We start from the raw sequence: 72,089 nt of genomic DNA, 5'->3' as shown, positions 1-72,089 counted from the left end.
TAATTACCTTACCCAGATATGAAAGATTCAAAACTGGGCAGTAATTGGATAGATCTAAAGGATCTAATGAAGTTTTCTTTAAAAGTGGACACACCACTGCTTCCTTCAGCTCCCCTGGGAATGTCCCCGTGCCAAGGGACAAATTGATGATTTCAACCAGGGGGACCTGCACAATGTCTGCGCACGCTCTAATCAGCCAAGGGGGAGAGTCCCTGGATTCTTCAGCAGCCTGCCTCATCTCTGTCTCCTTGCTCGCCTCTGCTTCTGCCTCCGTTTCTGGACTGCTCTCTGCCACAGTCTCTTCCTGCTCACTAAACCCTGTTGCCTTTTCAGCTTCCGACACCTCTTCCTCCTCCCAGTTTGTCCCCTCTTCTCTCTCTGACTACGCATCGTCATCCCACCACCAATCCCCTGGCTCTGAGCCTTCTTTCCCTGGGGGTTCCTTTGGGGGTTCCCCCGCTGGTGTCTCCCACCATGCTTTTGCATCCATCCATGACTGTCGGCCACTCTGGCAACAGAACAAAACTTTATTTTGTGTTTTATGGATCTTTGGTCTGAGCCAGCAGGGCCAGTTGTATTCATGGAAGTTCATCTTGGTCCACACAATTTTCTATTGGTCTCTCTACATCATCTACAGAGAGGCCAGTAAGAAAAGAGTATGGTCATTGTCAGGGGTTCAGGGGAAGAGGCACAGGTGAGGGAGGAGACTGAGAGCGAGGGGGAAGAATCCCAGGACGACGAGGAAGAGGATGACAATGACTTGAGGGATTCCATGAGTCTTTCAAGTGAATCGGAGGATTCCCAAAAGGGGGCGCCTGTGGTCAGGCGAAGGGGAGTCACAGGGGGGACTCGTCAGGAGCAGGGGAGAAGCAGGGGAACCCCGAGTGGGAGTTGGGAATCGGGGCCGGCTTCTCCGCCGGAACGGAGTGAAGGGGGTGGAGTTTCCAGTGTGACAGGAGAAGCAGAGCAGGAAGCAGAGAGGGGAAGGAGGTCGGGGGAAGACGTCCTCCCGGAAGGGGCGGAGAGTAGTACAGGGAGTAGTGTAACTGTCAAGAGGAAGGTCAGAGGTAGCGAACGCGCGCCAAGTTCAAATGTGGAGGCGCGCGGAAATACAGAGAGCCTGGAGGAGGAGCCAGGTCCCAAAGCACGTAGGAGGGGGGAAGAGTTGTCTGGGGATTCAGCGTCAGGGGAATCCAGGAGGGGCGAAACCCCAGGGGGCAGGAAGACCCTGCGGAAAAGGAAGGAACGGAAGAGGTGGAGCAGCACAAGCCTCTTAAACTGGTGTAGAGGCGGGACTGACTCAGAGGGGACTTCAGCGGTCTAAGCGTTACAGACGTGGGGCTGCGCGCCTCGGCTGTGGAACGTACAATGTACTGCAATAAAGATCTTTGTATATAAAGTGGACTTGGTGTTGGTCTCTTGTGAGCTGGGACCTGAGGCGGCCCTGACAGGTCATATACTTAGTTGTGTTAAAGTTCCTGTGGATAATGTGGAAGGAATTATGAGAGGGCATTAAAAACCTATCGTTCCGCTTGGAAGAGAGAGAGAAACTTCTTCCGCCTCCTGTAACAGTTTTTTAAGACTGCTAAAACAGCAGCTTAATTTCATTGCCTAGACTAACCGGTGCCAGGTTATCCCAGGAGACAAAGAGAAAGCCAAATATCTGATCAGGCTTGAAATGCCCTTGCACAGCTGCCTTATTTGTTCTCAGGGATGGGCAAACCATGCCAAGATAACTTCCTCATAACAGTAAGATTTGACAAATGCAACCTCAACCTCAACCTCCAATCTTCCAACTGACCTCCCTGCTTCAATGTGAAACATTACTCAGAGGTGTGACATATTTTTCTTCTTGCATAATGCTCCCAATTCATAGGGTAAGATCTTGCCAGCTACAACTGCACATAGTAACCTAGCGCATCACTAAGTATATATAGATATATAAAAATGTAAACAGAAAGTGCTCTAGCTAATGGGTAGCAGGAGATATCAGATATCTAAAGTCTGCTGATGAATTTGATACGGTCAAGTTTGATTCCACCTGAAAGCAAAGTGGTACATCTCTTAGCAAAAGAAATAACCATCAAATATATGAAGGGTGGTATACAAATTTGATCAATAATAATAAAGTACACTTGTGGTGGGTGTGCACACACGCTTGTGGTGGATGAAGCAGACAGACATGGCCACAGTTTAGGATCTCGCCCAATCACCTTCTAAATCCAGCCCGCAAACAGTCCAGGAATCAGTGTGTTTTTTACATGTGTCCTTTTACTTAAAATGCATCTCTGGGTTATTTGTGGGGCCTGCCTGGTGTTTTTACATGAGTAGAATGTGTGCTTTTATTTAAAATGCATCTCTGGGTGGCGCTGTGGGTTAAACCACAGAGCCTAGGACTTACCGATCAGAAGGTAGGCGGTTCAAATCCCCGCGACGGGGTGATTTCCCATTGTTCGGTCCCTGCTCCTGCCAATCTAGCAGTTTGAAAGCACGGCAAAGTGCAAGTAGATAAATAGGTACCGCTCTGGTGGGAAGGTAAACGGCGTTTCCATGCGCTGCTCTGGTTCGCCAGAAGCAGCTTAGTCATGCTGGCCACATGACCTGGAAGCTGTAGGCTGGCTCCCTCGGCCAATAAAGCGAGATGAGCGCCGCAACCCCAGAGTCGGCCATGACTGGACCTAATGGTCAGGGGTCCCTTTACCTTTACCTTACTGGGTTATTGGTGGGGCCTGCCTGGTGTTTTTACATGAGTAGAATGTGTGCTTTTATTTAAAATGCATCTCTGGTGGGGCATAGGAATTAGTTCTTTTCTTCAAAATATAGTCCATTCGCCCCCACAAGTTCTGAGGGACAGTGGACCAGCCCCCTGCAGAAAAAGTTTGCTGACCCCTGGTTTAGGGACAGAGCACAGGCTTTACATACAAAAATAATCTTGGTTTAATGGCTGTTGACCATCCCCTGGCATCTGTGTGGCCTGCTGATGACATTGCCCAATGAGGGCACTGCTAGTCGGTTAGCAGCCCTGTTCCTGAATGGTGCTGACCCAGTCCTCTCCCCACTTCTGATGCCTGCTTGTAAGGATCTGGGGCTCCCTTCTCCCTTGGTTGCTGATCAGCCTACCCCACACCTCACTGGTAGCTTTTTAAAATTTTATTTTAGTACTTTATTGAAGTTAAAAAGAAACAACGAACAAAGTTTGATCCAGAAAAAAGGAAAACAATTGTAGTAATTATATCAAATCACGCTGAATTCTTCTTACATCTATAGCAACTTCCTGTCAACTGCATCGTGCATCTGCCGCTTATTTGATCTAATGCACTATTTATTTTGTTGTTGTTGTTGTTAATTTTCCTTAATAATTTCTTCTCCTATAATTATCCACCCTACCACAGAAGTCATTCAAGGCCTGCCATTGACATCATTCTATTACAATATTCCTTAAAGTATTTTTTTTTTTGTGCATGTCCTATTCTTTAATAAACGTTTGATCAGTGTGACCTCTCAGTTCCCCTGTCATTTTTGCTAACTCGGCATATGCTAGCAGTTTACTTTGCTACTCCAGTTTAGTCAGAATTTTTTCTCCTTACCAATTTGTGGCGATTAATATTCTTGCAGCTACAAGAATATTTCCTTCGCTTTTTTAGGTATGTCTGGGCCTAGTATCCCCAGGAGGAAAGCCTCGTTTTTTTAATAAAGGGAATCTTAAACATATTTTTTAGCTCATTGTAAATTATCCTATTTTTCGCTCTGTGCGTCTTATGAAGGGAATGTGTGGTCAATCGCAGGCTCCCTTCCAGCCCAGCCCCCTTGCCCAGGCCTCCATTGCTGAATGTTCTGCAGATGGAGGCTTTGTTTCCCCAGCCGTGCAAGTAGCAGCTTGTAGGGCCGCCACGCGTGAGCGGCAGCCCGTACGCACTGTGCATGTTTGGCATCCCGTACGGACTGCACATTTGTGGCATCCCTTACGGACGCCACACATGCACAGTCCATATGGGATGTCGCTCACGCAGCAGCCTGAACAGTCACTGTGTGTATGCAACAACAACAGCAAGAATACTCATCGCGAAATATTGGAAGACACAAGATTTACCCACCCGGGAAGAATGGCAGATGAAGTTGATGGACTATATGGAACTGGCGGAAATGACTGGCAGAATCCGAGACCAGGGAGAAGAGTTGGTGGAAGAAGACTGGAAAAAGTTTAAAGACTATTTACAGAAATATTGTAAAATTAATGAATGTTAGAAGAATGTTGGAATGAAGTTATATGGCTTTAGTAGAAAGGTTATAAGGAATTAAGTATAAATAGATTAATAGAACATTAAAGGAAAAAATAAGGTTAGTTTGTGTTAAGATAATTATAGTATAGAAAACAGGGAAAGATGGAAAGGAATTGCTGAAATAATTATGGTAATAGAAGTGGAATACAAAAAGGGAGGTGTGAGGAGGTCGTTGAAATATGTGAAAGAAAGATAAGATATTGGAATTTTTTTTAATGTGTTTTAAAATTGTTTCTGTTTTGTCTCGTTAGTTTAATGTTTTAGTGTTATGTAGTGTTTTTGTATTGTACTGTATTTTTTTTGTTTTTTATTGTAGTGTTTAAATTGTTGTAAAAGTAATAAATATTATTAAAAAGAAAGAAAGAACAGTCACTGTGTGAGGAGCAGCAGCCCGTATGGACGCAGTACAAGCGGCAGCCTGAACAGCCGCCACACACGAGCGGCAGCCCATATGGAGTGCGCATGTGCGGCATTCCATACGGACTGCGCATGTGCGGCATTCTGTACAGACTGCGCACCCGCGGGATGCCGCACTTGTGCAGTCCATACGGGCTTCACTGCCCCAGGTGCCGGAGAGGGTTCCTCCCCCACTGCTGAGACCTATTCGTTAGGGATCCTTAGACCATCTTGGAGTAATTGGACAAAAGGAATGAGAATGAACCCTACAAACTTGTTTGTATATGTTAACAAGCCTTATTTGCAGCAACAGCCATCCTAATTTTACATGCCATGTACTGTAACTTTAAATGGAAATTCTTGATGGCTCTGCTTCTCAAGAGGCTATTTGTCTTGTGCCAAGGGAGGTAAGTTTTTCTTTGACAGCTTCCAAAGCCCTGCCACCACTACCTTTTCTCTTGCCACCTCCTTCGCTCTTTTAATTTATATTCAATCCCACTGTCGGTACATCACTCTTTTTTATGTTGCCTTTCCCCACATCCATAGGTTTGGCAGTTTGCCATTTGTCATGGTATCTCTTAGGGTTCTGTGACCTTTTCCTAGCGCAATAAAAATAGCACTATGACTTGGCTACTTCCAGATCAAATATCTTCAGACTCATCAAACACAGTTTCTTCCCCGCAGTCCATTGATCTTTCCCTGTTACTCTCCGCTGCTACATACTCCTTCGTGAAGTCACCCTTTCTTCAAAGGAAGCAGAGCAAAAGAAGTCATGCTATCCAACCCTTAATATTTCTGAGGGGGGACGACTTTGGATTATCCTGAAAAACACTAGCACCATGAATCACACGAGTACATTTCAGTTAGTCACGTGATAAATTTTTGAGAGGTTCGTTTTTCGGTTCCAAACACAGTTTTGAAGGGTGCAAAGAATTACGGAGGGGGGGGAACCACCCCAACACTGTTAAATTCTTCCCTTTCCAATTATTTCATGCCTGTTCATAGCCACAGTTTCCCCCAAACTGCTCATGCTACTTTGCAAAAAAAGAAAAAAGTTACTTGAAAGGATATTGCCTGCACTCTTTTTTTTTTAACTCCCATTGCTATAAACTGATACTTTGTTTTATTTATTTAACAAACATTAAATACTGCTTAGTGGTGGTAAAACCTTAAAGATGTTTGCAAAAAATAAAACCCATTAATTTGTCAATAGAGGTTAAAAATAGGCATTTTAATGCATGAAAAACCAATTTAAACCAATAATAAACAGATTAAAACACATATCGCTTCTACATGCCTATATAGGCTTTCCAAAACAAAAGTGTTTTAAGCAAGCACCAAAAAGAGTACAGTGAAGGCCTCTGCTTGATGTCAGACAGCAGGGAGTTCAAAGGTGTAAATCAGGCTACAACTCCCATGATCCCTAGCTAGCAGGACCAGTGGTCAGGGATGATGGGAACTGTAGTCTCAAAACATCTGGAGGGCCAAGGTTGAGGAAGCCTGGTGTAAATGCTGCAAACACTAAATATTCGATTTCATTCAAGGGCAGAAAGAGTATTATGTAGTACATATTGATAGCGCCACTTCAGCAGACTGAAGCAGTCGAATGGGCATGTATGGGATAAGACGAGCTCACAAGCTGCTAAGGCCTTTGTAGACTCTTTCACAGAGAAAGAAAACCTTCGAAAAACTGGAAGACAGCTTTCATCACAGCATGTCTTTCAACCACAAAAAAGTGAGGGTGTGGGGACTGACTTCTTTATTGTAATATTGTAATAACGTAATAATATATTACAGGCACGTCCAACAGGTTTCCGAGCACAATTCAAAGTGTTGGTGCTGACCTTTAAAGCCCTAAATGGCCTCAGTCCCGTATACCTGAAGGAGCATCTCCACCCCCATCGTTTAGCCCAGACACTGAGGTCCAGAGCCGAGGGCCTTCTGGTGGTTCCCTTGCTGCGAGAAGCCAAGTTACAGGGAACCAGGCAGAGGGGCTTCTCAGTAATGGCACCAGCCCTGTGGAAGGCCCTCCCACCAGATGCCAAAGAGAAAAACAACTACCAAACTTTTAGAAGACATCTGACGGCAGCCCTGTTTAGGGAAGCTTTTAATGTTTAATAGATTATTGTATTTTAATATTCTGTTGAAAGCCGCCCAGAGTGGCTGGGGAAACCCTGCCAGATGGGCGGGGTATAAATAAATTATTGTGATTATTATGATTATGATACCAGTAGAACACTGGACGTTTGTGGTAGATCATTGGTAGATCACTGGTCCCCTCCCACAGAAGCTGAACAACTTTGACCTGACCCCTCAAAACAGGTCTTCTCTTCCTAAAAAAAGCTCAAAAAGTTTGACCTGAACCCCCAGATCACTGCCAGTTTTTAACTCCATGAGTAGATCACAGTCTCTGGGGAGTGGGCCACCCCTGATATATTACATTAAATATAAATGCATTTTCAGTGATGTTTTGCTGCTTCATTCAAAATATAACTTCTCACCAAATCACCTGAAAAAGCAGCCTAGAATAAATTCACACGAGTGGTTTTCTCCCATACACTGCAAGGGCCTGTAATATTTCTTTTTCCATGGGCATGTGGTAGCTGCTAATTGGCTATTAAAAGGCATTCCTTTGCCAAGAGACAGGCTGTCTCCTTCGAAAGGCGATGCGTGGAGTCTGGACATCGAAACACAGAGACTGTGAAGGACTCACATGCAAATCATTGCAAAGTGCCATTACTTTAGCAAGAGCTTACTCGATTTCATAAATCTTTAAAACTCATTTGAAAGCTATTTTTCACAATGGGACTGGTAAGCCAGAAGCATTTTAGACCAGATTGCTCTTTTCATAACCCTTTACTGAAATGCCGCCATTTCCCAATTCAGCACCCACAAGATCAAGAACGAAAGAGAGAGAGAGTTGGGAATGAACATAAATAATGATTTCCCCTAATTTTCATTCTGCAGATTGTCACTGGATTACAATACTCCTCCTTATCACCCCTAAATTATTTAAAGTAAGCTGAGCAATCGAAATTCTCCCACCACCTAAATTATTTAGGGCATAAATGTTTCCCGTCGAATGCTTTTGTGGTCATATTATGTGTCTTGCTCCTAAGTGAATAAAATTAGCTTTCATGCCATAATACAAAGCAAGGGTCGGAAATAATACATGAAGTTTCTGCCGTTATCTTTTTAACCATGAAGAAGACGAAGCCCTGTTCATCAACAATATCATTTCATTTGTCTTCCATAAAAGCCAGCGCCTGTGAAAAATGGGTCAACCTTTAGTTATGGGGAAGACAAAAATGAAGTGTTATTTTTATTTATTTTTTAATAAGTGGGACAGTCCAGGATCAAATCAGAAGCTGGGGCGGCTTTTGTAATTCTAGGACTATCCCTGGAAAACTGGGAGACTTGGAGGGTATGTTAGACTGGCAAGGTGCCATCTACATTGTAGCACCAGCCTGCCAGAGCATTGCCAGCTGACTCCAGAACCTCAGAACTTCTTCCTTACTTTGAGCAACTTGTTGATAGTACAAGGACTCTAATTCCTCCCCCTTTTCCTTGCTTGCTGCCCTCAACTTTAACCTCTGCTTCCCTTTGACGGCTACTTCCTCCCGGTCTTCCTGGCCCTTCTGTTCTTGCACACGTACATACCGTATTTTTTGCTCCATAAGATGCACCTGACCATAAGACGCACCTAGTTTTTAGAGGAAGAAAACAAAAATATATATATATTCTGAACAAAACAGTGGATGTATGATTTTTGTGGCTCATGCTGTGGCCACAGTCATGTGATCTGATGCGAATTTGGGGTGACCCAATGCAAAAATCCTGAGGATCAATGTGGATCCGTGCTTTGTAACCAGGTTTTTGCACCATTGCGGCCCCACGCAACAGTGGGTGGGTGATTTTTTGGTGCAGGCTGTAGCCATGGACATGCTATGTGATCTGATGGTGAATTTGGGGTGACCCAATGCAAAAATCCCGAGGATCCATATGGATCCGTGTTTTTGCTCCATTGCAGCCCCACGCAAGTAAGTACATACTGTGAAAGGATACATGAGTCTTAATAGAAAGAATGGCTCAGCTGCGTTTCCATCCTCCAGTTTTGGCAAAGGGACATGAGGGTAAAATTGTTTCCAGGCCAGGAAAATTCTATTGGTGTGGTTACTCATTTGGTATCTGTCATCTGGTATCGCCTTGTCTCAAAATGAGCAGCAATAAAGATGCCATTCGGAGTAGCTGTTTATGGGAACCTGTGTTTTTCGCATTTGGCGCTGATCTCATCCCTTAGCATATATTGCGCTGTTTATCAATGTTGGCCATCTTCACTTGATCCTGGTTAGAGCTTTACTTTACTTTATTGGGTGTAAAGCTGTCCTTCTGTTCCAAGGTTTCACAACCAAGTTCTCAAGGCCATAGAAATGCAAGTTCTTGATATTAATTTAGTATGTTTTTGGACCTGACAGGATCTCGCCTGTTATAGATCTTTTCAAATGACAAAGCTGCCAGACACCTCGCATTTGATGGAAATCAATTTCTCGTGGTATTATTTCTCACCGGGAAAAAAAAGGTTTGTATATCCCCTGAAGCAATATAAAAGTAGCCTCCTTCCCTCTCTTGAAAAAATAAAAAATAAAACCAAACTGTTCTGTACATCAAGAGCCTCATTTAAGAATATTGAATTAAATGGAAGAAATTACCTGCAACTATAAAACTGTACCAAAAAATGGAATGCATTCTATCTCCCCTCACCTTATGTAACACTTAATAAAATCTTGCAAGAGCTTTCAAGCAAACAAACAAAGCAGGAAAATATCCCTAACAGCTACTGTAATTGCAGTCGTATTCACCCTATTTGAGAATAGGCACTTATGGACTACAGTGGGAGTTCCTTACGGGTAAACGCACATAGGATTTATATTGTAAATCTCTATAGCCATATGTGCTTGCTCTCAACATGGAATGGGTTAGCAATCTTGTCCCAAACTTCAGAGAACTGCATTTTGGAACAATAACATAGCAAATATCTATAGTCTTTGTACCATCAGTTTGCCACTGGCAAAATCCTATGCTTAGCAAGTAGGGCCGGTACCCCTCCATGAGCCTTGTAAATTGCAATGTTGGTCCTGGAAGTATAGGCAGGAACGGATGGGAGAATTAGGCTTCGTTCCAGAAATAGCAAAGGTCTCAGGGACCTGGAGTGACACCAGAGTTGGAGGGCAGGAGCCAGCCAAGAAGAAAATGGGCAAGAAGGAAGGAAGGGGGGAACCAATGACATATCATGGGAATTGACAAGTACAGTGGTACCTCGGGTTACATATGCTTCAGGTTATATACGCTTCAGGTTACAGACTCCGCTAACCCAGAAATATTACCTCGGGTTAAGAACTTTGCTTCAGGATGGGAACAGAAATTGTGTTCCGGCGGTGCAGCGGCAACAGGAGGCCCCATTAGCTCAAGTGGTGCTTCAGGTTAAGAACAGTTTCAGGTTAAGAACGGACCTCCGGAACGAATTAAGTTCTTAACCCGAGGTACCACTGTACAGGCATGCAAGAGCTGGAAGCTGTACAGAAGAATTTATAGGTAGCCAGGGTCATTTAGGTGAATGAAGCTACAGTGGTACCTCGGGATGCGAACGGGATCTGTTCCGGAGCCCCTTTTGCATCCTGAGTAGAACGTAAGACGCAACTGCGCATCTGCGCGGGTCGCGTTTCACTGCTTCTGTGCATGTGCGTGATGTCATTTTGACTGCACAAGCAGCGAAACCCAGAAGTAACACACTCCGTTACTTCCAGGTCGCTGCGGAGCACAACCCAAAAATACTTATCCTGAAGCATATTTATCCCAAGGTATGACTGTATTGGGTCCAAAAATCCCACATGGTCAGCAAAAAGAGGCAGTGTTGTAATAGTCAGCATATAACAACAACAACAGCCAGCATAGATGCAAGAGAGTCAAGTCCAATGTACCATAGAGTTTATCATCCACAATGGAGCAGAGTGACTCACTTCCATTAGGTCTACTCAACAGCTGAGTAACAGAGATGTCGAATGAAAGGAAGCTCTCCCGCTTCCAAAGGCAGCTATGGTTTATATTTTCTCCATTGTTTTATGTTTAACATAGTCTGAACTGGCCTTTTTCTTTACAAAGACAAAACACACGGTACCAGGAGTGGGAGGCACATTGCCAAAAAAGAGAGTAAAATTAACACAGCCGCCCAAAAGGCAGCCTAGGCATTGGTGCAGTTCAGAACTCTGAATTGCCAGCTGTTAAACACAGAAGCAACATGCATTCTGAATTGTGCATCAAAGCTACACATATTATTAAAGCAAAGGATGAACATAAACATGTTCAGCTTACAATAGTAGAAACCATAGTAGCCTTAGACATTTTTTTGTGTACACACATACATACAAAACACAACACACACACAAAAAACACACACACACACAGCAGCCATGACAGTGTCTGGTAGATGTTTTGTACTTACGGTACCTTCCTTAAGCCTACTGATATATTCCTGTGCATGGATTGTGCCATTTAAATCAGAACCAGTGAAGGCAGTGAAAACAGTGAATGATACCCCATGAACTAGCAATTCCTTGGACCAAATGATAGAGGATTACTATACATTCTGCATAGGTGGTTGGCTACACATTAATCTTTAGTTGTCGACACAGCTCAATGGCCCATAACAGGAAGCCTTAAACACTGCAGGCCACAATACCTCGAGGAACACCTCTCTCCATTTGAACCTATCCCGACCCTGAGATCATCTTCCGAGGCCCTTCTTCGTGTGCAATCTGAACGAGAGGTCTGGAGGGTGGCAACACGAGAACAGGCCTTTTCTGTAGTGGCTCCCCGTTTGTGGGATGCTCTCCAAAGGGAGATTTGTCTGATGCCTTCATTATATACTTTTAGTCACCAGGCAAAAATATTCCCCTTTGACCAGGCCTTTGGCTGACTGACATCCAATGCCCTTTTCAAACATTTCAGAGAGGGGAGGGATTATTGGGTTGTTCCTGTTTTTTATTTCTATTATGTATTTTGTGTTTTTGTATTGTGATGTTATGCTTTGAACCGCCCCGAGACCTGCGGGTATAGGGCGCTATACAAATTTCATAAATAAAAATAAAAAAGTAGACGTATGAGAACCCCCAGGAATTAGCCATACATCAAAAGGTGTGCTGCTCTCAGACATTCACCCCAATTCCTCTGAGGCTGAAACGCTGAAGTGCAGCTCAAAAAACCTTGAGAGCACTTGGCAGCAAATCTACAGTTCGCCGAATTCTCTTCTAACTTGATGGAAATGTCATAGCAATGTGCTCAGCTATTATTTAATCAACACAAGGTGTTGTTGTTGTTGTTGTTGTTGTTTTGTAGATGTACTATACAGTCGTACCTTGGAAGTACAACGGAATCTGTTCTGAAAGTCCGTTCGACTTCCAAAGCATTTGACTTCCCAAGCGTGGCTTCTGATTGGCTGCAGGAAGCTCCTGCAGCCAATTGGAAGCTGCGGAAGCCCCGCCGAATGTTCAGTTTCCGAAAGAATGTTCGCAAACTGGAACAGTCACTTTTGATTATTTGGGAGCCAAAACATTTGAGAACTAGGCATGTTCGAAAACCAAGGTACAACTATACCAGCTTTTTATACGTTGAGTTTCAGGTAACTGTGAGATCTCACCACATAAAGGACTCCAGCAACTTTTTATTTTATTTTATTTTTTACAAATGGACGTTTATTGACTGAATTAGACAAACATGGTGGTTTTCCTTAATATAAAATAGTATAACAAACTGCTGCATTGACATAATAAAATGAGGTTGTTTTTTGTATCAAGGCGCCATCCTTAGCTGAGGCAACTCTTGCAGCGTTGCAATCCGTTCTCGTTGCAAGCGGTGCACTTGAGGGCTTTGAATGAGTCCGTAAAACAGTTCCGAAACACTGACATCTTGCTCCCATGGCACGCTGAGCATGGAATAAAACCAAAGCCCCCACATGAGAGGCATTCATGAGGGTGCTGAACTCTCTGAGGGGGGGGGAGAGACAGAAACAAAGATGGCATCCTTTATTTGCATTATATTCTAAGGGCCAAACTGGACAGGGAATTAACTGTGAGAATGAAAGTAACTTACACATTTCTACTTATGTAAATACAGTGGTACCTCCGGTTGCGGACGGGATCCGTTCCGGAGCTCCAGTCGGATCCCGATGTTTTCGCAACGAGAGGTGCCTGTTCTGCGTGCACACACGGCACAATAAATTGCTTCTGCGCATGCACGAGGTGTGATAGAGCGCTACTGCGCATGCGTGCGCGGCGAAACCCGGAAATATACTTCCAGGTTTGCAGTGTGCATATCCCGAAGGATACTTAACAAGAGGGGCACTTAAGTACCACAGGGCCCTGGTCTCATGAGACAGAGCGTTCCACCAGGCCAGAGCCAGTGTTGAAAAGGCCCTGGCTCTGGTTGAGGCTAATCTAACTTCCTTAGGGCACGGGACCTCTAGGGTGTTGCTATTTATGGAACTTAAGGTCCTCCGTGGGGCATACCAGGAGAGGCCAAGTAACATTGTGATAATCTTGGTTGCCCTTTCCTGACTCTTCTCCAGTTCTATGGTGTCATTTTGGAGCCGAGGTGACCAAAACTGTACATGGGATTTAAGGTGTGGCCACACTATATATTAGCAGAATGGTGTTATAATATTGACAGTTTTATTTTTTGATTATTTTTTTTAATAATACTGATTTAATGATCCCTAGCATGGAATCCAACTTTTTCACAGCTGCCACAGACTGGGTCAACATCTTCACTAAGCTACCAGTTTGACCCAAAGGTCAGTCATTCCTGGTCTGTCACCACCAGTTCAGACCCAATGGGAACAAAGATGCAGAATTTTATGACTTCGCCACATGACAGAGAAGAGGACGAAAAGAAGATATGGGGCGGCCATTTTGTTTGGGGTGATATGTAGTTCTACCCTGAGCTGCCCTTTTCTCTATGTGAGGCACGTTTGAGTTTGTGTAATAGAGGCTGGGAGAGGTTGGGTGGCAGAGGCATGGGCATCAATTATATATACCGGGGCAGAACCACATATTACCTTCCTATGGCCATGTTCCTAAATTTATTTTTCCAGAATTAATACAAGTGTAGGGCCAACAGATACTTGTAGTGAAGAATGGGCAAAAGGTTGGAGACATTCATATTGATGTTCCCTTACAAAGAAATTATAATTCATCTGTGAGCTTACCACAGAACACTATGTATGTAACTAATGTACGAGAACGGTATTTTAATGTGTCATCTTTTATAACCTCATCAATTACCTCAATTTTGGTTAAGAGATCTTGCAGTTCCCCTGATTCATTCATTGACAAAATTTTCTCAGCACCCTGTAAAGTAAGAGACAAAATTTGTTAATGTAACGGCTGAGATATAAAGCTTTGTTGGAGTTTTTGTCTCGACAATTTTGCTGAAAGTTAGAAAACAGATGCTTTTTTTTTAAAAAAAAAAGAAATTTATTCACAATATCATCATACTTTTTCAGCTGGCCTATGTGTGCTTTGGCTGCTGAACACAGGATTATTACATATTGTATCTCATGTTAAGTTGTGGGTGAACATATCAGACGACACAGCGATTCTTCAACAGCTCTTGTTTATTCACAGGCCAGAACAGAACTGAGCTGAAGGACTCAGTCAGCCTGCTTATACAGAGCTCCAGTACAACGTAACTGTAACAACTTTCTGTAACTATCCAATCACTGAACGACACTTTCGATCCTTCATTTGCATAACTATCTACAGTATCCATCCAATCACTGAACGACACTTTCGATCCTTCATTTGCATAACTATCTACAGTATCCCCCTGCTAGCCCAGGGTGAGAACTTCAGTACATAACAGTATCTCATATATCTTGTACTACATGATCACTGCAATTCCCAGCCCCTCTTTTGCAATATATGCTTTCGTATAAATAAAAAACGGAAGGCACCTTGTTAATATGTCAAAGAGGCAATTTCTTATACATATAGTGCATCAGAGAATACACCTAAACGAGCATGAGAAAAACAGTATTTCTACTGTTCAAGCATTTCCAGCTTGAATTCATCTGGAGCATGTTGTGGATATGATGCCAGGGGAAGAAAGATGATGAAAAATACCATTATGACACTAAAATCAAGATCCAGCCGTGAATAATAAAAATAATTTAGGTTGAGTACATAGGACCCTGGGGAATTTCTGAGCTCTGAAGCAAGGCAGTAATGAAGAGGTTCTTCGTTTTTCTTCTTGAAAGTACAAAAGGTTACTGTAAAGAAAATTAAACTGCCAAAGAAGATATAAAACTTTCCTTTGGCTCTTTCTGCTAATCAGAGAGGACCTGTTGAGGAACTGAGCAACACTACCAGGGCATTTGTATTTAATGTGTGCGTTATTCAGGGGGCAGGGAGGGAGCGATTATACTTGCATATACTGGTTGCTAGGTGCAAGGAGTGTACCCATATCTTGGGCCCTCCGATAAGGGGTCAATTTGATTGTTTGTTTATTAGATTTCTATACCAGCTTTCACCCAAAGATCACAGGGCAGTTTACGATATAAAAACAAACAAAAATCCCAAAACGACAAATAATAACAACTCCCGCACCCTCGTTTAAAAGGCCGTAGATTGTTTAATTAGCCAAAGGCCTGGGAGAAGAGGAACGTTTTCGCCTGGCACTTAAAGATATGTAACGAAGGCGCCAGGCGAGCCTCCCTGGAGAGAGCATTCTACAACTGGGGAAGCCACCACAAAAAAGGCCTGTCCTTGTGTTGCCACCCTCTGGACCTCTTATGGAAGGGGCACATGAAGAAGGGCCTCAAATGATGATCTCAGGGTCCGGGTTGGTTCATATGGGGAGAGGCGGTCCTTGAGATATTGCAGTCCTGAGCCGTTTAAGGCTTTATAGGTCAAAACCAGCACTTTTAATTGGGCATGGAAACTCATTGGCAGCCAGGGCAGGATTGGCGTTATATGCAAACAGTCTTGCCCTGGTGAGCAACCTGGCCACTGAATTCTGCACCAGCTGAAGTTTCTGAACTTTGTTCATAGGCAGTCCCACCTATAATGTGTTGCAGTCATCTAGCCTAGAGGGTAAAAGGTAAAGGCAAAGGTACCCCTGCCCGTACGGCCAGTCTTGACAGACTCTGGGGTTGTGCGCCCATCTCACTCAAGAGGCCGGGGGCCAGCGCTGTCCGGAGACACTTCCGGGTCACGTGGCCAGCGTGACAAAGCTGCATCTGGCGAGCCAGCGCAGCACACGGAACGCCGTTTACCTTCCCGCTGGTAAGCGGTCCCTATTTATCTACTTGCACCCGGAGGTGCTTTCGAAGTGCTAGGTTGGCAGGCGCTGGGACCGAGCAACGGGAGCGCACCCCGCCGCGGGGATTCGAACCACCGACCTTTCGATCGGCAAGCCCTAGGCGCTGAGGCTTTTACCCACAGCGCCACCCGCGTCCCTAGCCTAGAGGGTACCAGAGCATAGAAGTTAGTCTATGTCCAGATAAGGGTGCAGCTGGACCAACAGACAAAGTTGATGGGATGCCCTCCACACCACCGAGGCCACCTGAGCCTCAAGCAACAGCAAAGAATCCAGGAGGACCCCCAAGCTACGTACCTACTCCTTCAGAGGTAGTGTGATCGCATCAAGAGCAGGCAACTTCCCATCCATCTGCTCTAGAGAACCACCCACTAACAGTGCCGCAGTCTGATCTGGACTGAGCTTCCATTTGTTTACCAGACTGCTCCTTATCAAACAGCCTCCACAAGTTAACCGGGGTCCCTTTGAAGCCTCCTTAGGTATTGCTATAAATGTCAAAGAGAAAGAAATGTGATGCCCCCAAATTACAGAAAGCCAAAATATCCCTGTCGGAGCAAAAACAAACCAAAGTTAGATAAGCCCTAGTCTCTAGCCAAGTCTCTAGCCCTAGTCTGGACAGTCCCTAACTTGCCAGGTCTCTTTGCAGGACTCTTTTCTCATAGGTAGGCATTTCCCTCGCAGCCTTCTTCACCAGCTACCCAAATTTCTGTATATCACTTTGATATCCCCTTGATCTGCCCATCTCCCATCACCATTGCACATCAGCAATGGTGGATGCCTCACCCTTGGTGTTTAATGGGCCTTGGGGCACCTGTCAGGTCTCCAAGTTCACCTTATACTCCCCAAATGAATAGATGCAGCAGGACATACATGTACATCACCCATTTTCATAATATACAGAAGCGGTCTAGGAACTCAGCTATGTTAGTCAAAAAACAGTGTTTTGAATGTGTTATAAACATGCAACACCAGATGGTGCTGGAGAGTAAAACAAAAATCTATGCAATTTTCCATAGTGGTGGTGTTTTTTTCTTTTGTTATAACAATTTAATTTTTGACTTATTTATAGTGGGGGGTTTTCCTGTGTGTAGATCCACCCTAGGACTGTAGTTCAGTTATTTTATACTGAGCTAGGGTACTGAAGACAGGAGTGCCTGGAATGCTCTGGTCCATGGGGTCATGAAGAGTCGGACACGACTAAACGACTAAACAACAACAATAGGGTACTGTATGTGAAATCAAGAGGTGCAGAGGGGTTCAGATCAAGTTCCATGGCTTCAGGTTTCTAAGTGCTATAGTCCAGAGAAACTGCCATTCTTCTGCTGCCGCCATTTTCAGGTTGTAAAGATCCTACAGAGACTAGGCCCACACACAAAAAAGCTTCATTGAAACTGAGAGTGTCTGAGAATGAGGCCGGGAATTTTTCTCTGAAAACAGTCTACTCCCTGGGAAAAGAAAGGAAAGGAAGGGCTGGGGAAGGGGAAGGGGAAGGGAAGGGGTGGGGAAGGAAAGGAAAGGAAAGGAAAGGAAAGGAAAGGAAAGGAAAGGAAAGGAAAGGAAAGGAAAGGAAAGGAAAGGAAACTTCTCCTTAACATCAGTTCTGTCTGCACCCAAGAGAGGCATCACCCCAATGCTTGAGAATTACTGCCCCACATGTGCATTTTGAACAAAGATGATGCATTTAGAAGTGCAGCAAATAACAGCAGCAGTGTTGATCATGCCTTTTCTATGTAGCTACATGAAGCCATGCGATTTAATACTTTTTTAACAATTAAAAATGTTTCCTTACCACAACAAAAGAAAAGTACATTTCTCCAGAAGAAACAAAAAAATACAATACTGCAAGCATTTCAATGCTTCATCTGGTGTCACTGTGACATCAAGCGATTGATGTCAGGTGACTGTGTGGTTTCAAAGACACCTACTGGCTGGATCCAGTTTCCCACTCCTTTCCTATACAGTCGCACATTGGATCCCAAATGCCTTGGCACTCGGACGTTTTGGCTCCTGAATGCTGCAAACCCAGAAGTGAGCTTCCTGCAGCCAATCAGAAGCCATGCTTTGGTTTCCGAACGTTTTGGAAGTCGAACGGACTTCCGGAACAGATTCCTTTGGACTTCCAAGGTACGACTGCAATTTTATCAGCAGTTCTTATAAAGCTGGGGCCTTTAAGGTATGGTTACCAGACGTCCCCCTTTCCCAGGGACAGTTCCCGGATTTCCAAATCTGTCCCTGGACAAAATCCGTCCCCGGAATGTCCCCGGATTTCATTTAATGTCCCCGGATTTATATTTTAAGTGTTGTAGATTTATTAGTAGGGGATGAATGTTGCGTGATTGGTTCAACGGCACAAGACACATCATATGGGGACTTCTGGTGAGGCAAAATGGCAGATGCCACGACAGTGAGCAGCTCCTGAAGCCAGCCAGAGCCAACTGTGCTACCAGGCTGGCTCCGGGGTGCTGAGACTGCTGCTGCCGCTGCCACTGCCAAGGGGGAACTGGGGACGCCCAGCACATCAACTGGGGGAACCGCTGACACACATCCCACGACCCAAATCCCAAATTGAGCCGGGAGTGACTGCCCAGCGGCACTCTGGGGCCAGTAAAACCCCCGGAGTCGATGCAGGGAGAAGGAGGAGAGGAGAAGGAGAAGGAAGAGCGAGAAAGAGGAAGGAGAAAAAAGAAGGGAGCTGCTGCCGCCGCTGAGGAGGAGAGGTAGAAGAGGGCAAGGACATGTGGCTGAGCCCAGGCCCGACCCGAGCCTACTCCACAGCGGCTAGCGCTCCAAGAGAGCAGGCCGGGGCCCAGAGGAACGCAGTGTGACAGAGGAGACCACAGAAGAGAAGATATTACTTCTTCATTTTTTTAAAAAAAAAAATTAAAATAACTTATTTTCTCTTTTCAAAAAAATAGTGTCCCCAGATTCTTTGAAAAAAATCTGGTAACCATACTTTAAGGTGACTGCTAGATTTACCACCACTGCTTTATGCAAGCAGTGTGGTGAGCTGGTTGTGCCAGTTTGGCAACTTGCTTACTTTGTTTAGTGCTTTGATTGACGATCTGGGTACAGGAGCTGTTTGGTGTTTCTAAATAGCCTTAAAATAAAATATCTACTTGCATAGGCAAGCAGGCTGTAAGTTTATAATTTCTCGGCCATTGTCAGGGCTCCCCCAACCCTTTCTCAATACCTTTCAATACCTGGAAATGAGAAGCGCCCAGGCTCCTTTTTACATAACCTTCTAGTCGAAATAGTTTCATTATGTATGCTTCATCGTTATCCCAGCAGAGGGCATGATTCGTTTTCAGATATAAGCAGCCCTTGGCCAATATAAATGTTACAGACACACTAAAGTGCACTTAACAATATGGACAGAGGCTAGCTAATGCCATGAGATGATTTATCCTTACTTGGATGTGGACTCAATAAGGCTGTGCACCACATTTGAAAAACATAGTTGATGAATCTTCTGCCTTTCAACTTACTAATTAATTGATAAAATGTATTGATGGCAAACCCTTAAAACAGGTGTCTTTGGAGGATCCAGCAGGAAGTATTAGAAAGCGTACAATTTAATTAAACAGAAACCACTACTCATTGTTAGAAGGAAAGGACATCTTTCGCAGTGGCGTAGCGTGGGTTGTCAGCACCCGGGGCAAGGCAAGTAATTTGCGCCCCCTAACCTGTGGATTTGCGCCCCCTAACCCGTGGATTTGCGCCCCCTAACCTGTGGATTTGCCCTAACCCCAGATGTTGCGCCCGGTGTGGCCCGCCCCCCCCCTGCACCCCCCACGCTACGCCACTGATCTTTCGTCCGTCCCCCCTTTGCAATTCAACTAACTTCTCTCCAAAGGTTGCTGGAATACAACTCCCATCATCCCTGATCACTAGCTATTCTGACAGGGGCTGATGGAGGTTGGAGTCCAACAACATCTGGAAAAGCACATGTTCCTTATCCCTAGCATATAAGATGGGGTAATAAGCAGTTTTGGGGTGCGGGTGGCGCTGTGGGTTAAAACCACAGAGCCTAGAACTTGCCGATCAGAAAGTCGGTGGTTCGAATCCCCGCGATGGGGTGAGCTCCCGTTGCTCGGTCCCTGCTCCTGCCAACCTAGCAGTTCAAAAGCACGTTATGTGCATGTAGATAAATAGGTACCGTTCCAGCGGGAAGGTAAACGGCGTTTCTGTGCGCTGCTCTGGTTCGCCAGAAGCGGCTTAGTCATGCTGGCCACATGACCCGGAAGCTGTACGCCGGCTCCCTCAGCCTATAGAGCGAGATGAGTGCGCAACCCCAGAGTTGGTCACGACTGGACCTAATGGTCAGGGGTCCCTTTACCTTTACCTTTAATAAGCAGTTTTATCCCATGTTTTCAGGTGCCAGGTGGGCACAGCAAAGAGACCTGCCTCAAACCCGTGACCAGCAACTGGATCCATTTAGGACCCAGAACTCCACTCCTTCCTTACCCCAGGAAACATCCTGAATGACACTACCATCAATAGCTGTCACCCACTCACACTTTTGGCAGGCACAGCAGAGACATCCACATTGGGGCCTCCACTGTCAAGAGTCTGGTGGAGCCAACATGGAGGAGCCTCTCCACTGCATCCAAACCCATCCCAGTGCCGCAGATGAGGGGATTGGACTTTGGATTGCTCTGTTAGTCTCTCACTTGGATGAGGTAGAAAGTGAACCACCATACCTGTTTATACATGATAGCAGTGATTCCTGCCGCTTTCTTTTTTGAGACTCCTGGGACTGAAGGAATTGCAGCAATCCCGACAGTCCTACTTGTAATTCACACACTAGCTGCTCTGTGAGACTGTGGCCTCTAAACTGTGGTCCTACTGAGCCTCTTGGGCTTGCTGATCAGAAGGTCGGTGGTTCGAATCCCTGCAAAGGGGTGAGCTCCCGTTGCTCTGTCCCAGCTCCTGCCAGCCTAGCAGTTGGAAAGCATACCAGTGCAAGTAGATAAATAGGTATTGCTGTGGTGGGAAGGTAAACGACGTTTCTGTGTGCTCTGGTTTCTGTCACGGTGTCCTGTTGCACCAGAAGCGGTTTAGTCATACTGGCCACAACACGACCCGGAAAGCTGTCTGTGGACAAATGCCGGCTCCCTCAGCCTGAAATTGAGATGAGCGCCACAACCCCATAGTCACCTTTGACTGGACTCAACTGTCCAAGGGTCCTTTACCTATACCCTACATGTATTTGTCCTTAAGATTCTTTCAAGTGCCCCATTTGATTTTTGAAAAGGTCTTCACAACAGGAGTTTCATACCTGCGTAGCTACAGGGTTGGATAATTTTGTTTTGTTTCAAATCAATTCCACACAATTTTGCCAAGTCAGGTCAGGATGTTGTGGTTTCTCACAAGTGAAAGCTATTTCCCTTCCTGTTAAAGGGCATGAACTGGGTTAACAGGACAGATTTATTGATCAGCTGCTGGTAAAAATGTAAGGAAACATAGGGTGATTTTTTTCATTTTCATCTGTTATAATAATTTATCTATAAATATATGGGTCATATTTCTTCAATATACTCAAGGAGCCTTGTGTAACAAAAAGGAGACTGCAAAACAAAACAAACCTGATAAAGGATAAAACTAAAGAACACATTTTTTAAAAAAATCCACATATTTTCACACTCCTTACGGCATTGAGAATAAAATAGGCTTGCTAAATTTATTCCAGCAATATTCTACCAGATGACGAAAATACTTCAGAAAGACTAGACTATACGTTCTGCTATTGACCCCAATGTGCTTCTGTAAATAAATAGATGGCATTCGTTTCATGACAATCTGATAAGATCAGCTGCAGTACATTGAGCTGTTTCCCCAGCAGTCCAAAAGAACTAAAATTATATCATGCTCAGCATACAAGCTTTCAAGCAGAGAAAATAAAACTCTTCCATGAACTACCTTAAGACTCATAAAAAAATTTCATTGGCTTTTAAAAAGTATTGCCCAAAGTGTGTGTGTGTGTGTGTGTGTGTGTGTGTGTGTGTGTGTGTTGGAGTGTTTTTGGGCTGCCTTTCAGAGCATATACTCTCAGAAGACTGTTTACAATACACAAAACAATTGTAAAAGCAGATAAGATTAAAACACTATTTAAAGCGCAACACATCGATGGCAAATGAAACCGCATCATTATAGCTCAGTTAAAATGTAATGTGAGCAGCAGCAGCAGCAGCATGAAGAAGAAGAAGAAGAAGAAGAAGAAGAAGAAGAAGAAGAAGAAGAAGAAGAAGAAGGAGAAGGAGAAGGAGAAGGAGAAGGAGAAGGAGAAGAAGAAGAGGAGGAGGAGGAGGAGTTTGGATTTGATATCCTGCCTTTCACTCCCTTTAAGGAGTCTCCAAGCGGCTAACAATCTCCTTTCCCTTCCTCCCCCACAACAAACACTCTGTGAGGTGAGTGGGGCTGAGATACTTCAGAGAAGTGTGACTGGCCCAAGGTCACCCAGCAGCTGCATGTGGAGGAGCGGAGACGCGAACCCGGTTCCCCAGATTACGAGACTACCGCTCTTAACCACCACACCACACTGGCTCTTAAAACCATCAAGAAAAAAACGACCTGAATTCAAATCACCAATATATCTCCTTGGATAATGGGTTCCATAGAGGTGGCGCATGCTCCCACATAAAAGCCCCCCTTGTGCCTGACAACCAGAGGCGCCAAGTTCCCCAAAGATTGTGGGGGCCCAGCGCACATCACACACCTGTGACATCACACCTGTGACGCAAGCATGACATCACATTTGGAAGAGGCCAAGCGCTCTGGAGGATCCAGCCACTAAAGCTGCCCTGCGCTCAACTCCATACTCAGCCTGCTCTGTCCCCTCAACATTCAGGGGGCCTGGCCCCCTTCCAATAAAATCTGAGAGCACCTGCTGCCGACTTATTTTATCTTAGCAGTGGGGCTCTGAAGCTGATCTCAGTTCATGGGCAGCCTTATGCAGGTGAAGGGAGTCCTATAGGAAACTGCCAATTGAGGAGAAATTACCAGATTCTTCGCTCCATAAGACGCACCTTTTTCTTCCTAAAAAGTAAGGGGAAATGTCTGTGCATCTTATGGAGCGAATGCCTGGTTCCTGGAGCCGAATTGCCCAGGAGCAAAAAGCAGATTGTGCTTTTTATTTTTAGAAAGAAGGAAGGGGGTGTTGGAACAAAGCCGCTGATCGGCAAGCAATCAGGAGGGAGACCTAGCCACTGTGATCCACGTGACGGTCACCTCCAGACTGGTTTATTGTAACTCACTCTACGTGGGGCTGCCCTTGAGACTGACCCAGAAACTCCAGCAGGTGCAGAATGCCACAGCGAGACTCCTTATGGGGTCTTCGCTGCGAGATCATATCCATCCGGTATTATACCAGCTGCACTGGCTCCCGGTGGAGTACAGGATCAGGTTTAAGGTGCTGGTTTTAACCTTTAAAGCCCTATACGGCCTAGGACCCTCGTACCTACGGACCGCCTCTCCTGGTATGTCCCACAGAGAAATTTACGGTCTGCAAATAAAAACATCCTAAAGATCCCAGGCCACAGAGAGCTCAGGCTGGCCTCAACTAGAGCCAGGGCTTTCTCGGCCGCGGCTCCAATCTGGTGGAACGCTCTGTCACAAGAGACTAGGGCCCTGCAGGACCTGACATCCTTCCGCAGGGCCTGCAAGACAGAGCTGTTCCACCAGGCCTTTGGTCAGGGCGCAGCCTGACCCCCTCCTCTGGCAATCTGCACAGAATTTTGCTTGATGGTTGCCATTAATTTGATTTTAATTTGATCTAATTAATTTTATAATGAATGTTTTTAGAATGTTAGACTATTTTGACTGTTGTTAGCCGCCCTGAGCCCAGCTTCGGCTGGGGAGGGCGGGATATAAATAAAATTTATTATTATTATTATTATAAGGCTGTGGGTAAAGGAATCTGCCAGGGGAGGGGGGGGGGGTAAAGACAGGGAACTTGCAAGTAGAGGAGACAGGAATACTAAAACAAGCAATGAGGAGATAAATTAGAAGTAAAGGAGGAACAAAAAACTTCTCCAGCTAAGGAAAATACACTAAGGCAAACAAGAGGGAAGAGGGTGTTGAAAGGAAGCAGCTGATTGGCAAGCGATCAGGAGGGAGATAAGGGACACTAGTGATAAAGGAGGCTGCCTGGGAGGGGGGGAGGTAAAAGCCTATGGATCCTCAGGATTTTTGCACTGGGTCACCCCAAATTCACCATCAGATCACATAGCATGTCCATGGCTACAGCCTGCACCAAAAAAACCACACATCCACTGTTTCGTGGGGCCACAATGGAGCAAAAACCTGGTTACAAAGCATGGATCCACATTGATTCTCAGGATTCTGATACCCCAAACTCACCGTCAAATCACATATCATGTCTGTGGCCACAGCATGAACCACAAAAATCAAACATCCACTGTTTCGTTCAGAATATATATATTTTTCTTGTTTTCCTCCTCTTAAAAACTAGGTGCGTCTTATGGTCAGGTGTGTCTTATGGAGCGAAAAATACGGTAATCTTAGTCATGACTCCACTCTCCTTTTGATTGGGAGGGGGGAAGTTGAAAACAACTTGAGTTAGAAGATAAGGCAGTTATTCAAAAGTAAGTGGAAGGTTGGAAAGATGAAGCCAGAAACCTGAAGAGAAGAAGAAAGGGAAGAGAAGAAAAGGGCTGAAATGCTGAAAAGCCTTAGAGAACCCAGCTGGGCACTATGGCAGAAAGGAGCCAGAATGAGACCACAAAGTGGCTTGGAAGGCAAACTGAAAGATACAAATCAATACACCCTTGCTTGGTGTATCGATAAACTTGTATGCATTTATCTCTCTCTTTTTAGCTCTTATGAGTTTGCTCAAACAGTCAAATTAGTTCTTTTTCCTAAAATGACGTAACTCAAAAACTGTGTAAGTTGCTGCCTTAACAAGCCCTTAAGTAGGCTGAGAAACATAATGGCCGTTTAAGTAGGCAGCTTGTCTTCCAAACTGATGCGGCAGCCTAAAAAGCAAACTGTCTTGTCACTAAAAACCTGCATCGAAAAGGTAATACCTAGAAAGGCCTAGAAAGTACAGAAAATTCTGACAGCTCTCAGACAGGTCAGGCGCTGTCAAAATGATGGGCGCAGGTGGGGAGAGTTTGACTGTGAGTAAGAGCATGGAACTGCGGAGAATGCTATCTGTGGAGCCCGGACCTCGCAGCGCACATTCGGTAGCTGAGGTAGGGTCTCGCTGCAGACAGAAAGTGGCAAATTTCTGCCGCCACTGCGCCGACTCCCATTCAGAAGCAACTCACTGACATTTCAAGCATTAGTGACGGTGGCAAGCTGTGCTGCTTAGAAAACATTGCCAAGACTTGCAAAACGAGGCTGGAGGACCAATTTGACAGAAATTGCAGGAAAAATAAAGACTTGGGTCAAACGGTTTGCTTAGCAGAAAATTGGTCAGAGGCCTTGTTATTTACCCTGTGCCTAAATGCCGGCGTAGGCTGAGCCGGTGAAAATCTAGAAGGTTAATAGGCTGTTTAGTGGTGGAAACAAGAGCAAAATTTAGGTATCCACTTGGTGGCAGTGGTGAAATTAAGAAGAAGGAGGAGTTGGTTTGGCTAGCGTACGCCCCTTCCCTCTGATGGTACAGACCACAGCCTTTGACATCACGTACGTACATGGCCTTGATGCGTAATAGAATTTTGACTTTCTCAAAAGTACTGAACCTAGACTCTAAAGTCAAGGTAGGTAGCATTTATAATTTTTTATTTTTAAAAACCACCAGATGATACTGAATTTAGAGATCTGATCCATAACATAGATCAGGCTCTCCAACCTGGTGCGAGCCTGCTGGCTGAGGCTGATGGGAGTTGTAGTCCAAAAGTTCTGGAGGGCACCAGGTTGGGAAAGACTTCTGTAGATGTTTAGGGAACCTGATTTAAGGGTTTTCACTAACATAGCATTTGAGAAACGCATCCTTGTGTGTGGGCTTTTAAGTGACATCCCAGTGGCGGACCTTGAGGTCTCAAATTCCAGCAGCGCCATGTGTGATGCCAAAATTTGGCATCCCCCACCTCTCATGCTCCATTCTAAATAATGGTTGTGGCATTCCCTGTGTCCCCCCTCCCTGGCTCTGAACCCAAACTCTTAAATCTGCCTCTGCCAGTGGATAAGAGCCAGGACTCAAACAACTGCCCCCCCCCTCTTTCTTTCATCCCCCATGATGATGCCCACTGTGGCTGCAAAAAACCCAAACAAACCACCTAATGAGTTATAACGATGTCTGAAACCTGCCTGTTTATTTTCATACGCCTTTCTGCCATGCCACATAATTGGAATAGCAGATCCTGCCATGGGGATCCTGGCTTGACCTCCTGGCCACTGAGTCATTTCTGCTTACTGGTCAGAGCATGGGGAAGGCAGTGTTAGGATATAGTTCCGTTCCACCTTAAAAGGAACAGGCATGACTGTTGTGTGTCACAGGCCTGTTTACTTCCAGCACAAGCTTGCTGGGAACTTCCGTTTGTATACTGCTGTTTGCTGGACACGAAGGGAAGCAGACATGTTTTTCCTTTGTTCCTGATGCTGGACAAACACTTGTCAATAATGCTTACATGTGCTTCTGTCCGCCACTTCCGTTGTGAGGATTTATTCACTCTGCTGATAAGAGCGTGCACAGCTTCTGAACGTATCGGAGGCTCGTGTCGCTGATTGATGCTGTTCTGAGAACCGGTGTTCGCCTGGCTGCCGGCATGGTATAAGCACCTGGGAGGAGTGCCAGAGTGGTTCAGCTTGCACATTTTCACCACTCCAACCTCACCACCAGGACCTCATCCAGGACCTCAACTGCTGAGAAGTCAGGTGAGAGCTTCTGTCCCACCATGCCATCTGTTATTGCCACATGGCGGTGTGACATGTTCGTGCTATATGTCAACAAGAAGCAGGTCCAAATCATTGGGATCATCACATGGTCATTATCATTTATAATTTTGCATCACATCTGAAAACACAGGCAACGAGGCAGACCTGTGTCACTGTTACCCATTGCTCGCCCAGTTGCCTTAATTGCCTCTTCTTCAAAAGCAGAGACAGCAGTGTTAATTAGCGCAGAAAAGAGCCACTGTCGCACATCGCAATTGGCTTAATTGCACAACTGAACACCGTCCCATCTCCACCTCTGCCCATTTGCTGCCTATTTTAGGACACTTCTCTGTAACGTGAAATATGTAGGTTTTGCTACGACAGTGATGTTTATTTATTTGATCCTTTCAGTTATTAATAACCTGCTCTTCATTCTTCACAAAAGAAAGTGAGAAGCAACAAAATGCACACGAAAGACAGTATTTCGCTGAAATACGACAATGTAAAAACAAGACAGTGCACTAACAACATAATGGTGTCAGCTGACTGAGGAGCAACTCTTTCCATCTCGGGCTTTGTATGTCAAAACAAGCACTTTAAATCTGCCAGCCAGTGCAGAGCTTTCTACACTGGTGTTTTCTGCTGACGGCAAACTGTTCCTACAAGCAGGTTTGCTGTGGCCTCCTGCGCTAACTGCAGCCTCTGAACCAGACCCAGAATCAGCCCCGTGTAAAATGAAATTATTTATTTGTTAATTGCATTTATATCTTGCTCTTCCTCCTAAAAAGGAAAAAAAGGGGGGAACCAAGGCAGAAAACACATAAAGTGGTCCGATTGAAACATCCAAAAGCCTCTTAAAACTATTCCAGTTTTTATGCAGACTAGGATGAAGTTCTCTTGTTGAAAAAGGAAGGTCTTCAGGGGCCCAATGATTCCTGCTTTGCAGGCGGTTAGACCTCGGGTTCGCTTCCAACTTGACAATTATTCTATGATTCAAACATACAGTAGAGGTGGCTTGTATCTATTTGAAAGGATGGGTGGCACTACACACTAAACACTTGATTCCTATATTGTATAGAACAGACCCCTTGAAGAGATGGCATCTGCAGGAGCCTCTCTCCTGAAGAGGGCAGTGGTTGACTGGGTATATAAGAGATACCTGTGGCGTTTGCCCGTTCTGTACGGGGGGAAGAAAGGGTTAAAAATGTAGACCAATAGGAAAGCTGGAGGCAGAGTCTACATGTGTATAAAAGGGCTTAGCCCGAGGTTTGTTAGAGTTGTTGGTGGGTAGCCTGTTGCTTTTAGTGGGTTGGCTGGTTGGGAAAAGCAGTTGGAAAAGCAGTTGGCAGGCATTTGGAAATAGAGAGACAGGGGAGTGGGTTATTGAGTGGGGGAGGTAGAAGAGATAAGATAATAAGACTAAGAAAGTAGAGAGTAACAATGTTTGGAATGCCACCAAAGTTTGTTTGTGTCTGAAATAAAATACACTCTCCTTTATTTACCTGAGAACCTGACTGAGACTGATGTGATTTTACCAGGGAGGACCTGGTTGGTGGCAGCAGATTAGTGGTGTAAGGGTCAATAGTCCATGAGACAACCGGGGCCTCCGAATGAATGCCACAATACCTTTTAGGTATCTGGGTCCCAAGTTGCATTGTAGGACTGGGCGATAATCGAAAACTGGTTTAAAGTCCATAGAGATATCGGTTTCATAATTTCTGATCTGGCAATATACCACAAATCATGTGTGTGTTGTGCCAAAATCACAGTAAGGGGAAAAAACCATGAATTCAGGCAACACCTCTACATAGCTCCATCCTTATTTCAGACATTGTGATATATCAGTATATATCACAATGTTGAAAACCAAATATCACCATGCCCTAATGTATAGGACTTTGTGCAACAGAACCAGCACCTTGAACTGAGCTCAGCAGCTAATTGATGGCCAGAAATTACGAAAACATCTAAGGGACTACGGTTCATCTTTTCTGAACAAGAATGATTGAAATCAGCATGATGGATAGCAATGGTTTATTGAAGACTTCACAATAAGTAATTGCTCTAATGGACACAGGAGGACAGCCAGTTCTCTTTAGGTATGGTTGGGCTGCTGAAGAAGAGCCATTGGGTTTTATTATGCAAAACATTTCTGAAATAGAATTATTTCATTCTTGTCTTGTCTACACATTATTCTAGACATGTTTTGTTTAGTCTCTCTGCTTGAATTAATTATGACTGCTATATATCGATTCGCGTTCTTTGTATTCCTTTCCTTTTGATACTGTATTTTAAAGAAACTCAAACAATGGTGAAGATTTGTGCCTTGTTTTTATACACGCACTCCTGATTATTTCTCATGCTTATTGAGTAAAATGTGCATCGTAGGGAGATGGTATTCAAGCATATGGTACTTACCCCGAGATACTGGCCTTCAATAAACACAACTGGTAGCGATGGGATTTCACCTACTTTCCGGCACCTCTCGTCCAGTTCTTTCCCATAGTCACCATTCAGTGCAATGTTTTTCTCTTCAAATTTCACTCGGTGGTTTTGGAAGATCTTCCGAACCAGCTCACACCGCTCAAAAGTTGTTCTAACCACCCGAAGGCTGGTTGTGTAAATCACTATGCGCCCATATTCCAGAACTGATGATACCTGTAGAAGAAAAACGAAACTTTTTTTTTTCCTTTGCATGCTCCTTCATGGTGCATTTTTTGCCTCAATCAAACATCACATGACTGTACCAACTCAGCCCTAAACATGGGCATTATTTCACTCTTACCTTTCCTATCTCTAAGGAGCAGTAGGAGAGCTGAAAATAATGCCACGATATTTCACATTTGCCAACCAATGAGCCTCTTTGATTTCAGACAGTATGAGGGTATATTGGTCTAAAAAGCCAGGGACATAAATTTTCACTGCCCTCCAGCAGCTATTGTGGCTCATTTACCAGAAGCAATGTATTTAGCATTAAGTTTGGACGTGTATACTTGATTCTCACCAAACTAAGCCTTCTGATGTATGTTTTGCTCCAGGGTGCATTTATCTCTTTCCTTGGTGATCTGTCAGCCCAGATCTGACCCACATGTCCAAAAGGTAACAGGGACTGCACAATGCCTTCCTCCCTGCCACTGCCTCCTCTCTTCTTCTCCCCATATCCCCGGCCATTTTTAAACGTTTTGCTGGACACGGCACAGCGAATGGGGAGGATAAAGGGCCACTTCTCACCACAGCGACTGCCATGGCCAGTTGACACCAGTGGCCTCTGCGGCTGCTTCCGAGAGCCACTTACTGCGTTCTTCTGTAGTGACCCAAGGACACAGCATGGGCAAGGAAAGTTGATCTCCATTGGTGCAAATTTTGCCTAACAGATGGGCCAGACTTGCACATGCACCAGCCATTACTCTATCATCGATTTGTGCCTTAAATGCACAGTCTACCCCATACCCTCCAACAAATGTCTGGTACAATAACTATTATTATTAATAATAATAATACCCCACCCACCTGACTAGATTTCCCCAGCCACTCTGGGCAGCTTCCAACATATATAACAACATATAGTGGTACCTCGGGTTAAGTACTTAATTCGTTCCGGAGGTCCGTTCTTAACCTGAAACTGTTTTTAACCTGAAGCATCACTTTAGTTAATGGGGCCTCCCGCTGCTGCCAGCGCGCTATTTCTGTTCTCACCCTGAAGCAAAGTTCTTAACCCGAGGTATTATTTCTGGGTTAGCGGAGTCTGTAACCTAAAGCATCTGTAACCTGAAGCGTATGTAACCCGAGGTACCACTGTAATAAAACATTAAACATTTAAAAACTTTCCTATGCAGGACTGCCTTCAGATGTCTTCTCAAGGTTGTACAGTGGTACCTCGGGTTACAGACGCTACAGAACTTTGCTTCTGTTTTCAGGAGGAGAACAGTGGTGGCAGTGGGAGGTCCATTAGCTAAAGTGGTACTTCAGGTTAAGAACAGACCTCCAGAAAGTTCTTAACCTGAGGTACCAATGTATAGTTACTTATTTCCTTGGCTCAGGTTACTTATTTCCTTGGCATACACTGGCGGAGGAAGAGGAGTGTGGGGGGAGCGCACCACCCCCGGCAGCACGATCCCGGTAGGGTGCCATCCCGGCTGCCCCCCGCTGCCCATGCTGGGCGCCACACCCCTGCAGGTGGCGTCCCCCGCCCCCAGGATGCACGTCATGCCCCTGCGGGTGGCATGCCAGGCCCCGGGACGCGTGCCAGCCCCTCCCCCAGCTGCTCTCCACCCCCCACCCCCCGGTGCCGGAGCATGAAGCTCCACCACTGGTCGCATAACTATACCCACCAACATTTCTTTGATGAAAATAGGGGCGTCCTAAGGAACATTCTAGGATCAAAGCAGGAACCGGGACGGCTTCTGTAAATCCTGGATTGTCTCTGGAAAATAGGGACACTTGAAGGGTCTGCTAGCCCTACCAACCAATCAGCTGGCCATGAACGTGATTTGGAAGCCACCTGCTGCAGCGTTGCCTCCTCGCTTCCAAACAGTCGGTGACCCCTGCCAGGCTACGACTTAGCTGCTCACCGCTCGAGGCCACATCTCCTGTCAATTTGAAGAGTGTGTGCGTGTGGCCTTTACCTCCACAAATTGCACTCCTGGTTTTTGCAGCGAGGCTTCCACTTTTGCAAGCAAGCCCTGCTCTGCCACCAATGCTTTTTGTTTAGCGTTTTACTTCTTGAAATAAATACTATCAGTCACATGGAAAAGTGGAAATGGCCACAAGCAAGGATGCCGGGCCGCTTGCTAAAATGATGGCTTTCAGAGGAGCAGCCTACAGCCTTGCAAAACAAGTGACCCTTTAGCTTCTGTTATGTGAGATAAAGTATGATGAGATGCTCTGCTTAGGCGTGTGTGTGTGTGTGTGTGTGTGTGTGTGTGTTCGCCATACAAAGTGCTACTGGGATATATATTTTCCTGACACATTTCTGCTAAGCTTTCAACGTCTTCACACAATTTATACAGGCTGTTTAAGTCACTCAAAATCTCAACACAGTGCAAAACAAATCCTTTGCTTTCATTGCAGACTGAATTGCTCATACAATATCACTAAAGGCAAAATGGCAGCCTGCCTATGATTGACTTTAAATCTTGTGAAAGTGACCAAACTCCCAGCTTCTTTTGTAGCTAGAAAGCATGCAAAACACCTCCCAGCCACACAGGAAGCCCCTGAAACTGATGGCTCCCCTTCTCACAAATCCATTATATTAAAGAAAGTGGGCACAGAATCTCATTATTTCGCCTCCCAGACACTGAAAAGTCACAACATGACCATTTTTGCTTTGTTGTTTCTCTATCTGCAACATGATTCCATTTTTACCTGCCCACTTCCCATAATAATAAATATCAAATTCTCGCCTCAACCCTTCTGAACTCATCCAACTCTTCTGCACTCCCTACGAGGTAAACATCTAATAACAGCTTCCCGTGGGAAAGATACACTGCCTGCTCTTTGCTATGTTGCAGCAGCAACAGCAGCACTGCAGACTGCCAGAGGGTGGCACTGCTGCTACAAACTGTGAAGAGGTCAGGTGATTCTTGGAGCCAATAGCGTTCCAGCCCAAATGTTGGTTGCTTGCTCCCTCCCTAAGTGGTACCACTGTGGTGCTAATCCTGTTTCTGTCCGTACATAGAAGCAGAAATTTATTTCACAGCAGGATCCAGCTCTCTATATGCAAATAGTAAAGGTAAAGGGACCCCTGATTGTTAAGTCCAGTCACGGACAACTCTGGGGTTGCGGCGCTCATCTCGCTTTACTGGCCGAGGGAATCAGCGTTTTGTCTGCAGACAGCTTTCAGAACCAGAGCAGTGCATGGAAACACCGTTTACCTTCCCGCCAGAGCGGTACCTATTGATCTACTTGCACTGGTGTGCTTTCGTACTGCTAGGTTGGCAGGAGCAGGGACCGAGCAACGGGAGCTCACCCCGTCGCGGGGATTCGAACCACCAACCTTCTGATCGGCAAGCCCTAGGCTCTGTGATTTAGACCACCGCGCCACCCGTGTCCCTACACCAAAAGCTCTGGTTTCTGGCATTCATGTTCTCTCTCTCCCCCCTCCTCGGTGTAGTGCCCCCTCTGCCCTTGTGCCTCGTACTTCAATGTGGCAGCCGCTATATGTAGCTTATAGCGCCCTTTGAACAGAAGCCGCTGATCCCGGTGGGAGCAAATTAATTGTAATATTGTGTAATTATCTACCGTATAACCAATGTCTTCTTGGCTGAGCAATTCAAATCCAATTAGAGACACAAAGATGCTTGGTTGTGCTTAATCAGTGGGTGCACTAGAAGCTAACATCGCTTATATGCATACAAGGCTTTAAAAAATATCTCTGTTTAGAGCAGTGTTATTCTTATCCATGAGTCACTTAGTCTGTTACTATCAGTAGAATGGTGGTATCTCTGTGGGGCGGGGGGGGGGTGACATCTGAGCCCCAAGGTACTTACATTAACGGCTGGGAGAACCATATGTCCTAGACAGGAGAAAGTATACTGTAGAGGTAAGGAGGCTTGATAGTAGACCAGAAGTGACCCCCCTGCCAATTTGGGGGAGATTCTGGGAATAGCAGAGGAATGCAACTGTGCATGGCCCTAAGGGGATGCGTGCTGAAGTAAGGGGAGGGAAATCGCAGCTAAGAAGCTCGTGTGTGTGTGTGTGTGTGTGTGTGTGTGTAATAATTTATTAGTTGTACCCCACCCACCTGGCTGGGTTTCCCCAGCCACTCTGGGCGGCTTCCACAAAGACCAAAAATGCACTAATATGTTATACATTAAAAACTTCCCTGAACAGGCCTGCCTTAAGATGTCTCCTGAATGTCAGGTAGTGGTTTATCTCTTTGACATCTGATGGGAGGGCGTTCCACAGGGAGGGTGCCACTACCGAGAAGGCCCTCTGCCTGCTTCCCTGTAGCTTTGCTTCTCGCAATGAGGGAACCGCCAGAAGGCCCACGGCGCTGGACCTCTGCGTCCGGGCAGAACAATGGGGGTGGAGACACTCCTTCAGGTATACTGGGCCGAGGCCGTTTAGGGCTTTAAAGGTCAGTACCAACACTTTGAATTGTGCTCGGAAACGTACTGGGACGTATATATATGACTGGCACTCTTCTTTGGAAACTAAAGCAAGGTCCAGACTTTAACATTCAAAAACTTTGCTTGCAGAAACTTGTAGATGAATTAAAACATGACATTTGCAGTCACAAGCTTATCCAAGCATGGATTTACAGTGTCTTCTTCTAACTTCCAAACAATTGTATTTTTCTTTCTTTGCTGAGTTTAGCTGAGTTTAGCACTGTATCTTAATTAGCTCTGCAGCTCCTCTGAGAGATTTCCACTTTTACCTTCTCCCGCAGCTTTATTCTCTTTCTTTCAAGCACAGAAGGAGCACTCCAACACTCAATTCAACTTAGCAGTGCTCACAGTGGATTCTAAAACAGTCACCTTGCGTCACGTAAAATGGAGTCTCTCCTTCACTCGATACCACCCATGTGACCAACGTTAGCCAATCACATGAGAACTACTAAAGAACTCTCTATAATTCAATTACTAACCAATCAAATTTAAACACATAGTAATGCATACGATCACGTACAATTCAGTGAATTAAATTATTATACTTAATGCAGTCAGAACTGTGAAACAGTGACCTCAGGTATGAGGACCCCATTCTTGGAAGCATATGGGGAACCTAGGATGGGCCATGGGGTAATAAATCAGGAGAAAAGGTGATATATATCTATCTCTGTCAGAAGCAATCCTAGGCGTTAGTGGGTTTCCCTGCCACCAATTCAGAAAGCTCCATCCTCACTCCCTTTATACCGTAACCCATTGTTTGTTTTGCTGACTGGGGATAATGGGATTATAGTCCCATAACAATCCAGAAGGCTACAGGCTGGTCAAGGTTTCTATCACTAGCTGTGGTGGGAATGTAAGAAAGTAAAGAACTTCTGGGAAATGATATATAATGAGATGAAAAAGATGTTGAAATATACATTCTTAAAAAAACCAGAAGCATTTTTACTTGGTATTATAGGCCAAGACATTAATAGGCAAGATGTCAAACTGTTCTTATATGCAACAACAGCAGCAAGAGTATCGATAGCCCAGAAATGGAAGCAAGAAGAAATTCCGACGAAAGAAGAATGGCAGACGAAATTAATGGACTATGCAGAATTGGACAAAATGACAGGAAGGATTCGAAACCTGCGGGACCAGAGATTTACAGAAGGGTGGAAGAAGTATATGAATTCTTTGAAGAGCAACTGTAATCAGCAAATTATAATATACGAAGAAATATACAAAGTGTTACAAAGTAGATAAAGATAAAGATATTGGTTATGAGTTTGACATGTGTCAGGGAACTGACATCGGAGCTAGGGGTGAAGGGAAGGCTCTCAGATGATGCCGGAGAAGGGCCCAGCAGGGAGAGAGGCAGCTCAGTAGAGGGGGAAGCAAATCAGCACAACACCAGGGATAAAGGGAGGCAGATGGGGGAATCGGCGAGAGGGCTCCAGGACTCTTCACTGGACACCAGCGGGGAGAGCGCAGGTCCTCCGCTACCCACGCCCTCCCTGCGCAGAAGACTTCCGCGCAGTGAGAGGAGGAGGAGACTGGGCGTCAAACAACTTTTATGTTGGAAGGGGTTTAAGAAATGCCCACTGACGGATTCTGCTAGCGACTGAGGCAGCCACGGTGAGAAGGGCTGTCCAGTCAGAAAGGTTTAACAAGGCAATTTAGCCTGGAGAGGCGGCAGCTTACACACGAGCAACCCCGTACGCATTACAACATGTAATAGGGAAAATAAGAAATGCATACTAAGAGATTAGACTGGAAAATTTTCAGACAGGACTGATGGAAATAAAAAATAAGACGTAAAAGTATGTTTAATTACTGTTGAAAATAATATGTTAAAACACACACACACACACACACACACACACACACACACACACACACACATATAGTTTCTATCACTAGCTGGGTCTAAGACATAAGACCCAGGGATAGCTCAATCAGTAGAGCATAATCTCAGGGTTGTGAGTTTGAGCCCCACATTGGGTGGGAGATTCCTGCATTGCAGGGGGTTGGACTAAATGACCCTCGGGACCCCTTCCAACGCTACAATTCTATGATCCGATCCTATGCGGAAGACTGTTCTTCAACATGAGTTACAAGGGGTAATTACTGCAAATGGATCAGTTGGCTTATATTTTGGGAGTGCTTTGCTAGCCAAAACAGGTGGCTACTTGCTTTCAAGGTAAGGTGCAGAAACGGCCTCGGCCCAGTATACCTGAAGGAGCATCTCCACCCCCATCGTTCTGCCCAGATGCTGAGGTCCACCGCCAAGGGCCTTCTGGCGGTTCCCTCACTGCGAGAAGCAAAGCTACAGGGAACCAGGCAGAGGGCCTTCTCGGTAGTGGCGCCCGCCCTGTGGAACGCCCTCCCGTCAGATGTCAAAGAGATAAACAACTACCTGACATTCAGAAGACATCTGAAGGCAGCCCTGTTCAGGGAAGTTTTTAATGTGTAATATCTTAGTGTATTTTTGGTCTTTGTGGAAGCCGCTCAGAGTGGCTGGGGAAACCCAGCCAGATGGGCGGGGTACGAATAATAAATTATTATTATTATTATTATAAATGGCTCAAAGTTTGGTCTAGTCGCTCAGGTGGGTTTGTGTGTGCGCGCGCTTCTGACTGCCTATTCTCTCCTGTCACGGTAGCAGCAGTTCCCTTATGCAATACCTCCGTCTGTGAGTCTCGGTGCCCTTTACAAAGAGTAATAAATCTCTACAGTCACCAGCTCTTCGCTTTATGGCTCTGCAAGGAAGGATGCCCAGCTGCCTTGCCCTCTGCTTTCTCATTTCTTCCATCTTCCACATAAAATTCATCTCAAATGCCATACAGCACAGGGAACTATTGTGTCGACTGCTTCCTCTTCCCCGCACAGATATTGCGTTAGATACTGAAGCATTTCACATCCCTGAGCGTGATCTGCTGGAGAATTCCATGTGATAATGAACACTACTGGCAACTAGCAGCAATCTGGGTCACAAGCAGGGAACAGTACCTATTAAAATACTGTGCCAATTACTTTATGAGGCAATGGGGCCTCGTGGATGGGCCAATATAGGCACTCAACCGATTCGTCTGGTAAAGGTTTTCCTGCAAAGAAGAGGTGTGGTTGTGCCTGTCTGTGTGATTATGTTGGATTATACTCCCACAAAACCTGCTCCCTGGGCTTAGAAATTAAATGTTATACAGTGATACCTCAGGTTACATACACTTCAGGTTACATACGCTCCGGGTTACAGACTCCGCTAACCCAGAAATAGTGCTTCAGGTTAAGAACTTTGCTGCAGGATGAGAACAGAAATCGTGCTCCGGCGGCACAGCGGCAGCAGGAGGCCCCATTGGCTAAAGTGGTGCTTCAGGTTAAGAACAGTTTCAGGTTAAGTACAGACCTCCGGAACAAATTAAGTACTCAACCTGAGGTACCACTGTATAAATAAATGTTGTATAAATGTATATGTATATTTTTGAAAATAAAAAAAATGAAGAAAGAAAGAAAGAAAGAAAGAAAGAAAGAAAGAAAGAAAGAAAGAAAGAAAGAAAGAAAGATTGTTCTGAGCAGTTTCCCCCTTGCCCTGCTCCTTTTCCAGGGGAAATGAAATAAACTCAGTGTAGAGCTAAAAAAAAAATTTAAAAATTAAAGGAATTAAACAAGAAGATTCAGCTGAACCCCTTTGACATGCGACAATATTCTGTACAAGAAATATTTTTTCATGGGAGAGCATTCAAATATGCCACTCCCCTCCCTGCCAAAAGAAGTGGCGCAATCCAGGAAAACGTTGAGCAAGTGAGTCTCCTGACTGGGTAAACTGGCCTTTGGATGCCAGCCTGACCAAACTGGGTTCAGCTTCCAACACATTCTTGGATTCAATGCTTTGAGCAAATCTTTCTCCGAATTTCAGTCCCCCGTCGTTGGAATAATAGGGCTCTACTTATTCCAGACTCAATGTAAGGCGGCAGGAAATGTTGCCAACCTGAAGCTTTAACGAATATAAATATAATTAAGTCATTAAGCCCACACAAATTTTACCTTGCCGTGCCTGGAAAAGCCTGTTTGCCCATCCTCAGTTCTCCAGGCTGCAGAAAATGCTTCGAGGGCTGTTGTGAAAGCGAGAAATTCCCCACACTTCCGTGTAGGCGAAATCATGGCGTCTGCCTATAGGTTGCCATGTGTGAAGTTGGTCTATTTCACACCAGGAAGCTCACTGAGCCTCCGCTTTCCAGTCTCATTCACTAAATATAGCAGGCATCATTATTATGTGGCTTACAGCATACAGTGGTACCTCGGGTTAAGAACTTAATTCGTTCCGGAGGTCCGTTCTTAACCTGAAACTGTTCTTAACCTGAGGTACCACTTTAGCTAATTGGGCCTCCCGCTGCCGCCGCGCCGCCAGAGCACGATTTCTGTTCTCATCCTGAAGCAAAGTTCTTAACCTGAAGCACTATTTCTGGGTTAGCGGAGTCTGTAACCTGAAGTGTATGTAACCTGAAGTGTCTGTAAGCCGAGGTACCACTGTATATAAAAGCATAATAAATCGTTAATCTTTTTTAAAAACAAAAAACAAAAAACTTCCCTATATAGACAGGGCTGCCTTCAGAAGGCTTGGGGGTTGGATAACTCCACCCCCCCCCCCGAACATTTCTCTGATGAAAATAGGGACATCCTAAGGAAAAGCAGAGGGATGCGGGTGGCGCTGTGGGTTAAACCACAGAGCCTAGGACTTGCTGATCAGAAGGTTGGTGGTTCGAATCCCCACGAGGGGGTGAGCTCCCATTGCTCGGTCCCTGCTCCTAGCAGTTTGAAAGCACGTCAAAAGTGCAAGTAGATAAATAGGTACCACTCCGGTGGGAAGGTAAACGCCGTTTTCGTGCGCTGCTCTGGTTCGCCAGAAGCGGCTAGGTCATGCTGGCCACATGACCCGAAAGTTGTATGCCGGTTCCCTTGGCCCATAAAGCAAGATGAGTGCCGCAACCCCAGAGTCAGTCACAACTGGACCTAATGGTCAGGGGTCCCTTTACCGTTAAGGAAAAGCAGGACAAATCCGAAACCCGGACCGGTCTGTATCTAGAAAATTGGGACACTTGGAGGGTCTGCAAACCAATTCCCAATCATCCAGATTCATAGCTGCCGCTCCACTTAAGGCAACTGGAAGCACAGGCCCAATGTGCACCATGCTTACTCCTGTTACAGTGGTACCTCGGGTTAAGTACTTAATTCGTTCCGGAGGTCTGTACTTAACCTGAAACTGTTCTTAACCTGAAGCACCACTTTAGCTAATGGGGCCTCTCGCTGGCACCGAGCCGCCAGAGCACGATTTCTGTTCTCATCCTGAAGCAAAGTTCTTAACCTGAAGCACTATTTCTGGGTTAGCGGAGTCTGTAACCTGAAGTGTATGTAACCTGAAGCATATGTAACCCGAGGTACCACTGTACTGGCATCACATGCATACCTGGGATACTGCAGACCCCGAAAGGATAAACAGAAACAGAGCAATGGCCTGGTTCATTGATACACAGCTGGTTCCCCACTGCATATTGAAAGCAGGTTTGCATCCACAGAGACTCTCCTCCCTGCAAGAGAGGGGAGTGGTTGTGGCTGGGAGCCGGACTCCGCCTCAAGCAGGGGGTGTTTGCCCCCTGCCTCCCACTCACCTGGCTGGCGCCCACGCCCTCGGTCAGGCACCCAACCAGGTGCCTTCAAGGGGGCGTGTACAGCAGCCTGAATTGCTGCGGTGCCAGCCTCCAGCCCTCACTTTTGTCGTCCCGTCGCGAGTCACCCACCCTCCACTCCCTTAGAGCAGGGTTTCCAGTTTTCTCTTGGCCTTGCTATGGACCTTAGGTTGGTCGCCCTGGTTGTCTAGGGGGCCTGGTAGGAATTTTTCCATTTGGCATTAGGCTTTTTGGTTTTTTCACCTACCTCGTAGCAATCGTCACAACTTTCGTGGTATTGGTGGGTAGGTTAGGCATTGGAATAATGTGTTGTGGTGTCGAAGGGCTAGGTGTGGCCATCGCCTGCGCCTTCAATTTTTGGGTATTCCGTTAAAGGAATCTGGCGGTCGTGTATTCTGTCCGATGCCTGCTTGGCGGGAGGCCATGGCACGACCCTCGGTGACATCAGGGGAGAGCCTATAGTTGGATTAGCATCAACAGGCTCCACCTACTGGTGAATAAACCCCGTTTGTTTGTTTGTTTGCTTGTTTGTTTGTTTGTTTGTTTGTTTTTTAGACTCACCCCTCTCCGAGTGGGTGGAGTCAGCTGACGTAATCCAGTGCCTAAGCCAATACCTTTTCACTTGCTGTAATCAATAAAGTTGTGGCCTTTTCTTGCCCATTAACCTTATATCATGTGTCCTTGTGTTTCATTCCACTGCGCGGGGTTCGGGTCCTCGAACCACAATTTCATTCCCCACCACCTGCTACATGTTATGTTAGTAGGAAAAGCATCACATTTCCTGCAGCCCCCTAGACTTGACATTCCCCTTTGCAAAAAAGTGAGACAGAATGAAGTCAGTGGTTTGGGAACTTTTCGCACTTTTTTTAAAAAATAGAGACGTAGTTCACTTATCTCTGCCAAATGTTCAACTGCATTTTGCTTAATTATAAGGCATCGTTGTTTGTTGAACTTTGCAGCAGTCAGCACTGCAGCAGTGCATGGCCTGCCTACGGCCACAAGGACTTGTTTTCCTGATACTAAGGTAGAAATGCAGATCTCAAAACAATGTCAAGCCTGCTTTTATTCTGCCTTAGCATTTTGAATTTCTTTCTCGGTCTAGGGAAGATCGAGTCCATTTCATTAGCAGAGCAATGCAAATAGTTCACCGGTGTGCTGTGCTCCCTTTCTGTCTGCTTGATTTGCCAACCATCCGAGCTAGCTTATATTAATTAAAACAAGTGTCACCTCTTCTAATAGTAGCTCTCTTAAGGGTTATAGATTGCAATCAGTGAGAAACGAGCAGTTGCTAGTACGACTCTTATCAGATGGACTGAGCTCTGTTGAAAATTTACGGCATTTTTCCTTGGCAGTTGATCTAACCTTTCATCCCAGGATTAATTACACTTCAGCATCCAGTCTGCCTGGCACAATAAAACTTATTTTTCACTCATCCAGGATCTACACAAGCCCTGGCATTATTGAAACAGGCTTTCTTCCTAGATTGTTAAACTAGCTGTGGAAGTGTATGCTTAATTTATTTTTGCAATATGCTTTCTAAACAATATGGTGGAGTATGATTACTAATCACTAAGACTTACCCTAATTTGCTACTCCAGTTTAGATGGCATAATGGATAATAATAATAATAATAATAATAATAATAATAATAATAATAATTTATTTATTCCCGCCCATCTGGCTGGGTTTCCCCAGCCACTCTGGGTGGCTTCCAACAAAAGATTAAAAATACATTAAAACATCAGTCATTAAAAACTTCCTTATACAGGGCTGCCTTCAGATGTCTTCTTAGATAGTTGTTTATTTCCTTGACATCTGATGGGAGGGCGTTCCACAGGGCGGGTGCCACTACCGAGAAGGCCCTCTGCCTGGTTCCCTGTAACCTCACTTCTCGCAGTGAGGGAGCCGCCAGAAGGCCCTTGGAGTTGGAGCTCATGTCTGGCTGAACGATGGAGGTAGAGACGCTCCTTCAGGTATACTGGGCCGAGGCCAGTATATCTGGGTTGAAGAAGCCATTAAAGTGGTTAGTGCCCCTGGTGAGAGTTGGAGTAGGACAGAGGACCTGGCAGCCCACACTGAGTAGTCGCTGGGGAGGTGAGAGTTCCTACATCCTTGCCAGCAGGTATGGAGAAGCAGAGATGCAGGCTGGGTCAGCAGCACCATGAAGGTGTGCAGCTCCTGATTGGCCAGCCGTCCCTCGCAGGCAGGTTGTCCCAAAAGCATCTTGATGGTGTTGGCTCAGCTTCTCCTCTGCTGCCTCTTGATGCCAGGCAGTGAGGATGGGCAGACCCTTTCCTCCCGCTGTGAACAAGTGCAGTCTCCCATCAACAGCTGCATAAACCAATTTAAAAGAAGGATAAGGCTTGGGAAATGTGGACCACTTACAAACACCATCTCCAACTCCTAGAAAAATTCCATCAATGGTGTCTCTGGAAAATTTTACACATCACCTGGGAAGACAGGCAAACTAATGGCGGTGTACTGAAAGAAGCAAAGATCACCAGTGTCAAAGCAATGATTCTTCAACATCAACATCGTTGGACTGGTCATGTTGTTTAGATGCCTGATTATTGTCTTCCAAAGCAACTACTCTATTCTGAACTTTGAAATGGTCAGCGTAATGCTGGTGGTCAACAAAAGAGGTTCAAAGACTCTCTCAAGGCAAATCTTTAAAAATGTAGTATAAACACCAACTGCTGGGAAACGCTGGCCTGCGAGCGCTCCAATTGGATAACAGCTTTTACCAAAGGTGTCATGGGTTTTGAAGATGCTCAAACTCAGGACGAAAGGGAGACATGCGCTAAGAGGAAGGCATGCTTGGCAAACCCTCACTATGATCAACTCCCGCCCAGAAACCCATGTCCCCACTGTGGAAGGACGTGTGGATCCAGAATTGGCCTCCACGGTCACTTACAGACTCATTGTTAAAACTGTGTTTATGGAAGGCAATCTTACTCGGCTACGAGTAAACGCTAAAGAAGAAGAAAGCTCTGGCTTACCAAGCCTGGCAACCCTGCAGAAAATATTGCATTTAAGAAAATAACACAAAGAAAGTTTGTGTCCCCTGATGTGCAAGGCAATTTCAGCTGAAGTAGGCCACCTATTCCGCAGGGGAGACTGGCCCATTAAGGTGAATGGGCCATTGCCCCACCAGTATCAGACCCCTCTCAGCCACCTTCACATGCCTGCCGTCTTATTTACAACCAGTCAGGGGTGCCCACTTGAAAAAAATATTGGGAGGGGCCCCACCCCACATAATCGATTACATGACACAGTACATGCACACCATTTGAATGGCAATACCTATCAACTTGGGGAAGTAGTCCCCTCAAATATTTTATGGGAGGGGAGCAAAGGGACCTCAGCCCCAAGGAGTTGGTTCTTATGCAGTCTGTCCAGATTACATACTGACTGTTGCCTTCTTCCTCCTTGGTCTCAGTGATGCCTTTGTAAAACACAACAGGGAAGATGGTGGAGATGGAACCAGAATTAGCTGGTTCTGCCTGCCATTGGCTCTGGTACGACCTACTGTTGGCCTCCCTGCCTTTCACACTATCAATCCCGATGGTCACCAGACATCACTGGATATACAAATTCATTTGAGAGAGGACAGCAATGCTTCATACAAACAAAATTCTTCTTCTTCTTCTTCTTCTTCTTCTTCTTCTTCTTCTTCTTCTTCTTCTTCTTCTTTTTCCTCCTCCTCCTCCTCCTCCTCCTCATATTTTTAAAAATATTCTTGCACAGAGAAAACTGGAATACCAAAAGGAAGAATTATAGGCTCCTGCTGGCTTTCTGTATGTAGAATTTTGTTGTGTGAAGCAGCAATCAATCATTCATTCCCCCGACTGTAGTCCTAGAACCGTTTTTCCATGGGCTGAACTGTTTGTCAAGAGTAGGGGTGGAGAACTGGTGCCCAGGGTGGTGGGAGTTGTAGTCTAGCAATGTCTAGAGAGCCACGGATTCCCTCCCCTTGGTCTGGAGAATATCTAAAGGAGCCCATGTCGTTCTGGGTCAGATATACAGCACAGTTCTACCCCACTGAATTCTGCTGGAATGACTCCTATAACATTAAAGAAAATAATAACTAGCTTTACTTTTTTAAAAAGGAGTAAAACTCCAGCATTTTCCATTGGTACCCAATTAGCATTTCATGTGAAAGTTTTCCCGAAACTCATCACATTAGTGACTTTGCATGCTGTGCCCTTAATGAGGCAAAAAGATGCTCTGTCGTTGGGCTATCTTTAGATTAGCAAAGTGCTGATGAAGTGTTGACTCAGTCTTGTGACTGCAGTGCTCCTGCTGTATCTTTGAGGAAACTCAAAAGTGCAAGAACTTCAGAAAGAGACGCATATTCTCCTCTAGTAATGCACAGAGCTGCGCTAGAGTCGACCATCAGAGAGCTCAGGGCTGCCCAATGGCCTTGCAGCGTACTTAACATAATTGGAACCATAACTCCCAACTGTTCCTCATCATTTAATCATGTCGAGAACGTGGAGAGGGCTTTTCATCTTCAAATTGCTTTACAAGCATTAATAAATTAAATAACATGGATCATCTTCATCGTCCCCCAATTATATGTGCTCTTCTGGGTTATATGTTTGAACGTGTCCTCTGCTTTCATTAAAGCATGCTACCTTGGGGGAAAGGCTTTCCTCGAACGAAAATTTTCCTAGCAAGAATAATAAAGCAAAACACACAAAGGAGAGGTTCTAGGAGGCAAATGTGCATTAGGTAGCAATGAAAAGAAAAGTTGCACTACGGATATGCTTTTAGCAAGGTATCAGGTGAGAAAGTGCCTAGCCTGAGAGAGTAGTTAGGATGTTACAACTAGGGCTGGATGATATATCACTATATCATCCAAAACTGGTTTGAAGTCTGTATCATGGTAACGGTTTCAAAATTTTTGACCTGGCAATATGTCGCGAATAATGATGTGCATGTTTGTGTGCTATGCAAAAGTCACAATGTGGGTAAAACCGTGAAGCCAGCCAATGGTTCTACATAGCTCCATCCTGATTTCAGACCTTGTGATATATCGGTATATCGCGATGTTTAGCTGGTGATTTATCGCAATGTTGAAACCCAAATATCGGCCGGCCCTACTGTTCGCCTCTACATAGTTCCATCTTTATTTCAGACATCGTGATATATTAATATACTGTGATGTTTAGCTGGTGATATATTGTGACGTTGGAAACCAGGTATTGCCCAGCCCTGCTTACAACTGCAAAATCTGTAAGTGCTGCAGGGGTCAGGGTCAAGATATTTTGCTGCCTGAGGCACAGGACAAGATGGAGACCTGCAGGCTTCCCATAGGCATTTGCTGGTTGTCCTCTTTGGGCTGATCCAGCAGGGCTGTTCTTATGTTCTCAGGATCAGCCTGCCAGTTGAATGTTACTTCAATACTGGCCACATGACCATCCTCCACTACCTGTCAGTAGGTAAACTTTGAGACCACAGGGCAAGCCATATTGCACACTGTCAGGGGTTCAGGAGCAGAGGGACAGGAAAGGGAGGAATTAGAGACCGAGGGAGAGGAATCCAAGGGAGAGGTCAGCGATGATAGCCGTCCGAGGTCTCTAAGTCTCTCCAGCGAATCAGAGGATTCACAGAAAGGGGCTCCCGTGATCAGAGCTAGGGGGTTGCCAGAGGGAACACCTCAGGAAGGAGGGGCCAGAGGGGACTCAGAGAGCAGCAGCTGGAAATCGGGACCAGCTTCCCCACCGGAGAGCAGTAGAGGGGAGGAGCCCCAGGCATCGGCAGCAGGCAGCTTTCCGTCAGCGGAAGGACATGAGTCAGGGTTAGCCACGCCTGCATCAGAGAGCGAGGAAACGGTCAAAAGGAAGGTCAGGGGCAGCGCGCGCGCGCCAAGTTCAAATGTACAAGAGGGTGGCGCAATGAGCAGCCCGGAGAGGGAGCCGGGTCCCAAAGCCCGCCGAAGAGAGGGGGAGGAGTCCGAGGGGTCCGCATCCGAGGCGTCCAGGAAGGAAGGCACCCCGGGGGGTAGTAGGACCCAGAGGCGGAAGGAGAAACGCAGAAGGTGGAGTAAGGCTAGAGTCTTAAACTGGTGTACAGGGGGCGGAGACTCAGACGAGGCTTCGCTGGTCTAGGGTCTAGACGTAGAGACGCACGCTAGGGTTTGAAAATGGGAACTAAACTTCAATAAAGACTTTTGTACAGTTCCGCTGGCTAGCGTTGGTCTTCTGTGAGCTGGGACCTGGAGGCAGTCTCTGACACACACACATCTCAGTCCTTCAACAAAGCCAGTGTGGTGCAGTGGTTAGAATGTTGGACTACGAATAAACATTCACAATTTTTTTACTGATAATAATAAGCTAAACAGTTGGAGGATCTATACAACTCTGTAACATGCAGAAAATAGCATTCTTGGAGAAACCAAAGACTGGAACTGAGGGAAGTCGGGGGGTGGGGTGGGGGATGGGCTTTGGGGGGGAGGAAAAATGGGGGGGATGGGGGGGAAATAAGAATATGTTTTTGGAAAATATGTTTTGTTATAATTTTGAATAAAATTTATTTTAAAAAAAATAGAATGTTGGACTACGACCTGGGAGAACCGGGTTCAAATCCCCACTCGGTGGTAGAGCCCATAGCATCGCCTGACCTACCTCATAAGCTAGTGTATGTTGGGTTGTACATTGGCAATAAATGTATTATTATTATTATTATTATTATTATTATTATTATTATTATTATTTGGCCCCTTTCCAGGCAGTGAAATGCCTTGGGGTGGCACGTGGGTTAAATATTCATAAACCATTAGCGCATTAAAAAAAACCATGGTCATATACAATGAAATAATTTAAACATTGCAAAATTCTAAAATGACAAATGGCTAACACTGAATCAGATTAATTATCTAATAATGTTTTTTGGGGGGAACTTTCAGCAGGCGATAAAATATTTTGAGCATTTACAGGAAGCAAGTGCCACTGATTTCATGAGAATCCACTTTGACCAATAGAGTTTGGGAGCTGATGAGCAATGGTGTTAGTTTTAGTCATCTTAGGTTTGATAAAACTTCTTATTGAATCATAGAATTGTTGAGTTGGAAGGGACTCAAGAGGACATCTAGTCCAACCACCTGAAACTCAGGTATCACAGCTGGAGAATCCCTGACAGAGCTCTGTTTTAAAACCTCCAATGTTCTCACCTTTAAAAATAATTTGTAGATTGACACTTTCATTTGCAATTGGTATTTCTTGCTGCATCAACTACGAAGAGGCTGCTGTGGGATATTTATAAATAAGTATGGGGGTTTTTTTGCAGAGTAATCTTAGCAAAAGAAATAGGCTCCTGCCCTAAGATGCTTACTGCTAAAATAGAAGCTTGCAGTCAAAATAGCAGGGCTATATTGTTAAGTATCCCCCACAATCTAATTTGGGTCCTGGCACTTCAGATTAACCTTAATCTGACCCAAGGCCAATCTGACCTGAATCCAGGCCCTGAATCAAATCCGGAGCCTTCTACAGTGTTCAGTTAGGGTTTATACCTTAGTAAATATGCAGTTGGGAGCAGGGAGTGAGACACAAAATGGCAGCTTGTGTGCGTCTCCCTCATCCCCCACCGTCCAACTGCATCTTTTAACAGACTTGGATCTTTTCGAGTGCACACAATCCAACCCAGGGTAAGAACTTTAAAAAATAATAACCCAAACATGATGGGTTAATGTTACTGGAACAGTGGAACCTTGGTTCCCAAATGGCTTAGTTGCTGAACAAATCTACTCCCAAACACCGCAAACCTGGAAAACTTTAGAGCAAAAAGGCCAGTTACATAAAGAACGCCAGCCCAAGCTAGATAAGTCAAAAGACAGGACACTTCAGTAGCCCCTTGGTTGATCTTGAAATTCACCATCCATTACCCCAGCTGGAGCCCGATCAGCCATCGCCAAGTGACGCTCCTCCCAAGGGAAACGCGACACACAGACAAACAGAGACAGATTTAATTGTCTTTGACAAAGACCCCCCCCCCAAAAGTGCCTTAGCAAATGTGACCAGGGTCCATGGATTAATAACCGCCGCCTCAGAGGTAGTGGAGGAAATAGATCAGGAACTGTCCAGGGCTCCAAGTGATAGCCAACTTTCTAATATGCACCTAGATTGACTTTATGCCACGGCTGGGAGCCTGGTGCAAAATTCCTCTCTGCAGTTGTTATCGTGGAAGTAAGTGCTCCAGTTTGCAAACGTTTTTCGGAAGCCGAGCATCCAACACAGCTTCTGCTTGAGTGCAGGAAGCTCCTGCAGCCAATCGGAAGCTGTGTCTTGGTTTTCGAATGGTTTCAGGAGTCGAATGGACTCCCAGAATGGATTAAGTTTGAGGACCAAGGTACCACTGTAGTCTGTTAATGGTTCCACATTTTAACCACTTGTAAAAAAAAGAAAAGAAAGAAAAGGTAAAGGACCCCTGATGGTTAAGTTCAGTCGCATACGACTCTGGGGTTGTGGCGCTCATCTCGCTTTACTGGCCAAGGGAGCCAGCGTTTGTCCGCAGACAGTTTTTCCGGGTCATGTGGCCAGCATGACTAAGCCACTTCTGGAGAACCAGAGCAGTGCATGGAAACGCTGTTTACCTTCCCGCCGGAGTGGTACCTATTTATCTACTTGCACTTTGACGTGCTTTCGAACTGCTAGGTTGGCAGAAGCAGGGACCAAGCAACGGGAGCTCACCCCGTCGCGGGGATTAGAACCGCTGACCTTCTGATCAGCAAGCCCAAGAGGCTCAGTGGTTTAGACCACAGCGCCACCTGCATCCCTTTAACCACTTGTAAGGCACCCAAATAAATATTCCAAATTAAGGACGAGCCTTGTTTCTTCCCTTCCAAGAAAGGATTCCAATGAGTTCATTCCCAAGCAAACATGTTGTCATGGATAAGGAAACTACTTCCTGTCTTGCCATCATTTGATGTACAGTGGTACCTCGGGTTACATACGCTTCAGGTTACATACGCTTCAGGTTACATACGCTTCAGGTTACAGACTCTGCTAACCCAGAAATAGTGCTTCAGGTTAAGAACTTTGCTTCAGGATGAGAACAGAAATCGTGCGGCGGCAGTGGGAGGCCCCATTAGATAAAGTGGTGCTTCAGGTTAAGAACAGTTTCAGGTTAAGTACGGACCTCCGGAACGAATTAAGTACTTAACCCGAGGTACCACTGTATATCTTTGTTGGAAGCCACCCAGAGTGGCTGGGGAAACCCAGCCAGATGGGCGGGGTACAAATAAATTATCATTATCATGAGTTGTGCTCTTGTGTGTTGCACACAGTTTTGTGTGGAAATCCCAGAGTTGCCAACCTTCCCTTCCCCGCCCCCTCCCAGCACCACTTGTGGTCTTTTAAACAGTCATTGCTAGGCAGAAATGAAACAGGTTTTCCCAGCATGAAAATTTCTGCCTTTCATATGTCAAAGCAGGGGGCAAGGAGACCATTATAGTCCTATTCTATTTATGAGCCAGTTTTGAGAACGAGTCCTTCGTAAAGAAACAGATAACAGCAAATCTTACACACGCTCACCACATTATTTTTTCATGATACGGTTGGCATCTTTCTCTGAAAATACAAGTGGAAATATCCCTTTAGTTTCCAGAGCGATGGCGTTAAAATGCCTTCTACTGCATAGGCTAGCTATCCAGATGGCTTTTTGTCATCTTTCCTGTCAGGTGTGAAATGAGCATCTTCCTCACGAGGTTTGCAACGACCTCTTCAGTTGATTTTCGGAGGGGAGAAACTATGAAGTGTTCCGTGGCTCCTTTTCCTGAATCTATTGTTTAATTTGTCTCTCCCCCCCCCTTTTTTTTTTTAACATTTCACTCAGAAAGTGTTGAAATGTGCAGTGAAGGAAACAAAAGCAGAGAAATGAATCACAAAATCATAGAATGGTAGAGTCGGAAAAGAATTCCGGGGGGGTCATCTAATCCAACCCCCTGAAATGCAGGAATCTCAACTAGATCATGCAGGACACATGGCCATCCAATCTGAGCTTAAAAATCTACTTAAAGAATAAAATAATAAAACATGGAATCAATCACAAAGTATAGACCGACCTGGAAGAAGAAGAAGAAAACTAACAAGCCGGCTTTCAAGATTTTTTACTAACAATGCAAACCACAGCTAAGATGGGGAGGGTCGGCAGTCAGCGAAATTAAAGGACAAATGGAAAAGATTTGCCTTGCAACTCTTTCTAAGAGCCTCCAAGGCAGAGAAGCTACACCACAAGCTACATTTGGAAGCAAATATCCAGAGGATTGGTTATGAGAAGATGGAGCGATGGTACCCAGTTTCACGGTCCTTTCCTCTTGCTTACTAGCAATAAAGGGGAGGATCAGAATGAAATGGTCAGTCCTATATGCCTGAATATTCCGTATCACTGCCCAACTCTGACTTTTTCTTTGTTCATAAGCAAGTTCTAATTATTCCTCTTCCATATATCATCTATGCTACTGTCTTTATGCCTCCCTCTTAATAATAAAAAGGTCAAGGGACCCCTGACCATTAGGTCCAGTCGTGACTGACTCTGGGATTGCGGCGCTAATCTCGCGTTATTGGCCAAGGGAGCCGGCGTACAGCTTCCGGGTCATGTGGCCAGCATGACTAAGCCGCTTCTGGCCAACCAGAGCAGCGCACGGAAATGCCATTTACCTTCCTATTTGTCTACTTGCACTTTGTGCTTTTGAACTGCTAGGTTGGCAGGAGCAGGGACCGAGCAACGGGAGATCACCCCGTCATGGGGATTCAAACCGCCAACCTTCTGATCGGCAAGTCCTAGGCTCTGTGGTTTAACCCACAGCGCCACTCACGCCCCCTCTTAATAATACCGTCCAGCAAAAGAGAGAGAGAGAGAGAATCCAAAGAATGCAAAACTTAACAATGTTTCTTTGAATGGCAATACAGTGGATTCTTGGTTCTCAAACGTCTTGGTACCCAAACAATGTGGAACCCAAACACTGCAAACCCGGAAGTAAGTGTTCCAGTTTGCAAACTTTTTTCGGAAGTCAAATATGCTCCATTTTGAATGCCACACTTCCAATTTGAGTTGAGGTCTGCTTTTGCTATTTATTTTGCCTTTTTGTTTTTGCTGCTTTTTTGTTTTTGTTTTTGTTTTTGTGACTATGTGGAACCCTGCTCAGCTATTGATTGATTGATTGATTGACTGATTGATTGATTGTGCAACTGCAGTACATTGCTTATTGCTTTCATTTGATGGATCAATGGTCTCGTTAGATAGTAAAATTCATGTCAAATTGCTGTTTTAGGGATTGTTTTTAAAAGTCTGGAACGGATTAATCTGTTTTGCATTACTTTCTATGGGAAAGCGCACCTTGGTTTTGGAACGCTTTGGTTTTGGAACGGACTTCCGGAACGGATTAAGTTTGAGAACCAAGGTACCACTGTATAACATCTGCTTAGACAGTTACTTGTTTAATATTCAATGTGCTATGTAGAAGCAGCATGATCCTGTGCTTGCAATTCACACAGCAATTTGTATAGAAGCAGAACTAAACCAATGCTAATAGTCTGTAATGTCTCTGTATTAAAAAAAAAGTAGGAAATGTAATGAAGTCCACTCTCAGGAAGGAATTCAACATCACATTAGTTTAAAGTCACCTATCTATGTTCTAGTCTAGTTCTAGCTTCAAGCTTTTAGTCTAGTCTATGTTCTAGTGGCTTTTAAAAAAAAAGAAGGGTCAAGAAGCCAGTATGGTTCCTATGTCTGGCTGCACAACAGCCTGCTGTAGCCCCAGTACTTTCTGTGCACAGGATGTTGCACTACAAGCTTCTGCTAAACTCTAGCAACTGTTGCACTTCACCTCATGGACTCAGCTATACAGCTGCAAATATAACGTTTTACGTGCATTGTACAAATGTGACACTAGGTGGCGATGGTGGGCTTACGGCAAATTCAATATATTCAACCCTTGAAGGACAGCATGTGGGAAGCCACACAAAATTTGTAATTGGCCATGTAATTGATTTCTATTTGAAGTGGTATTGCTATTTGGTATAAATATAATATAATATAATATAATATAATATAATATAATATAATATAATATAATATAATATAATATAATATAATATAATATAATATAATAATATAATAATAATATAATATAATACTATAATATAATATAATATAATATAATATAATATAATATAATATAATATAATATAATATAATATAATATAATATAATATAATATTATGGTGCATGTTGGATTTTTGTAATTTAAAATTTATATATATATATATATAATGACCCACCTAAGTGGGATTCAGGATATCACTCAAGAAATCACTCAAGATATCCCTCAAGTAATTAAGGAACAAAAGAAGAAAAGGCACACTAGCCTGGGAACCTCCTCTCTGCCCAGAACATTGGAGGCTATACACCACACCTTCAACAGTATTTATAGGAACTCAAACACTGAGATCCTGCTCTGTTCCAGTAACAAGAAGCCGAAAACACCAGCCTGAAGATGACGAGTGAGACCTCGTCGAAACGTCGCCTAGACACCCCAACTTTTACACGGGAAGACACCCGAGGACACCAAAACCTGCATTCCTGTACCCGTGAAAATCTACGAAAGCAAATATATATATATATATATATATATATTCACACACACACACACACACACAGTGGTACCTCAGGTTACATATGCTTCAGGTTACATACGCTTCAGGTTACAGACTCCGCTAGCCCAGAAATAGTACCTCGGGTTAAGAACTTTGGTTCAGGATGAGAACAGAAATTGTGCTCTGGCGGCAGCGGGAGGCCCCATTAGCTAAAGTGGTACCTCAGGTTAAGAACAGTTTCAGGTTAAGAATGGACCTCCGGAACGAATTAAGTACTTAACCCAAGGTACCACTCTGTGTGTGTGTGTGTGTGTGTGTGTGTGTGTGTATGTGAGTGTATGCGCTTTTTTTTTAAAAAAAAGCATTTTCACAGCATTTTTTATATGTGTCTAGATTCCACCATCTCTCTCTGATTGCTCAGCTGGCCTTCAGACAACACTGAATCCATGTCTGTAAGTCTATAAAAAGAGCATTAGCACCCCTCAGCTTATAAAATACTGCACATACGTCAGGAAACATGCGGACTATATAGAAGCAAATCTTTTTTTGGGTGGGTTGCGCTTGACTAAGATTACTAAGCTCCTTATACAACTGGCAAGCATTTTCATAACTTTAGGGTTTAATATATCCCGGGGTAGGTTTCCTGTGTTCCTGCTGATATCTGTAGAATATCACTGCACTGGTCAGTTGATTCCGTTTCACTTATGAAAGTCAGCTCAAGTTAGCTGCGCTCAGCTCACACAAGATCTGGTATCAGGAAGCCTTGATCAGGAGCTGTCAAGAGAGGATGTTGACACCTCACTCCCAAAGTGTCCTGCAAGAGTCACAGGAAGATCCACAAAGAGCCACTACCCATGGGAGCTTCAGCTAGTGGGGACAAATCTTCCACTTCCATTTTCTCTCCGTTGCTCCACATTTCTGTAACAATTTGCAATTTTTAAAAAATCTTCACGAAAAATTGCACGAAAATATGTCTCCCAATAAACACATTTTCCTGTGCATTTTTCACAAACGTACACATTTTTTTCAAACAGTTCCCCCCTAATTCAATGCATTTTATGTTATTTTCATGAATGTGTGCATTTATATGCACACTTTCCCCTAATATATGCAATTTTTTGTACATTTTACTTGGCTGGGGAAGTGAACTGCAAAATTCAGAGAAGTGTGAATTCCAAAGGGCAGCTGTGTTTTGATTCATTGCTTTGGAACATGAAGATTATATAGCTTTGCCTTTAAATGTGAACCGAATCACCTTTCTCCTTCCATCCCTACTTACAGCCCATTTGTATGCACTCTTGCTGAGAGGTACGCATGCCAAAAGCACAAATTTCATTGCCCCAAACTGTTAAAATTGCCTGCTTCTTCTGCGGTTGATAAAAACCACAATCGTCATTAGAATGTATTTCAAAAAAAGATGTTCTCAGATGACGCATCTTTTTCATAAGTTGGCTTTGTTTGTGTACAAAAGCAAGTTCTTGCCAAATGTTGATTCTTCCCTTTCTGAAATATAGCTCGCTGTCCTCCTACATGACCTGGATTGCGACCACAATCCTAACCACATTTACCTGGTGGGAGAAAAGCAATGACAAACCTAGACAGCATCTTAAAAAGTAAGATGGAGGGCACAAGGGGACGACAGAGGACGAGATGGTTGGATAGTGTTCTCGACGCTACCAGCATGAGTTTGACCAAACTGCGGGAGGCAGTGGAAGACAGAAGTGCCTGGCACGCTCTGGTCCATGGGGTCATGAAGAGTCGGGCACGACTAAACAACAACAAGAATTTGATGGGACTTACTTCTGAGTAGACATGGTTAAAGTTCCAGCCTCAACGCCTGACTGAATAATCTACAAGGCTCCATCCGAATGCTGCACATGGTTTTCAAGCAAGTACTTTTAATGGTTCAAATTTAGAAAATGGATGTTTCAAGTATATTGGACCCCAGTCCACCTAGGAAGGAATGGGCTAGTTCAGATAGTTGCTGGTGCTGTATGGCTGATAATACTTCTTTGAGGCATGTGGTGCAGGTGTGTCCTGTGTTGTCTTCCTTCTAGTCAGAAATTAATTTTGTTTTGGAAAAATCCTTTATATTTGCAGATATTCACAGGTTTTAAAATGATGTTCCTGCAATGTGGGAGACTAACAATGAAAGTATGAGCCCTTAGAGACTGATACTTCGAGGATAGAAGAATAAACACCGACCATCCATTACTCAATAGTCTGAAATCTTCCTGCTCTCTCTGCATTTGAATAATAATAATAATAATAATAATAATAATAATAATAATAATAATAATAAATTTTATTTATATCCCACCCTCCCCAGCCGAAGCCGGGCTCAGGGCGGCTAACAACAATAAAACAGTACAACAGTACAACACAACACTCTAAAATCATTCATTATAAAATTAATTCAAATCAAACCAATGGCAACCATTGGGCCAGAGCTCCGCGAAGATTGCCGAAGGAGGGAGTCAGGCTGTGCCCTGGCCAAAGGCCTGGTGGAGCAGCTCTGTCTTGCAGGCCCTGCGGAAAGATGTCAATATATATACAGTGGCACCTCGGGTTAAGAACTTAATTCGTTCTGGAGATCCATTCTTAACCTGAAACTGTTCTTAACCTGAGGTACCACTCTAGCTAATGGGGCCTCCCGCTGCCACCACGTCACCGCCATGCGATTCCTGTTCTCATCCTGAAGCAAAGTTCTTCACCTGAGATACTATTTCTGGGTTAGCGGAGTCTGTAACCTGAAGCATCTGTAACCTGAAGCATCTGTAACCCAAGGTACCACTGTATCTCTGCATTTGAGTATACCATCATCAATCTTGTTTCGGTATCAGTTCAGACATCCAAATATATAGTAAACTGCCCTGAAATCTATGGATGAAGGATGGTATACAAATTTAATAAATCAATAAAAAAATAGATTCAGGTAGGTAGCCGTGTTGGTCTGACACAGTCAAAATAAATTGAAAAATTGAAAAATTGTCCAGTCGCACCTTAGAGACCAACTCAGTTTGTTCTGGGTATAAGCTTCCGTGTGCATGCTAACTTCTTTAGATACTTCAGATTCTTCTGGTATCTGAAGAAGTGTGCATGCACACGAAAGCTTATACCCAGAACAAACTTAGTTGGTCTCTAAGGTGCTACTGGACAATTTTTTAATAAAAAAATAAATATTTCAGTTAGGACTGATGGCTCATCCTTTCTGTAAGGTGAGCTGACATTCATCCTCTCTTTTTATTTCATTCTGTTATATTTGCAACTAGTGTATTTTTTAAAAAGAGAAGCAAGGTCGCTATTATTTTCATGCGAAGGAAGAGGAACAGTGGTTAAAAAGCAGTGTTTTGGCAAAAGCTGACTAGTCTAGTCAACTCAACTGAGATTTGAATTCAGATTTCTAAATTCCAAGTGGTCCGTCCATGGAAGAGAAGGCCTCTCCAGGTTTCAGAAAGATAACGTTTAGCTCTAACCCTTTGGTTTAGCATGGCAAGCCAGGCGACACTCAGAACCCCTCATTCTCAGTCCCAAAGGCACAAAAGCCCACAGAAAGGGGCCACCAATGAAATTGCTACGTCACCTTTTCTTCTAGCTGCTTTGCCTGGAGGATGTGGAAAGATGTTGTCATGACAACTGCATTTCCCTTCTCATTGAAGCAGGCAAAAGAAGATGAGGGGGGAGGGGTTGCCATAGCAACTTTTTCCACACCAGACATCAGCAGCAATCAAAAGGCAATTCGGGAGGGATAAATAACACCCCCATGGGGCAGCAGTAGCTTTGCCTTCTTGGAATATTGAAGGCTCTAGTCCTGGCACATCTGCTTTGTGCAAGCTGGTGGCGTGCCAAATTATTTTTGAGCCAAAACTGACCATTTGAAAGGGCATGAAAGTTATGCAGACCACCCTCCATCCCCCGCAAGAATCTATTTTCCATTCTTTTGTGTATATATTTGTGCCATCCCTATTAGAAACCATTTAGCTCCTCAGTACGCTACTGATTTGAATTATGGTGCTGGAGGATGCTCTTGAGAGTCACATGGACTGCAAGAAGATCAAACCTCTCCATTCTGAAGGAAATCAGCCCTGAGTGCTCACTGGAAAGACAGATCGTGATGCTGAGGCTCCAATACTTTGGCCACCTCATGAGAAGAGAAGACTCCTTGGAAAAGACCCTGATGTTGGGAAAGATGGAGGGCACAAGGAGAAGGGGACGACAGAGGACGAGATGGTTGGACAGTGTTCTCGAAGCTACCAGCATGAGTTTGACCAAACTGCGGGAGGCAGTGAAAGACAGGAGTGCCTGACGTGCTCTGGTCCATGGGGTCATGAAGAGTTGGACACAACTAAACAACAACACACTACTCCTTGGGTTGCCTTTTTTTCAAAAAATGCATCACAGAGTGACCATGATGACATCGCAGACCACTTGAGTCAGGTTTGGTGAGGGCAAATGAAGCTGCATTGTCTGAAGTCCCATCACCCTCAACTACTTAACAGCTTTGGATTGACATGGGGTAGAAAAGGTGGTTCACTCATGCATACCTGAATATATCTATATCCAGTGCTTTCCCCCCAAGGGGTACTCAAGGGTACGCAGTACTGGCACATCATTTTAGTTGTTGCACTTGCTGTAGCAACTTCATGGTGAGTCCCAACACCTATTTGTCTAGAAGAAAGACACTGTCTATATCAGTATCTATCTGTTTACCCTTCCTGCAATATTTCCAACCCTGAAGCCTGGCCAAGGTGTGGGGACACCCTTTTAGGTCCAACACATACAGTGGTACCTCGGGTTAATTACTTAATTCGTTCCGGAAGTCCGTTCTTAACCTGAGGCATCACTTTAGCTAATGGGGCCTCCCACTGCTGCCGCGCCGCCAGAGCACGATTTCTGTTCTCATCCTGAAGCAAAGTTTTTAACCTGAGGTACTATTAACCTGAGGTAAAATTCAGCTGACAAAAAAAAGGATACTCCTTTCTAAGACTCTTCACGTTGCCTTTCTGTGGGTTAAACCACAGAGCCTGATCAGAAGGTCAGTGGTTCGAATCCCTGTGGCAGGGTGAGCTCCCATTGCTCAGTCCCTGCTCCTGCCAACCTAGCAGTTCGAAAGCACGTCAAAGTGCAAGTAGATAAATAGGTACCGCTCCAGCAGGAAGGTAAACAGCGTTTCCATGCGCTGCTCTGGTTCGCAAGAAGCGGCTTAGTCATGCTGGCCACATGACCCAGAAGCTGTATGCTGGCTCCCTCGGCCAGTAAAGCGAGATGAGCGCCGCAACCCCAAAGTTGGCCATGACTGGACCTAATGGTCCGGGGTCCCTTTACCTTTACCTTTTAAACGGCCTGCTAATGCAGCCCAACTCTGCCTTTTGTCGCCTTCTCCTATCTTAAATAGCTTCCTCGTGTTTTTAGTTGAAAAGAGAATTTGTAACTAGGTCAACTGTGTGGACCTTTTTTAGTAAGAGAGAATTTTGAAGCAGTGTTAGGCCCAAGGGATCCTTCTTAAGAGAAACGGTTCCAGTTAAATCTAGGACGGGGTGGGGAACTCTTTTTTCTTCAGTCTGAGGGTCTCATTCTCCTCTGGGCAGCATTCTGGGGGACACATGCTAGTCGTGACCGGAAGCAAAAGGAGGCGGGGCAACATATGCAATTTTTTGCTTTTATACAGGAGGCTAGTTTCTGCGCGCACACACACACACACACACACACACACACACCTCTTTATCCTCCATCCAAACAAGTAAGAGACATTGTTGTTGTTTAGTCGTTTAGTCATTTCCGACTCTTCATGACCCCATGGGGGCCAGGCACTCCTGTCTTCCACTGCCTCCCGCAGTTTGGTTAAACTCATGCTGGTAGCTTCAAGAACACTGTCCAACCATCTCGTCCTCTGTCGTCCCCTTCTCCTTGTGCCCTCCATCTTTCCCAACATCAGGGTCTTTTCCAGCGAGTCTTCTCTTCTCATGAGGTGGCCAAAGTATTGGAGCCTCAGCTTCAGGATCTGTCCTTCCAGTGCGCACTCAGGGCTGATTTCCTTCAGAATGGATAGGTTGGATCTTCTTGCAGTCCATGGGACTCTCAAGAGTCTCCTCCAGCACCATAATTCAAAGCATCAATTCTTCGGCGATCAGCCTTTTTTATGGTCCAGCTCTCACTTCCATACATCACTACTGGGGAAACCATAGCTTTAACTATACGGACCTTTGTCGGCAAAGTGATGTCTCTGCTTTTTAAGAGACATTATTAGAGTTCAAAGACACATACCAACCAGGCAAAAACACTCCAAGAGGATGCAAAGCAGAACCAGTGAGGGGTGTGATCTAAGAAAAGGGAGTTTCACAGGGGAGAGCCCTGAGGGCCAGGTTGGAAGGCTTTGAAGGCCACATTTGGCTCTCTGAAGTTTCCCATCCATTATCCAAGTTCCCCACTGAGGACATATTTTTGGCAGCTTTATGACAGAGGATCAGAAATCAATATCTTTCTGACTGGGTGGTTCAGATGTTAGGTGTGGGCTTCTGAAATCAGATGACGACTTTCTTCCATAAATATTGTTCAAAGGTTATGTGACGAATGCTCTCTGTTCATTACTTTAGAGAAAATAGCATCATATAATTGGGTTGATTTGCACGTGTGTATTCATCATTTCATGGCTCTCAGCGGAATGTGTTGACTTCCTCTGTTGAAAAGTATCACCTTTGAGAGACATTGACAGCAATAGATATGAAAGCTCAGACTAATTTGTGGTGTCTGCTTTACACATCCAAGTCATATTACTTGATCCTGCCACCAACTGGGTACTTTGACTGTCAATGAGCTGAGGAAAGTTTCGGCAGAGAAAACAAGAAGCTGAAGACAGGTTATGGAAGACTATTGCAGCTTTGTCCCACTCACAGACCTCTGTCACAGCAGAGCCATCTTAGCTCTGTGCATAGGTTCAAACCACTTGTTGAGGAATATGTCTTACATGTGTATTGCTGATAGGACTCTGCAGTAGACAATAGCATAGTGGGGGGGGGCACAGGGGCGGTTGCCTCAGGCGCAAAATTGTTTAGGGGCACAAAATTTCAACACCTGGTGCTGCCTCAATATAGCTGCATGCTTCCGTTGCTGGGCTCTGTTGAAAACGGCTTCTCCATGCGAACCAGGAAGTAACCTTTCCAGGCAACAGAATGACTCTTCTTTTCTTATCTCTATAGCCGTGCTCTCCTGAGTGATGTGGACGCTTTTAGACAGTTGAATGTGCATACGTACTCCATCCGTTTCCCTCTACCCATCCACCCTCCTCTGCACAGCCCCTGGCACTGGCAACCCATGCTACACCACTGCCAGTAGATACTCCAGGTAGATTTACTTTATAAATACTGTGAGTTGGCTAGCTGTTGAAATGCAGAGTCACAACAGAGAACCAACTCAAAACCAGCTATCTGAGCTGGCTTTTTCCTACCACGAGAAACTAACCATGCCCCACATACTACCTTTCTGCTTTTCTCACAGTCCCCTCAATCCCCTTCAGAAGATTGCCCTAGCCTAGATGTTGAGTAGATGAACCCCTGAGCTGATGAGATGGTTGCAAACCCTGCAAGATCTTCAAGCGGAGGCAGCAGGAGAAACTTCAGAGAACGTAGGTTTGGGAACCATTTGCACAATCCAAAGTTGTTTGTTCCTTTATTTGATCCTATTTGAATAGTGAAAGTGTTGCATATCCTCCTAAGCTGTGAGTTGCCTCTCTGTGCAGTTGCCTGCTTTGAATTCTATGTGAATAGTTGGGTATCAAGACCACATCCACTCACCCACTTAATTTTATTGCGTATATATTTTAGGAATGCAGCTGATGTGCTGTGCATCCTGATGCCCATTCACACTGCAATGTTCATTCTGGTTCCATTTAATAAAGTGGCTGCGTTTGTCTTTTGATGCAGAATGGAATTCATATATTCAGCCCAGGTCACTCCTTGTTACATGTGACTATTAACAGAGTCAATGAGGTAACTTAGGAAACTGCAATTAATCCAGAATAGTGGCAGCTAAACTGTTGACTGGGAGTGGCTGCCGAGACCATATAACACCAGTCCTGAGAGACCTGCATTGACTCCCAGTATGTTTTCGAGCACAATTCAAAGTGTTGGTGCTGACCTTTAAAGCCCTTAACGGCCTCGGACCAGTATACCTGAAGGAGCATCTCCACCTCCATCATTCTGCCCAGACACTGAGGTCCAGCACCAAGGGCCTTCTGGGGTTCCCTGATTGTGAGAAGTGAGGTTACAGGGAACCAGGCAGAGGGCCTTCTCGGTAGTGGCACCTGCCCTGTGGAACACCCTCCCAGCAGATTCAATGAAATAAGCAACTATCTTACTTTTAAAAGACATCTGAAGGCAGCCCTGTTTAGGGAAGTTTTTAATGCTTAATGCTGTATTGTGTTTTTAATATTCGGTTGGAAGCCGCCCAGAGTGGCTGGGGAAACCCAGCCAGATGGGCAGGGTATAAATAATAAATTATTATTATTATTATTATTATTACTACCTGAGGAACTGTCTGGTCCAGGGGTGCCAGCTTGAACAAAATATTGGGGGAGCCCAAGTAAGACCTACCTCACATAATCAATCACAAGACGCCTATCAACTTTGAGGGGGCTCCTATAGCCTGGTCTCCTGCACCCCCTGCCTGACCACTGCATTTGACCAGAGATTCTGCTGTAGGACATCTGCCCATCAACTTTCATCATGGGATTCTGCTTAGCAGCACCTATCTTATAGAATTCCCACCCTTTGAACACTGCACACATATCTTCTGTACTAAGTTACATACAGTTGTTGCAAACTTTCCCATTTACTCAAGCTTTCCCTGCAATGCAAACAGCCCTGGGTTTGGGGTTTTTGATGTGCTATATAGTTTGCATGCATATTTGTGTGTGTTAAATTTTATACTGTTTCAATATATTTCTCATTGCACTCCACTTAATTAATGGTATATAATATTGTAAATGTGTAAATAAAATGAACTGAATAATACTCAATATTTAAAGGCTGAAAATGAGATTTAGAAAAATATAATTACTTAAAAATTGATATTTTGATATATATTTTTCTATTTCCTCAGTATACAAATATTAGGATTTTATATCAAGAAACCATACATTTAGGCTATAATCACACATCACCATACTCAGTTGACTTACTTTTGAGTAGACATGTATTGAATTCAACTGGCTTATTTCTCTAGGAGTCCTTAAATTTATTGTACAAAGAAGGTTGCAGCCTAAGTACTCAGAATGGGGGAAAATTCAAATGAAGCCATTTAATCCTTTCCTGCAGCTAGTGAGAAGAGGGTCTTATTAAGACAGAGAGCTCTAATTCAGTTTTCATTTCCCCTCTACTAAAGTGTTTTTGTGTGTCCATTATTCATTATCAAAGGTAACATTCTTGGTTGGAAAAGTTGGTGGGAGTTTGCAAGTATGCTTTTTTTACACAAGGAAGATGTAAAGATGCAAACAGTTGCCTAAAGCTGTTAAAATTATATCATATGACTATGATGTAATGACACATTTCCATTCTTAATCCGTTTTCAGAAGTCCAAAATTAATGCTTCACATACGTAATCATTTCAAGACTTAATATGACGTGAAAAGAGCGTTCATTATTTTCAACCTGAAAATCACCAGAAGGAAAGGGTGATAAGAGGGATTAATAATTTATTTGCAACCTTAGTATATCTCACTAGGAATTACTGGGTTGTATTCAACAGGGATCGTAGGGCCTCCATTAGCAGAGCAGGGAGAGAATAAATTTTCAATGGTGACCCCTCCCACCTGCAGCCCCCTAAATTTACTCTGGAGTGTCCCACAACCGTCTGGAGCAGATTTAGGGAGGTGACAGTCTGCCGCAGAAAGGGTGAATCACCAAAGCTTTCTTCCCTCCCTGTTCCACTGATGGAAACCTTTTTGTCAGCTGAGTAACAGCACCAGATACAACCCACCATTAGGTAGGATGGACATGATTCAGCCAGTCCTCGGAATATTTAAGTCCTCTGGACTTCAGTGGCAGAGGGTGACAATGCAATCGCCTGTATGTCTACTCAGAAGAAAGGAAAGGTAAATGTGCAGAGGACTGCAACTTTAGGCATGTATTTAATTGTCCCATTAAAAGGGTAAGTCTGAAAAGTGCTTGACTGAGGCTAGATCATCTAACTCCTGCTTGTAAAAACCAACAGTGGTTTTCAGGGGTTAATTCAAGTTGGATATCACCAGGGCTAGGGCTGAAATCCAGAACCGGTTGAACAGGAAGGAAGGAAGAAATCTCCTTTGAGAATTCATTTTCTTCACCATCAAGGAGCACTTCAAACACGACAAAATTCCTACATGTAAGAAAAATCTTGCAGACAAGTATGCACTACTCTTTTTTACTTTAAATCTCAAATTGCATAGTGGAGCAGAGGCACAGCTACAAACCCAAAAGTCCACAGTTCATTTTTTGCCTTTGCTAGGACCCAACTAGATAACCTTTAGGCAAGTTACCAACTATTGGCTCTGCTCCCCGTCTCTACCGTTACATAATAATGCTAGTCTACCTTAGAGGATTATAAGAATTACTGAGATCAGTTGTAGTGCTACATAATAATAATAATGTCATGGCTGTGAGAAGCATGTTTTTACAATATTGAAATTGATCATTAAAAACAGGACTGATGAACCACATCAGAACCTGATATAAAAAGGAAATATTTCTGACAAGGCCAATTTTTAAATGAAATGATGAACAGCAGTCTATTTCAGATGGCATCTTCCAAAGGGAGCTTCATTTAAGCTCTCCATTGTTTGTCCCACTCCCAGCATTCCCATGTGCAGTGGCCCCGCCCCCTTTTGACCTGACCTGACCTTTCAGGTATCGAGCATGAAGGACTGCGAGGAGATTCTCATGGAGTTCCACTGAACATGTTTCGAATAATTTCTGCAATCTGGAGTCTCAATTGCACAGTTCCTGATCGTGGGGAGAATTCTAATGAACATGGTTAGAATTCTCCCTATGACATGAGGGCTTTTGGAGCAAAGCCTGAGAGTTCACCCCAATACCCTTACACCATTTGAGTCCCCACATATTTATTTTGATCACCTGAGCAGGGCTAACTACATACCCCAAAAGTGCTTGAAAAGAATATTTAATACACCATGTGGTGAAGATCTTTCCAGAGACCTTTAGAGTGTTCCCCTTTGAGGTTTTTTGGGGGTGCGATCTAGCCTGCAGGCTTCCGGTAATGTCAATTTTTATTTTTATTTCTTGCTTTTGTTGCAAAGATATCAAAGGCTGACCTCTAGATCAAAAGGAGCTCTCGTTTTAGGAATTAATCTCTGGGATGTTGTTATGAACTCTGAATGTTGAGCGTACATAGACAAAAATATGGCGCGTGCTTTGGGATAATTTGAAAGTGGAGACAGAAAGAAGTTGTAGACTGGGAGCAAAGCCACTGCACTTACCTCAAATACCTTTGTTAAATTGTCAAAGAGGGCTTGACCAGCACTGACTTTGTGCTTGACTCCTCGAACGGTGCCATTTTTGCTGAGGATGTTGACTCTTTTGGTGCCAAATCCTCTCTCTTTGGCAGCTCTCACGAAAATGAGCATGTCATCGCCCACCTTCTCGTTCTCATCCCACTCCAACCCAAGGTTTCCGTTGTGCGGTCCGTCCGATTCACTCAGCCTGCTGTTTGGGTCTGTTTCCGAGCTGCTGGTGCACTCGGAATCCAGTGAGTCAGAGGTCTCCCCGTCGGTGTACACCTCCTTGAGCACTCTCCCGCTGTGAGAGGAAGCGACCCGGAATCGGACTTTCCTCGGCTGCCTCTCGCCCTCGCCCTTGCTGTCGCTCTTAAACATTGTCCCATCTGCCGAAATCAGCCACTTACATCCTACTGGTCTAGGTTGTCATCGCATTTGCCAGATTCTCACACTTCAAACAATATCAAAGTTGTTTTCCACTGACGGCGCCACCGCTCATATGAAGCGAACATCGAAAGGAAAGTGGAGTCCGAAGAAGCGACAGAGCTGTTCAGCAATTAATAATGGATGCAGGCGTGTGCTATGGTTACCTTTAAACTAAAACCTGTAAAACGAGAGGAACAATTAAATATTCACGATCCTTTGTGTGTTTTCCTCAGTGTCAGAAAGGGGGTGGTGGTAAGAAAAAGAGTCCAAGGCTGAAAGAAAGAAACACCTTAAGTTATATCTAAGACATATATGTTAGTTTTCACGGCATAATAGATACATAAGGTGGAGAAAAGAGGAAATGTAGAAACCTTCCTGAGCTCCTGTTTCCTGACAGCTGCTGGCAGGTCCCCCACTTGCTGCTTGGAGCTATCTTCAAGCTGGCATCCTCAAATGACATTTTGTGGAGCAATCTTAGGCCAGTTACCTGTTACACCTTCCGAGCTGGGTCTTCTTGAAGTTGCTCAAATGGCCGCTTGCAGTCTGTGGCGAGCTGGCTCGTCACAAACTGAGGCAGCTGTGTTGCGAACAGGTCCTCAGGCAACATGCTCTAGAGCTGACGAGGGGAACTTCTGGCTTTTCAGATGTTGTTGGGTTCCAATTCCCATCAGTCCCAGCCAGCATGGCCAACAGCCAGAGATGCTGGAATCCAATGGCATCCCAAGGACCAAATGTTCCCATCACACCCACCCAGTAGCAGCTATTATCATCTGGTAAACTGACTCACTATGAGGTTGGGGTAGTTTTGACGCCATCTCATGTATGTGATTTCACCTCTCTCACCTCCTTCAAAACACTCAGCTGCCCTTTCTTGGGGGAACGGCCTTTGCCTTGTCCTTGTGCAATGGTGCATATGCATATTTACTCACAAGGAAGTCCCATTGGACTCATTCCCTACCACCACCACCCTTCTCCCTCCCCATTCCTTTTTTCTCATTCCATCCACCCCTCTCTCTGGTTCTCCAGCAACCCCACGCCAATTTTTGAGTGAAAGCAGGCATTTGTCTAATGTTGCCTTTGTGACTCTATTACACAAGCCACATACAGTACATCAATATAACATGTTGCTTCGTTTGTGATGAACTGGATTTGCTTCTTGCCGAAATCAAAGGGCATTTGGAAATACACCAGGGGGTGCTGGGAGAAGCTAAAATAGTTTCAAGAAGACTAACAAAAAATCTCTGTAATAAAATGTTTAAAATATATAGCACCTACTCTTCTATATATTTTAAACATTTTATTACAGAGATTTTTTGTTAGTCTTCTTGAAACTATTTTCTTGAAACTATATAAAAAGTCTTCTTGAAACTATATAAAAAATATATAGCACTTACTCTTCTAGGGACGCAGGTGGCGCTGTGGGTTAAACCACAGAGCCTAGGACTTGCCGATCAGAAGGTCGGCGGTTCGAATCCCCGCCACGGGGTGAACTCCCATTGCTCGGTCCCTGCTCCTGCCAACCTAGCAGTTTGAAAGCACGTCAAAGTGCAAGTAGATAAATAGGTATCCAGCGGGAAGGTAAACGGCGTTTCTGTGCGCTGCTCTGGTTTGCCAGAAGCGGCTTAGTCATGCTGGCCACATGACCCGGAAGCTGTACGCCGGCTCCCTCGGCCAATAAAGAGAGATGAGCGCCACAACCCCAGAGTCGGCCACGACTGGACCTAATGGTCAGGGGTCCCTTTACCTTTAACTTTACCTTTACCTACTCTTCTGCTCTTCAGCTTCTTATATCTCAAGGCTTGAACCGTACCATTAAAGTAAAAAAAGGTCTCAATCACTCAAAGACATTTGTTTTCGCATGTGTTGATAAATTCTCAAAGTTAAAAGCATTTGTACCCATCTGTGTTTGTAGAATGCCAGTTTCACATCTTTGTCTATGAAAAACTGACCTTCTTTGCAGACCTTTTGATGAACACTGCAGACATGTTCTCAGACAAAGGCGAGTTTAGCTTTGGATGCAGTATTGTGATAATTATTACTCAGGAGTTAGAACTGTTGAAGTTTAATCATGCTTAGGGTGTCTTCTTCCTGGTGACGGCACTAAATCCCATAATTACCGGGCTAAAAAGGTAACAAGTAACCCGTGGGAGGAAAAATAACCAAGCTCACAATGAGAAACTTTGCAGCTCATAATTCTTGAATGTCCTGATCCATTTCAATTATCATGACTAAAAGGAGATGAAGGCCCAAGTAAGATAGTGGAAACTTGGGCAAAGTCAGGACCTTGGACAAGGATCCAAGTGTTGATTCACCTCAGTAAGTTCAGGATCACAATTAATAGTCCTGCTGAGGCAGAAGGAGGAAATTGCTTTGGAACATCCCTGAAGCAACAGCCAGAAGCATTATAATCTGGTCTAGTAGGTCAGGTTTAGAGTCCTGCTTTCCAAAATAAACAGAAAATTCTTGGAAATAATAAATAGGCTTAGGGGTAGAATAAGAATATGTGGTAGTAAATACTAGGGAATAGAAAATTAATAAAGGAGAAGAGGTTAGTAAATGAAAGGAGCTAATATTAGTAGAAATATGAATTTGGAGAACTGCTATACAGGTGGTATAATGAAATTCAGTGAGAGGGGACTCGAGGAAGTCAATTATCAATGTAATGAGAATTAGGTATTTGAAGAAATAATTTTTTGTGTTTAGTTTATTGTAGTGTAATGTGTTTTTCTTTGTTGTGTGTTTTGTTAGGTCATTTTTGTGATAAATGTGGAAAATCAATAAAAAAAATTGTCGGTACAAAAAAATTGTCGGTGGGGGGAAAATCTATTTCCCCCCACAATAAAAATTGTGGGGGGAAATAGAGTCCTGCTATCCAAGGGCTGCATCTAGCCAGTTACAGGCCCAGTGTTTTTATATGTGCAGTCATTGCATTCTTGATTTCAAGTTGCACTCTTCAGAGTCCTTATTCTGCTGCTTTACCTCACCTCTCTTCTTCCAGTCCTGCTCCCACAGCCTTCCTTTGACTGACTCCCTCCTGCTCTCTTTTCTGCCCATTCTGTGCTCCTCCTCTGCACGGCTCATGGTCCAAGCAGGCATGATGTCGATGGTTCTCTTGGAGCTCTTTCACTTCAGAAGCCCTGGAGAAGCAAAGGAGGCTTTGAGGCCTTAGGCCATGGGGGAACTTTATCAACCCAAGGACCACATTCCCTTCTGGGCCATCTTCCACAGATTGACATTTTTTACAGGGTACTATATTCTACACAGGATTCTACTAGCGGGAAGGTAAACGGCATTTCCGTGTGCGGCTCTGGCTCGCCAGAGCAGCTTCGTCACGCTGGCCACGTGACCCAGAAGTGTCTGCAGACAGCGCTGGCTCCCGGCCTCTAGAGTGAGATGAGCGCACAACCCTAGAGTCTGGCAAGACTGGCCCGTACGGGCAGGGGTACCTTTACCTTTAATATTCTACACATGGGGACGCGGGTGGCGCTGTGGGTTAAACCACAGAGCTTAGGACTTATTAATCAGAAGGTTGCGGTTCGAATCCCCGTAACAGGGTGAGCTCCTGTTGCTCGGTCCCTACTCCTGCCAACCTAGCAGTTCGAAAGCAAGTGCAAGTAGATAAATAGGTACCGCTCCGGCGGGAAGGTAAATGGCGTTTCCGTGCACTGCTCTGGTTCGCCAGAAGCGACTTAGTCATGCTGGCCACATGACCCAGAAGCTGTACGCCGGCTCCCTCGGCCAATAGAACGAGATGAGCGCCGCAACCCCAGAGCCGGTCATGACTGGACCTAATGGTCAGGGGTCCCTTTACCTTTACCTTATTTTCTACACACACGTACATCTCTATATCTAGATAAGCAAGAGGCATTATCAGAGTTCAGGAACACATTCCAGCCTGGCAAAAATCATTTGGGCTGTGAAGCAGCACCAGACAGGGGGGTGGCCTGGGGACAGTACCAAGGACCAGGTGGGGAGCCCTGGAAGGCCACATTCAGCCCTGGGGCTTAGGTTGATCACTCTCACCCAATGGCATAGTGTGAGGAGGGCCACAGGGCCACAAGATTGTTAGGGACACAAAATTTCAACATCCAGTGCTGCCTCAGTACAGCTGCATGCTTCTGTCACTGGGCTCCGTTGAAAACAGTTTCTCCATGTGAACCAGGAAGTGATCTCTCCAGGGGCGAACAAAGGTTAACTGACACCCGGGGTGGGGCAAACAGCTGGTTGCACAAGCGTGGCGCCACTACGTATGGCGCATGCACAGTGTCGCTACGTATGGCGCATGTGCAGTGGCAATGTACGTACGATGCATGTGCCGCCGACACCGCACATGTACTGTACATAGTGGTTTGCTGCCGCCACCGCTCAAGCGCCATATGGAAAGTGGCAGGTTCCTCTACTCATGGCTGCCTTCTTGTCACACACACACACACACACACACACACACACACACACACCCTTGCGATGCCACTGGATCTCTCTAGACAATGGAATGAGTCTTCTTTTTTTAGCTCTACGGCTGCAATCTCCTGGGTGATGTGGACCCCATTAAGCAGTTGAATGTGCATGCGTACTCCATCTGTTTCCCTCCTTCCCACCCCAACCCCCCTCCATGCGGTCCCGGGCTCTGGCAACCCACACTATGCCACTGCTCTCTCTGTAAGTTTATTGACAACTAGAGTTCAGTGAGTTTCTGAAAGCTCTCCTCAGATTAATGAGGTTTTTGTTTCTTTAAAAAAAAATTGAGATGTGCTTGAATCATAGAATCATAGAATAGTTGGAATAGACCACAAGGGCCATCAAGTCCAACCCCCTGCCAAGCAGGAAACACCATCAGAGCACTCCTGACATGGTTGTTAAGCCTCTGCTTAAAGACCTCCAAGAGTATTTTTCTGAAGCAGTCTGAAGACCCACCCATTCCCAGCAGCAGTTTCAGCACTGATGTCTGCATTAGATTACAATAAGCGACTGGATTGCCTGACAGGAACTTTCCCCACTCTGTAGAAATTACTCTCATTTATTTGACCGACAGAGAAATCCTACACACAGGTGTAGCTCCCAGTGAGTCGAATGGGAATTACTCTCTGGTAAAATGGTGCAGGAATGAAGCCGCAGTTTGCTCCTTGTCTGTCGCCGATCTTAGTTGTTGATGTGCGGCCCTCTGCACCTTTAGAGTTCATACCAGGGGTGCCAACTTGAATAAAATATTGGGGGAGCAGGTAAGCCCCACCTTGCATAATCGATCACATGACATGGCACATGCACACCATTTGAATGACAATGCCCACCTCAGCCCCTAGGAGTTGGCTCCTATGGTTCATACACATGACCCCATCAGCATATAACATCTCTGCTCAGAGATCTGCACTTACTGCTGTTTGCTACTGGGCCAAATTCAAAGTGTTATGATTACTCTACAAAGCCCTTTACCCTAGAAATAGGAAGAACTTCCACAGTCCCACTTAACAGAGATCAGAGGAAAGGTGTGCAGATTTGGGGAATTCTTTGCTTCAATAACCAGAACACAGTGATGATTAATGGCACTTCATAACTTTAGCATCTAGCTGTCAGAAATGTTTTCTTCAAAAAAAATAATAATTGATTTATGTCCCTATCAGCTGCTATTTACACAAAAGAAATGAGCTAAAAATAATAAATGACAAGAGAGTCGTCTTCTTCTTCTTTGGCGATCACTCATAGCCGAGAGTATATTATATTTCACAGTATGAAGGAAAGTAAAAGCTTATACCTAAAACTTGGTTCAAACAAGATATAAATTGTCTTACTGTCTCTGATCGCAAAATTGCTGTGTTTCTGCATAAACTGAATGCTGATAGACTTCTTGGCTTTATGTTAGAGAAAAGCAAGGAAGATGATTATATGGATTGCTTGAGAAATCATGGTTCATACACATTGTGTAAAGATTTCATAACATAATGACACCCATTTGTGCCTGAGTACAAAGAAGAACCAAAGTTGTGGCCCCGGTCCAGACATTTCAGATATCTTTCAGGCAGGCTGAAAGCACACTGAAATGAACTTTCCGACTATTTTCACAGTAACTAACACATTGCTAAGCAATCTGTACTCTGAGAAAAATGGAAAAACAGATCACATAGGCAGTACCTACTCAAGTACACACAAAAGCCCTGGTTCACACTAAACAATGTATGCCAAGATGCTCCCATTTGCTGTCATGTACTCATGTATGGAAGTGAGAGCTGGACCATAAAGAAGGTTGATCGCCGAAGAATTGATGCTTTTGAATTATGGTGCTGGAGGAGACTCTTGAGAGTCCCATGGACTGCAAGAAGATCAAACCTCTCCATTCTGAAGGAAATCAGCCCTGAGTGCTCACTGGAAGGACAGATCCTGAAGCTGAGGCTCCAATACTTTGGCCACCTCATGAGAAGAGAAGACTCCCTGGAAAAGACCCTGATGTTGGGAAAAATGGAGGGCACAAGGAGAAGGGGACAACAGAGGACGTGATGGTTGGATAGTGTTCTCGATGCTACCAGTATGAGTTTGACCAAACTGCGGGAGGCAGTGGAAGACAGGAGTGCCTGGCGTGCTCTGGTCCATGGGGACACGAAGAGTTGGACATGACTAAACGACTAAACATCAACTCATTTCTCCTATGTGTGAACCTGTCCTATGCTTATCTGACATATATACCAAGAAGCCCACCAGGTGACCTTGGGCCAGTCACTGTCTCTCAGCGTAACCCACCTCACAGGGTTGTTGTGAAGATAAAATGGAGAGCGACAGAGGTGCCAACTACTGGGGGTGAGCCCTTTTGGGGCCCATTCCTATATTTTGGGGAGGGGGCTGGGGGCCCCATGTCCAAAAAAAATGGGGTGGAAGGGACCGAACCCTAGCTAGAGTCAAGAAGATGTTTTCACAGAAATCCCAACGGTGGAAGAATGGCAGATGAAAATGTTGGACTTTTTGGAGCTAGCCGACCTGACTGGAAGAATCCGTGACCAGAAAGAAGAGGAATATCAAAAAGATTGGAAGAAATTTAAGGACTATTTGAATAAATATTGTAATATAAATAATTAGAAGTCACTTGAAAGCACCAAATAGGCCTAGGATTAAGTTGGATTAAGAACAGTAAGAAAAGAGTATAAGATAATTAATTGCTGGAAATAATTTTAGTTTAAGAATGATATTGGAGAGCTGTTACATGCAGATACAATGAAATTCAGAAGGGAGGGATCTGAGGAAGTCAATTAACAATGTAAGAGAAATTGGGTTTTCAAGGGATATGTGTTTAAGATTTCTTTTTTGTTTTTCTTTTTTAGTACTGTATTGTGTTTTCTTTTGTGTGTTCTTTTGTGTGTTTTCTTTTCCTTTTTATGTTATATTTGTGGAAAAATTAATTAAAAAATTGGGGGGGGGGAGGAGAAGATGTTCAGAAATTCAACTTTTGGAGAGTTCAGGCCAAACTAGATGTTGCCACTTTGCAATGCCCATGTATTTCTGCACAGCACAGTAGTTTCGAAAAGGCACCCCCAAAATCCCCTGTAAATGGGGACAGACGTTAGATAATAAGGGCAATCGGGATGTAGGGTTTATTTGTGTGAAAGGCCAGCTTTGCAGAAGAACTGAAGAAACTTAGGAATAAGAGTTCAGATAAGGACTACACATGGAGTGAGAATGGCATTAAATGTTTACTGTCTCTACTAAAGAAATCCAAACCGCTTTTTCACAGCATTGTTAAAATGCTCTTCACAAGAGCCTAGCTGCTAAGAGAAGTGTGACATAAAAGTTAAAAGTGACACAGAGCTGCTAAAAGAACTTGCTTTAGATTTAGGATGGAAAAGGGAATTTGTACAGTGGAACTGAGACCGTGATAAAATGAAAGAGGGGTTTGAAGAAGTTTGTGTCTTTTTTTATTATGTTCTCACATTTGATAGACT

General features: G+C 44.6%; 1 protein-coding gene across 1 annotated transcript; it reads right to left on the bottom strand.

Moving 5' to 3' along the window:
• Positions 1-12,387: 12,387 nt before the first annotated feature.
• GRXCR1 (glutaredoxin and cysteine rich domain containing 1) lies at positions 12,388-64,892 on the bottom strand. The gene is made up of 4 exons (XM_028744995.2): positions 63,724-64,892; positions 29,304-29,543; positions 14,012-14,077; positions 12,388-12,715 (listed from the first exon to the last, which is right to left on the bottom strand). Exons 1-4 carry the CDS (start codon positions 64,117-64,119, stop codon positions 12,536-12,538), a joined length of 882 nt encoding a protein of 293 aa, XP_028600828.2. The 5' UTR covers positions 64,120-64,892; the 3' UTR covers positions 12,388-12,535.
• Between the last annotated feature and the right edge of the window lie 7,197 nt (positions 64,893-72,089).

Source organism: Podarcis muralis, chromosome 9 (genome assembly GCF_964188315.1).
Source record: "Podarcis muralis chromosome 9, rPodMur119.hap1.1, whole genome shotgun sequence".
Classification (NCBI taxonomy): Eukaryota; Metazoa; Chordata; class Lepidosauria; order Squamata; family Lacertidae; genus Podarcis; species Podarcis muralis.
The sequence above is the reverse complement of the archived record's forward strand: the minus strand, read 5'-3'. Positions and strand labels throughout refer to the sequence as shown.

Coding starts and splice junctions, on each gene's coding strand:
- GRXCR1 (XM_028744995.2), bottom strand. CDS start 64,119: ATGTTTAAGAGCGACAGCAAGGGCGAGGGCGAGAGGCAGCCGAGGAAA. Junction 29,544..63,723: donor ATTTAACAAAGGTATTTGAG/GTAAGTGCAGTG, acceptor TTTCTTCTACAG/GTATCATCAGTTCTGGAATA. Junction 12,716..14,011: donor ATCTCTTAACCAAAATTGAG/GTAATTGATGAG, acceptor CCCCCCCCTCAG/AGAGTTCAGCACCCTCATGA.